The sequence below is a fragment of the Adiantum capillus-veneris genome, chromosome 22, assembly GCF_014529385.1.
Source record: "Adiantum capillus-veneris isolate H3 chromosome 22, ASM1452938v2, whole genome shotgun sequence".
Taxonomy (NCBI): domain Eukaryota; kingdom Viridiplantae; phylum Streptophyta; class Polypodiopsida; order Polypodiales; family Pteridaceae; genus Adiantum; species Adiantum capillus-veneris.
In genome coordinates, this window is record NC_140952.1 from 124,330,481 (window position 1) to 124,402,569 (window position 72,089).

Here is a 72,089-nt window from a genome sequence, read left to right on the forward strand (position 1 = left end):
CAAAGCATAACAAACTCATGCATAAGATGCATGGCGAGAGCCTAAACAAGTACGACTAGACAAAGGTGCATCCAATTTACTATCATGCAAAGTGTGCACCAGCCATTTTGGCATACCTCTAGCCTGCTCATTTTCAGCCCTTTCCTCATCAAGTACATCATGTACATATGCATCAGTAATAGGCTAATCTACAACATTTTCACAAACCCCCATAGGCTGTACATTTGCCTCATTGGAACTTACATTCGTATTTCCACCACTGAAAAGAGGCAATAAAGTGTCATAAATGTCCTGTGAGCTTACATTACTGTCTCTAGTACATGACAGCAAGGGTTGAACAAAATCTTCCACAAACACTACATCCCGTGAAACCAGAATACGCTTTGTTTGCGGATGATACAACCTGTAACCTTTGCTTTCAGCACTATAACCAACAAAAATACATTTGACAGCCTTATCATCCAATTTTCTTCGCTGCACTTGTGGCACCAAAGCATATGCCAAACAGCCAAAAACACGCATGTGCTCAATAGAAAGCTTTCTATCATGCCATGCTTCATATGGAGTAATAGACTGCAAAGCTTCCGTAGGACACCTGTTAAGTACATAAGTGGCACACAGGATGGCCTCAAGCCAAAAAGAATGCGGCAAAGCTTGACTTTTGACCATACATCGTGCCATTTCCGTAAGTGACCTATTTTTCCTCTCAGCAACACCATTTTGCTGAGGTGTATAAGGCACTGTACATTGGTGTTTTATCCCACGACTAGCCAAAAATGCATTGAATTCATGAGACATATACTCCCCCCCTCGATCAGAACGAAGGGTGCCCATAGTACATTTTGAGACATTTTCATCCATAGCCAGAAATTGTTTGAAGCACATAAAAACTTCGGACTTCGCTTTAAGCGGAAATACCCATGCATGCCTAGAGTAATCATTAATGAAAGTCACGAAGTAAAGGTAATTGCCCAAGGACGGAGTTTGCATGGGCCCACAAACATCAATATGCACAAGCTGCAACTTGCATGTGGCCCGAACTGAACCATCCTTTGGAAACTTAGAACGCTTCCACTTAAAATCAGTTCTAACAAAACGTTCACGCATCTTACCCAAAATACAGCCTTCACAAACATGTTTTATAGGTGCTTCAAGAGGCGGCAAAGAAGCAACTATATCAGATTTCTACAAACGCAGCAAACTGACAAAATTCAGAGCTAATGACCAAAACGTGCATGCCAAAGTTTTGCATCTGAAATAGCCCTTGAATCTGCAACAGCATTTGCAAAATTCTGTCCACACTTGTCATACAAAGTGAGCTTATAAAGCCCACAGCACAAAAGCCCAGATGCAACAATTTCATCACCAAAACTGAGATCATGAACTGTACATCTGTCATCCACAAATTTGACTACAAGTGAGCAGTTTAGAATTGTTCCCATGGGTTGGAATGCTTAAAGGAAAATCCACCATACCCTAGCCACACCTTTAGGGTATTTTGCATCTATTTTTAGCTAGAGACATTTATAGAATTTAGCTTGCCGGAAGGCCGATTTCAACTAGCCGAGAAAATTGAGCAAATGTCCTATGCAAATACTCGTTTCATGAAGAGAATTTTTGAATCCTCTCCTTGTCATATTGAGTCACCCGTGTTACACGCTCTTGTAAAAATTTGAAGAGTCTACTCTCCTTGTGGGTGAGTCATCCCCCTTGAGACAATTTTTTTTCAAATTATAGAGATTTCTTCAATGATATTACAACAGCAAATTCTTCATTTAGCTATAGAGAGTGAATTTATTTGGAAACAATGGCATTTATTCATGCAAAAATTTCCATGGAGTGAATTTATTGTATATAGCTTTTTTTGTTATAGGCTTCTACTTACAATCTATGTTTCTTGATTATCACATATGGCTTAGATCTCTGTGTTAACCTAGAGGGAGCTCTTATAGGTACTCGATCCTACGGTTTAAGATTGTAGATTAGCTAAATTAGGGAGAAGGGTCATAAGATTGCTCGACTTAACTCACCAAAACTTTCCAAGCTTCTTAACAGTTTGGTAGTAATATACCAAAGGTACCTCCCAGGAGGAGGGTCATTACCAAAATAGTAGCTCTCAAGTGGTTATGCTTATTTCCATTTGAAGGGGTTAAAGATCTCAATCCCATATGCTAGTTGACAAAGAAGCTCAACCGCTCATGATCTTCCCTTTCTTCAACACGAAACAAAAAGTTGGATGCTCCGATACCAATGTAATGCAATTTGGGCCTAGTTTATTTGCTTAAAGTAGATATAAGTGCAAGTGTGAAAAGTGAGCATAATGTAAAATAAAGAATCAAGCAAACCTACAATCCCCACAGTATTGCAGGCGGGATTCATGAGACCAAATGCCCCTCAAAAGATATCTTGCATCATCATAAATTACATGCTCTAAAATTTCTTTAATGGAAATCTCGTTTTGCAAAGAGGTAGGACCTATGAAGCTTACAAGCTTCACAATTTCGCACCCACTTTAGCTTAAATCTACATCTCATAGTGGAAATTCTAGCCTTCCTTTCAAAGGCATCTGATCATTCATATCAAAATAGCCTTGCAAAGAGTGAGTAATGTGACGTATGGAGGCTTAAGTACATGCTCTTGAGTACTTGGTCATGGATAAGAAACTATTTTAGCATGCCAGAACACTTTTGTTCTTGTTGTTGCCATAAAATTGAAGATAAGCATACAAAAGGGCAAAAAAGCGGAGATGAAATAGCTTTATAAGAACTTCTATTTGAGTATATGTGTACTCAGACTGGACTCCAGAGCTCCACACACACACACACACACACAAAGCTTGAACACAACTTAATTTTCGTGTGCACTAAGAATACCTACTTTCCCCACAGTTAAGGTTAACCCCCTATTTTGGAGATGTGTGAGTGATGGGAGGCTTCAAGAGCTTTCCTTCTATCCATGGCCTTACTGTCTGTGCAAGCAATCCCATCATGCAATTCATGTGCCTAATGTTTCTAGAACACAAAAGTCATAGTTTTGGGATCATTCATAAATCTGTTTTATCCCAACTCAGGATCCCAAAACATTCTTCATTATGTAATGAAGGTTTATATTGATTTCCACAACTTCCAGCCAATGCTCCCCAATTGCAAGTCATTTTTGAGATGTAGAATTGCATGAATCGTATTCTAGCTTATCCCTCTATACACCAAATTGGATATCTTCTGATTGGAGTATTTGACGTAGGCCATAATTGTCTCCCATCATTTCACACCCTCTTGCAATCTCTTCTTCTCTTTTGCAATGAACCAAGAAAATATACCACTTTTAAGCTTGTACTTGTCCAATGCATCATCAAGGGCACCTTGCAAATCCAAGTCAATCTCTCCTAGAACATTATCCATTCCTCATGTACCATTGGATCATTATCTTGCTTGTTTCGTTTCTACACAAGATACAAAGATTTAACCCACATCATGTGATGGTGTGCATCATCTCCCATCTACCAATGCATCAATCCTTGATTTCATTCATCTTCATGACATCCATACATCGCATCCTTTCCAATTGCTCAACAGTATGATCACTAGTTCATACATAAAGCCCATGGTTGCTCCTTCCTCGTCAGCCAAGCATGCAATCTTTACAATGGACACACATTTTTTCACAATAAGCATTGCCTCTTGCCAAAAAGCAAGAAAAATTCTTAATCGCCTTAAAAGTCAATGGGGTTTTTTTATAATTTCATCCTCACAAATTTGTCATCCACCATAAGCTTCAAAACAACTTGCATGCATCTTTCATCCAAGAGATTTTTAATCAGTATGAAGTAACGCGCAAATGAGTAGTTGTAAGCTTCTTCTTACTAAGATTTCTAAATAGTTCAAGGCTATGGATTTTCTTGTGAAAAATGGTATAATTGCATATTTGGCACTAGCACAGTTGGTTTCCTTGTCGGTTTGAAAATTGTTTAAATTACTACAATATTGGCATGGACCACTTCAATGGTCCATTACAAAACGAACCTGCAAGCCACAAGTACTTTTTAAATTCTGTTAATCTACAAGACTTTTGAACTTTTTTCCTTGCATTTTTTGTTGGTTTCTCTTCCTCTATATTCTTGACCGACGCTAGGCTTAGTCATGGCAAACCTTTCCCTCACATAGACTAGGGGGGTGAAGCAAGGTAGCCAGGGGTATTTCATCACTATTTGGCACCAGGGGTATTTTCCTAATGATTTATGATTTGGTGATTGCACATCACCAACCGAGGACAGTTGGATCAAAACCAACGAACTAGGGGTGTGAACAAGGCCCAAGGGATTGTCCCATGCAAGGGTGGCATGGTAATGAGTGGAGAGAATGCCATGAAACTTCTCTTGGAGGAGCCTCCAAGCATGTAGAGAGAGTCCTATTTCAACCCCCTTAAGTTGAAGAGGGACAATCATGACACTAATGCCAAAGAAAGAGACATTGATGTGTGCAAAAATACACCAAATGGGGTAAAAATTTCCCGAAGAGTGAATTATTCTCTCAATTGCCCCCTACACATAGAAAAACCAAATACAGTAAGCAGAGAGGTAATAAAGCTAGAGCTTACAAAGTATTGTACATTATTTAATGGCTCATTGACAATGCTCTCAACCAAAAGGAACCACCTTCTCAGCTTAGGTGCAGCTAAAAAGCACTGCAATTGCTATGATTTTATTCTTCTAAAAAGACAGCATATGTAAGTGATAAGTTACTTCCTTATCATCGTCCCAAAAACACCATAGTCCCATAAACATCTCTTCGCAACAAGTTTTTTTTTAAAAAAGCAATGAAAAATACAAAAATACCCCTGAAATTTGGAGATGTTTGTGAGAGTAACAAGGAATCTTGGAATTTCCGGAAATAAATAATGGCATTTTGGGAATTTTTGGCAAAATATGAGGGTATTTTGAGAATTTTCAAAATTTGAGGGGTACTTCCCCAAATTTCAGGGGTATTTTGGTAATTTCCCAAAGAAAAAAAAAAAAAATCAAATCAAGCAAGATTGTTTTTAGCACTTAATGTACCACAATGCTCCTATACATCTACAAAATTGTCCAAATCATTGCCTTCAATGATGACAAAAAGATATAATTATTTCTTGGAAAAGGTTCATAACTATACATAGTATGATACACAGCCAATAAGATCAGATTTTAATAGCAAAAAAACTGCATCAAGAATAATGGTGATTCCTAAGCCAAGAATCTGTAGACGCAAAAACAAGTCCCTCCAAAAAAAATTCAAGCTCCCCTCACAAAAACGCGTCCTTCTCAAGTAAGGCTAGCACATCCTTTTGCTTGTTCAGCTTTGCTACATCAATTGCAGTTTTCCCATCTAAATTCTCAGCAGTCCTGCATTTGCAACAGCACATCTCTCTCTCTCTCTCTCTCTCTCTCTCTCTCTCTCTCTCTCTCTCTCTCTCTCACACACACACACACACACACACACACACACATGGCCTGGCTGAATGTACATAAGTGTATTTTGCTAAGGTTTCAACAAGTGAAGGCCTTGCTTGCTGAAATAAGTAAGGATTGTGCTTATTGTTGTAAGCACAGACCTTGCTTGCTGTAAGTAAGTAGAGGCCTTGTTGCTTGCTCTAAGAACGTACCAGGGCGGTCTCTTTCCACGGAATAAAAAGCCCCAAGCAATTTTTATGTGTGCACGATCAAATGGAACCCATGTAAAGTTTCTACAAAGCACCACCCAAAGCACAAAACACAAAATGCATTTCAAAGGAGAGTAGAGGAAAACATGAATTTTCCTGGCTCCTTGCGAGCGGGAAAACAGTACATATATAAAATGAATGAAATGATATCGACTATGATCAAGGTGGAGCTGAAAATTTGGGAGCTAGACATGGAAAAGGAATCATATGAGGCTATGGAAACTTGAAAGATTCTATGATGCTAGGGAAAGAGATGTTACATGAATTCATTAGAAAAGACATGAGAGATGTCACATGAATTCTTGGCTTAGACCATAGTTACAAGGAACCTATCGGAGTGGAAACTTTGTTTCCAAAATTCCCCGTTTCTTGTTTCAGTTTTGCCATTTCTTTAGAGAGTTCCATACGTTATATACGCAATATAACTATAAAAAGCCTTTTTATAAACCACTCCAATGAAATGAGTAAGTTGTTTCCCTCTTTGATGGCCTTGACGGTCTTGTTCCCGTTTCCCATTCCAAGTGAATATGGCTTAGGGCCTTAGGCGTATGCCACAATAGGAGGAGAAATTCAAACCCATATAAAAACTGAGGTGAATGTATTAGAAACGGTGGTTTACAAAAAGATGAATGAGACACTTGTTTGCTTCGAATCTTGGAAGGAAATGTGTGGCAGATCAAGATGTTTTGCTTAGCTGAACCGGCAGCATGGACAAAAATGTGTGACACAAACACTAGAGCACAAAATAGTGCTTCAGCTTCACCATTGCAGGACGAAATAAAAGAACAAAAGTCCTCCGTAGAAAATGAAATCAAGACAATTGCCAATGTTGCAAAGAAGGGAAAATGTAGAAAATTAGATGCAAGGAGAATGTTGAATAAATAGAGATAGTGAACAAGCACTAAAGTGTAATAGACTTGGACACTCCAAGCCAACGATCTACAGCAGCAAACGTGAGAAAATTGGAAACAACTGACTAAACCTGTAGAGAGGGAGAAAGAGAAGAGGAGAGTCAACACAGCACAGCAGAGTCCCAAGCCAAGATGCACTAGCCTCAAAGAAAGGCACCCCTTCTGGTATTTCTTTATTATTACTTCGCAAGAGGACAATGTCCGAGGGCCCTCTCTCTAGTAGTGCTCCCAAGAAGAGACAACGCCCCCGCACACTTAGAAAGGCCCCTGGCCTATCCAAAAGCAGAACACATGAAAAGCACTGCTGCTAAAAGCACCTGGTCCAAAATCTTGCGCCCTTTTTTTGAGGGCTGTTCTTACAATGCTGCCACGTCAACAGTGATTTCCGTAAATCCTAGGCCAGTCCGTATGGCACTACCACTTCATCATCTCTACGCAATTTGGACCTCCAGCTTCATTTTTTAGGGTTTAGGCCCTTCCCCCGGGTTCTAGTTGTTCTGGTAAGTTGGTAGGGTTAGGTTCCTGAACCATAACCCCCTTTTTGTTAAAGTTATGGCATCTCAAGAGGCCTGCCTAATGTGATCCCAATATTTATTTGGCTTTTAAGTATTTATTTCACTTGTTTGTTGGTAGGGCAATTTACTTTGGTGGGTATATAATATATATGCAACCCATTGCCCCCATTGTAGTATCATCAATTCGTTGCCAAGGTTGGTTGGTTCACAAGTAAGTCTCTCTCTCTCTCTCTCTCTCTCTCTCTCTCTCTCTCTCTCTCAATCTCCCCATTGCTATACGCTTCCGCATCGTCAACTGTGACAATTTTGGGCCACTTGGCTAGAATTTCAAGTGGTTTGGGGTTAGATTTTTAAATTTTAACCCCCAAGTGTCCTCTCGGCAAACACCTTCAAGTTTGGATGTGCCACATCATCAATTTGTGACATAACCCCCTTTTTGAAAGAAATGTAATCGCCCTCCATAACGCCTGCAAAAACAGCCATAGGGAAAGAACTAGATCAATAGACACTCGCTCTAAGTACTGACGTACTAGACCACACATATCCAACACTTGCACAAAGACGACAGTTAGACAGTTACTAGACCACACATATCCAACACTTGCACAAAGACGACACTTAGACAATTACTGGACATTCACATAAAATTTGCACCAATATTGTCACAAACTGCTGCGTGTCAAGCCACTGAAGAACGGAGCCAACTTGCAGATCCTGGCCAAGGGGCCTAAACCCTAGAAGCACCACAAGAAGTTTTACCAACTTGTAGAGTCTTCCCGAGTGGCCTATTTTTTAAGTAGAGTTCCCACCAATTCATGAGACCCCGTCCGATGGGGGCCCAAGTCACTAGAAGTAAAGCCAGCACACATACACACTCCAACTCCCATGCGTAAAAAGATGATGACGTGGCAGTTGTACGGACTCCTCGCCGTTTGCGCTAATGCTGACGTGGAACTGTACGGAATGTCGCTGTTTGCGCTAACTGTAGGCGTGGCAGATTGTACGGATTTCCACAAAACGCGCGAGTTGCTTTTGAAGCGTTGGCTTTTGGGAGAGCAGATGTTTTTAGCTTTGAATGCTTTTCATGTAAACTGCTTTTCAAAGGCCAAGGGCCTTTAAATATGTGCAGAGGGCTCATTCTCTGGCACTCTTCCGGGTGAAGGTGCAGAGCGCGAGTACTGACATTGTACTGAGATCAAGCAATATAAAGAAATACCCAAAGGAGCGCCAGGGTTTGGAACTCCGCCACACCCCGTCTCATGTGTCGCGCATCTCTTTCAGTTCAGTTCTATTGAAGTGCTTCAAGTTGTTCATTTTGTTCTTTTCCATTGGCACGTGGTGCTCGTCCCCGTGACAGTGGTATCACAGCTCTAGCCGTGTCATTTTCTGAAATCATACAAGTCCTACCAAAGAGCAAACAAAGCAAGAATCTTTGTGTTGGGAATGTTACTAAAGAATCTTCGTGCCCCGACCCCGGACTTAAGGCACACGCTTCAGGTATGTGCTTTTTCGAAAGCATACCAGTCCTACCAAAGAACACACAGGGCAAGAATCTTTGTGCTGGGAATGTTACTAAAGAATCTTCGTGCCCCGACCCTACGTCACACATGATGACATGGCAGTGCCACCTGGACACACACTGTCATTAATGACGTGGCAAACAATACCGATGTCCGCAAATGGCGCGGACGTGACAATTGTATGGACGCCCGTGGAACGTGCTGATTGCTGACGTGGCATCCTGTACGGAATCCTACTTTTTGCACTGACTACTAACATGGCAAAATTGTACAGAATTCCGAAAATTGCGCTGATGCTTTTTGCTAGCATATTTTTGACCAATTGATTTTGGGATTAAAGCTTTTGAGTTTACCTACTTTTGGGGCTCTGCTTTTGGCATCCCTTGTCAGTTTATAAGGAGCCCAAGGGCCTCACTTCTCAGGGCATATGCACGCAGAGTCTCAGAGTTGAGGACCACTTTGCTCAATGATTAATACAAAAAACAAATACGGAAAGGGGCGCCATCTTTGGGGCCAATCTCTCTTGGCACGGCACTACGCGAGGCCGTGTCGACTCATTAATTGTGAAGTGATTTAAGTGAATCTCTATTGTGTCGGGACAGAAACCTAGACTTGGGGTGCCCAAGTTTGTTACAACGGTATCAGAGCATCAGGCTTGTGCTTTTCTCAAAGCATACCGGTCCTATCAAAGGAAAACATGGCACTTGGGCAATTGTTAATGAAGAATCTTTGTGCCCTGACCCCGGACTTATTAGCAACTCCCACCCTTACTTCACCGCGCATCGAGCGCAATCCCGTCTTCATCACTCTGTTTTACATGGCATAAAGCCATAAAGAATCCCAAATTACATATGGATTCAGAAAAGAATCAGACGACTCCATCTACCATCTCCGCAGCGGGAGGCGGTACGGAAAAATTCAAGTGGATTAGCAAGGAACAAGTACGGGCCACCTCGGCCTTCACAGTATGAACTCATGGAGATGCAACGTCAACAGCAGGTTAACGAGTGCGCAAAGCAGATGCTTCAGTATGCCAAGGATCCACAGTATGCCAAATTTTTGACCCGACACCCGATGGATGAAGTGCATACTCATTGGCAAAAAGCCATCGAGTCTTCAATAACACCGGCAATCAAAAAACCTCCTGTCCCGCGGATGTTCACTGAAGATGAACTAGAGGACATTATTGAACAGTGAGTCAACCAACTATTTGGGTCAAAGGAGAAGCAATTGAAGAAACGAGACAAGGGAGTTGACTTCCCTGGTTACTCGGACCAAAAATCCTCTTTTGAGAAAGCAAGAAAATAGAAGAAGCGTGTACGCTTCGAAGCATTGTCTAGTTGTAAGGTGCAACGGAATGAATGTTTGAACTTTGCTCAAGATGAGTGCTCCGAACTGTGCTCAAGGGTTCCTTTTACTTACGAAAGGGAGAGCCTTCCGTTCCTTTAGTGAGAGAGTGCAATAGACACAAACAAAGTGAATGGATACTGTGAATGGAAGTGCATGAGACTGGGAGATAGAGAAGAGAATACGACACTAGAGACGTTGTAAAACCCTCCTCCAAGGGCCCCACTCTCTATGGCGAGAGCGGTCTACTTATGATTGCACAAATCTCTACAATGCTTGAACTTGCCGACAATGTCGACGACGATGAGACGGATTGAAATCTGAAAACTCTAATGGCTCAAATATGCAAATCTTTATCTGCTGAATTCTGACTCTATGTCAGAGACAATGTCGATGGCGACGATAACGCGCTGAAAACGCAGATGCTGAAATCTGAAACCTGCGTTTTCCGTGCTGAATCTGTAAACCTTGCGGAATCTAACTGTGCGGCGAGGATCTGCTGCACGAAGGTGAGATCTGCGAGGTTTGGGACTTGATCTGCGGTGTCCAAAGGCTGAAAACTGAAAACGCTGAAGTTTCTTGATGTTCTGTCGCGGTGAATCTGCAAAACGCTGGGTGATGATGCATATGCAAAAACGCTAGGGCTGAAAATCTTCTCTGCTGTCGCCGGTTGTTCTGCAAAAGCAAAACGCTAGGCTGATCTGCTATGTCTTGTTGTCGCCGGGTTGGTCTGCAATGCAAAAAAACGCTGGCTTGTCCTTGGCTAAAAACCCTAAGTGTCCTGTCGGGGGGGGGGTCTTGCTGCGAAGTTGCCTGTTGAGCAAGGTGCTCCTGCTGCCTCTTCTGCCAGAAAGTGCTAACTCTGGTTTGCTTATATATTAACTTAGCAAAATTGCCCTACCTACTTTCCAACAAAAGTCACTTAAAAATAATAAGTGAAAAATGTCAAAAATAGGGAAAATAGGTTAAATACACTGAAAAATTCCCCTTAAGGATTTTGGTGGATTCTGATTGGGAATGCTTATGATCATGCTGTGTGCAACCAAAGGATATACATCTACACTAAGTGACTGGGCATGCACGGTCTGCGAACAGACTCACAAAAGTGCCAGATCACTTCCTATTCTAGACTGACTTGACTGAACTGAACCCTGATCATGTTGTAGCTGATCCACGGACACATAGGGTTGGATGTGTCACGTGACATCCCCTCCTTTCTTCTTCGCCTCTCTCATGTTCATCACCTCTAAGCGAAGTATCCATTCCGCTTCGAGTGATGACCATTCTGAAGTCGTAAGTTCTTGTGGGTTCTTGTGGTCTTGGGTTCTTAAGTTCACGACTTGGGTTCTTGGGGATCTTGGGTTCTTAAGTTCACGAGGAACTTGGGTTCTTGGGTTCTTGGGGGTCTTGAGGTCTTGAGATTCTTAAGGTTCTTGAGGTTTTCTTTCGCTTGCAATCTGTGTTTGAAAAGAATCTTCTCTTCACCCGAGTTCTGCTCTTTTCCGCGGGCACACCACTTGGCGGCCTTGCGCTCACACCAAGGTTGCTTTTTCCCACCTCACATCAATTGGCCGGCCGCTAAGTGAATGGTCCGCTCTCAATGAGTGAAAAGAGGCACAAGGGGAGGCTAGACAAGCCTTTCTTTCTTGGGATTCCAGTCACTCTTCAAAAACACGATTAGGAATCGACACGCCCAAGTGAACTTGGGTTCGTGAGACCTCAACAAGCAAGAAAAACTCTGTCGTTCTTGTGCCAAAGCTCTGATACCAATGTAAGGTGCAGCAGAATGAATGTTTGAACTTTGCTCAAGATGAGTGCTCCGGACTGTGCTCAAGGGTTCCTTTTACTTACGAAAGGGAGAGCCTTTCATTCCTTTAGTGAGAGAGTGCAATGAGCACAAACAAAGTGAATGGACACTGTGAATGGAAGTGCATGAGACTGGGAAATAGAGAAGAGAATACGACACCAGAGACGACGTAAAACCCTCCTCCAAGGGCCCCACTCTCTATGGCGAGAGCGGTCTACTTCTGATTGCACGTATCTCTACAATGCTTGGACTTGCCAACAATGTCGACGACGACGAGACGGGTTGAAATATGAAAACTCTGATGGCTGAAATCTGCAAATCTTTATCTGCTGAATTTTGACTCTGTGTCAGACGATGTCGATGGCGACGATGCGACGATGACGCGCTGAAAACGCAGATGCTGAAATCTGAAACCTGCGTTTTCCGTGCTGAATCTGTAAACCTTGCGGAATCTAACTGTGCAGCGAGGATCTGCTGCACGAAGGTGAGATCTGCGAGGTTTGGGACTTGATCTGCGGTGTCCAAAGGCTGAAAACTGAAAACGCTGAAGTTTCTTGATGTTCTGTCGCGGTGAATCTGCAAAACGCTGGGTGATGATGCAGATGCAAAAACGCTAGGGCTGAAAATCTTCTCTGCTGTCGCCAGTTGTTCTGCAAAAGCAAAACGCTAGGCTGATCTGCTATGTCTTGTTGTCGCCGGGTTGGTCTGCAATGCAAAAAAACGCTGGCTGTCCTTGGCTAAAAACGCTAAGTGTCCTGTCGGGGGGGGGGGGGGTCTTGCTGCGAAGTTGCCTGTTGAGCAAGGTGCTCCTGCTGCCTCTTCTGCCAGAAAGTGCTAACTCTGGTTTGCTTATATATTAACTTAGCAAAATTGCCCTACTACTTTCCAACAAAAGTCACTTAAAAATAATAAGTGAAAAATGTCAAAAATAGGGAAACTAGGTTAAATGCACTGGAAAATTCCCCTGAAGGATTCTGATGGATTCTGGTGGGAATGCTATCATGCTGTGTGCAACCAAAGGATATGCATCTACACTAAGTGACTGGGCATGCACGGTCTGCGAACAGACTCACAAAAGTGCCAAATCACTTCCTATTCTAGACTGACTTGACTGAACTAAACCATGATCGTGCTGTAGCTTGTCCACGGACACATAGGGTTTGATGTGTCACGTGACACTAGTTCGACCTCGTCTTCTTCTGACAGCTTGGATAGCTCATCCATTCCTGACTCAAGTGATGAGGATAGAAAGCGCAAGAAACGATGAACGGGTTATACATTTTGTTAAAAAAGGAAGCACTTTTACAGAGTTAATCAGTATGATTTTCTCAACAACAAGGGCAAGAAGGCCAAGGAATTCAAAGGGTGGACAAGCGGTAAAGTTTGAAACCTTTTCAGGATTTCAAAATGCTCCTAAGGCCTTAGCCTTTATCCAACAGTTTGATATAGCATGTTCTAGAGACCGCTATACAGAGCACTCCAAGATCAGACCAGCAGCATCTTTTCTAAAAGGCAATGCACGGACCTGGTGTGGCTAAAAATTCAAGAAACTTTTTATTTCTTCATGGCTCACTCAAGAGTATGAACAAGATGCGAGAACCAACTGGAATCATCTTCGGATGATCAGGGGTGACACTTTAGATGATTACTGTGAAAGATTTTGAGATACTTTTCTTCCGACCTGTTCTGTCAAGAAGATCAAGTTTAAGGAACGGTTTTGTTGTGGACTCCCCAAGGAAATTCGAGACTACGATCTTGACAAGAAGTCAGAGTCCATTCAACATTTAATGGAGATGCTAAGCGGGGATTCTCTATGCATTCAAGTAACTTGACTTATCCACCAGATGAACCTTCAACAAGTAGAAACAGACGACAGACCGACACACGATCTCGACTGACACAAGATCAGAAAGATGAATATTTCAAAGCAAGAAAGTGTTTTGAAGGTGGAGAACGAGGGCATATCATTGCACGGTGCCCCAACAAGGCACAAGAATCAGGATGACTGACAGAATGGAAATACAGCGGGACGAGGAGATACTCGTTCTAGAACAGATTTTAGATAGAACCTTATGGATGAATTAGCATTATTTTGCTGTATGAATTTATGACTTTTCGGAAGAAGATTTTGAATTTTTGGATGAAACCAAAGTGGTATGGAAGAATCTGTTATTTGTGAGCATATAACACGATTATGAATGAGATGATGATGATGGCTTTGAAGCGGTGATAGCTCTCGGATGAGCTTGAATTGAAAAAGAGCGAGAAGATACTTGTTCTAGAACGTTCACTTACTTTCCAAGACAGGAAAGAAAAAGATAAGTGAACAATGGATCTTGATGTGCCAACCACTGAATATTCCTAATTGGATAAGATTGCCTGGGTATGTAATTTTAGAGCATCAAAACACCCGTGGAAGCTCATTGTGGTATGGGCGTGATGGCTAATTTTACTACGCCGGAATATCAAGAATTCCGATCTAGACAAAAGGAGAAGCCAACTCCTTGATCAAAAGAGTTGAAAGGCGAAGCCAACTCCTTGATCAAAAGAGCCAAAAGGAGAAGCCAACTCCATAACAAAAAAATATCAAACTGATTGTCTCTCGGAATGACCCTTGGAAATTTTTTTGAGCTAACTTGAGTTGTTTTGCAGATATGCTGTAATCACGAAAGATTACTCTCTTTCAAGAAGGGGGGATGTCACAAACTATTAACGTGTCAAGCCATTAAAGACCAAAGCCAACTTGCAGATCCCGATCGAGGGGCCTAAACCCTAAGTGAAGAAGTAAAAGCGGTAGATTGTACGAACACCCGCAATTCGCGTCGACATGCTGACGTGGCAATTGTACAGAATTCCTGATTTTCCACTAGCTGCTGACGTGGCAGAACTGTACGGATTTCCGCCTTTTTCGCTGACTGCTGATGTGGCAGAACTGTATGGATTTCCGTGATTTACGTTGGCTGATTTTCAGCGCCAGTTATTGGGCCAGTTGCTTTGAGATCGAAGCTTTTCACTTGCTTTGAGATCGAAGCTTTTCGCTGTAACTGCTTTTCAAGCCAAGGGCCTTTAAATATGAGGCTAGGGCTCATTCTCTGACACACTTCTCGGAGAAGGTGCAGAGGGTGGAGTACCTACCGGTTTGTATTATGTTGATGCAATATAAAGAAACATAGAAAGGGCGCCAAGGTTTGGGGCCAATACTCTCTGGAGTGGAATTCCACCACTCCATGTCACGTGTCGTCTCTCTCTCTCTCTCTCTCAGTTCAGTTGTTATTGAAGTGCTAAAAGTCTGTTCAGTCTATTCTTTTCTCTTGGCACGTGATGCCCCGTCTTGTTACAATCTATCCAAGCAAGTCTCAACCATGCAAGAGCTTATAGACCATGCCACGGTCAGCTACAAACTGATGAAGGGAAAGCTAGAGTTTACCACAGAACCAACTCCGGTCACCAACCAAAACTCTCGGCAACAACAAACAAATTCTCGAGTGTCTCGTGAAACCCAACCTCAAGGCCATGTCTGACACAACGTAAACGAGAAACCCTTTTACAAGAAGGCCGATGCTTCGAATGTTTTCGAACAGGGCATACATTCACATGTCGACAACAAGCCTCGACGTCTATAGAGCAACCTTCTATTCCCACGACGGAAAGATCCCCACGTCCACCTCCAACTAAGAGAGCTAAACCCGCTATTGGACTAGTACATGATATCTATGGCATACGCCTTGAAAGTACAAATGAATTGTGTCGAGCAAATGGCTTAGTCAGCGGCTTGGAAGCAATTATTTTCTTTGACCCTGTAGCTACAAAGAACTTCATCAATCCAAAATTCTTGAAGCAGAAGCACTTTGATTTATGAAGTAGAGGATGGAGAAATTGAAGCCGAGCTAGCCACGGGACAAACTCAGAAAGTGGTTTGCGACGTTCTCCTGGAAATGCACTGGCAGGGCAAGAATGATACGACTCTCCACATCCCAATCCAAAATGAGAATATACTCTTTATTGGATGAGAATTTTTTGGGAAGCAAACAACCCAGGATATCAAGAGCTCCAATTTGGAATGAGAAAAATTGATTGTCCCTCGAAATGACCCTCAGAAATTTTTGATCTAGCTTGAGTTATTTTGCAGATGTCCTGTAATCGCTGCGGACGATTACTTTCTTTCAAGAAGGGGGGGATGTCACAAACTGCTCATGTGTCAAGCCACTGAAGAACAGAGCCAACCTACAGATCCTAGGCAAGGGGCATAAACCCTAGAAGCAACACAAGAAGTTTCACCAGCTTGCAAAGTCTTGCGGAGTGCCCTATTTTTAAAGAAAAGTTCCCACCAATTTATGGGAACCCGTCCAATAGGGGCCCAAGTCACTAGTGTTAGACTTACACCACTCTGCTACTTCACAGGTCTAGGGCATACTTGTACGGCTAGTATGTCTCCGGGATGGCCACCCATAGCCTAGGTTTCTCTTGATCCGGCCGCCCGAACTTGGGGCCGGGGGCCCACTTTTGTCCGGGCGCCCACATATATTTCCATATATCATTTTTCTGTTGGGTCGTGGGGATTTCCATCATACCTTGCCCTACCTCCCCTTGAGCACCTATTTATAGGGCCAAGGGAGTACCCACTTCCACATCTCTCATCTCATAGAGATCACACATCTGATTGTATTGGGTCTTCTGCTCATCGTAGTCATGGGGGGCTGATTGCCCCCTCTTCACCATCTCTCTCTCTCTCTCTCTCTCTCTCTCTCTCTCTCTCTCTCTCTCTCTCTCTCTCTCTCTCTCTCTCTCTCTCGCGCACTGTCACATGGTATCAGCTTCAGGCTTTGCCCTGTTCCAAGGCACTTTTCAGCATAAGGTTCCTCTTCCCAAGCCATCACAACAGCCAGCGTTTCTGCAAAACAGCCAACGATCTCTGCAAGAGGGGGTGGCGCCATAATATGGACAGCGTTTGTCGCGTCGGAATGCCTTGCTACTTGTGTTTTTGCAAGATCTCATCACCATGGCTTGCGTTTTTGCTGCTGGCTGCCAGCGCTGGCCAATAGAGCCCTTTTTTCCTCACTGCAACATCCTTCCTCCATCTGCGTTTTTCAAGGCAACCACCTGCATTTTTGGAGGGGCCTGCGTTTTTGGAAGAAGCTGCGTTTTTTGGGCAAGGGGCTGCTTGTGGCACGAAGGACACCCTTGATCTTGCCTTTACCCCACCGGCTTGGCATGCGATGCCTTGCCAGGGCCAATCCTCTTCAGATCTACAGGTTTACAACCACACATCTTGCTGTTTTCTCTGTTTTCAGCCCCTTGGGGGTTGTGCCAGGGATTCACCATCCTTCCCTACACCCTCTGCACCGCTCGGGACCCTGCCGGGAGCGTACGAGCACGCTGAAAATCTCTGGACAGCAGCGTTTTCATCACCTCGTAGTTGTATTTTTGGGTGGACAGCAGACACTTGGCTTGTGTTTTTCACAAAGGATGAAGTTACCTCTTGCCAGGACACCATCCGATGGTGGTCCGTGCGGTCTCTTAGCGACTGTTGCAGTACACAGTATCTTCGACATCGGCTTGATCATCTACGGGCATACGATCCTTGGGAGATCCATTCATTCCAGCCATCATTCGGTGGTTGCGCTCCAGAGGGGGTGGTGACTTGTGGTTTGCTATGGACACACCTATGCACTGAGGAGTTCACACGAGATATGATCATGCTCATGGCATATGGGATTCCGACATTCCTAGAGAAGACACCACCATCTTGGGTGGACAGACACTTACCATTTGACCTCGACACTTGCTTACACAGGAGCATCTACATGGACTTAGGGAGAGGATCTTGGATCTCTTCTTGGACAGGTTCATTGCTTGGATCTACAGACTGGAGTGGGACTTCAGTGCTTTGGACTCTCTTGGAGAGTTTACCTGCGAAATTTGGGAGATTAGGCATTCCGCGACTACATCCGGAGTCACCCGGAACTTGGCTTGGATGGTAGTGCAGTTGCTCTTCTACACTCTTGATCATTTGGATTGCTACCTTCAGAGTTGCTTACACTCACCCTCAGTAACCTTACAACAGACATATCCCCCGACCTCGGTAGTAGGCCACTCCTAGCTCATTCACATTGAAAGCCACACAGAGTTGCGGTTTGGTGGGGTTGTTGGCGCGGATTTTGTTTAGTTGACACTGGAGGATTGGAGGAAGGGGATACAGGCAAGACGGTGCAGACATCTTAGCTTGGCCTTTCCTCTTCTCAGAGGATCTTCATAGCGTAGACTGCTCAGTCTGTCTTCCCTACTTCATGTAGACAGATTGGTGCAGACAGATTGGTCTGACCACACCTCTTCTCAGAGGCCCTTTACAGCGCAGACTGTTGAGTCTGGCTTTCTCCTCATCTTGGATTACACTATCTACTAACACGACACCATCCAGTGGTGGTCCGTGCGGTCTATCGGTGATTGCTGCAGCTTATGGTAGCTTCTACAGTGCAGACTGTTTAGTCTGGCTTTCCTTGATCTGGAGGACGTTTACGACGCAGATTACTACATCTAGCCTTCCTGGAGTTTTACACAGCTTAGCCACCTGGCCACACTGGGTTGCAAGTTCATGCATTGACAGGCTTCCGTGCATTCTCATGACGGTTCTTGGGCTTCTCCAGACGGTTTGACTACAGACAACACAGATCATATTGGGCAGGACACTTACATGTCTATTGGCACTTCTTTCATGACAAAGAGTTGTTTTCACACTCAGTGCGAGACCTTCACGCAATATCTTCACCCTGTATCGGCGGAGTACAACAGTTTGTTACACTGCTCGTGACTGCATTTTCCTACGGAGATTTCTTGGCGGCTGGGACACCCCAGACCACTACTACACTCGCGGAGTTCGCCAGAGTAGCGTCCTTCAGTGGACATCTTCATCATTTGCCTCACATCTTCGGCTTCACGCGGTTTATTCACCATCAGGTGTAGAGAGGGGGTGTTAGACTTACACCACTCTACTGCTTCGCAGGTCTAGGGCATACTTGTACGGCCAGTATGTCTCCGGGTTGGCCACCCATAGCCTAGGTTTCTCCTTGTTAGGTGCAGCGGAAGTGAATGTTGAACTTTGCTCAAGATGGGTGCTATGAACTGTGCTCAAGGTTCCTTTCACTTACGGAAGGGAGAGCCTTCCGTTCCTTTAATGAGAGAGTGCACGTGATCACAAACAAAGTGGATAAACACTATGAATGAAGGTGCTGAGACTGAGAGATAGAGAGAGAAGAATATGACACCAGAATGTTGTCAAACCCTCCTCCATAGACCCACTCTCTATGGCGAGAGCGGTCTACTATTGATTGCACAAATCTCTACAATGTTTTAGACTTGCCGACGATGTCAACAACGATGAGGAGGACAATGAGACGGGCTGAAATTTGAAAAACGCTAATGGCTGAAATCTGCAAATCTTTATCTACTGAATTCTGACTCTATGTCGATGACGACGATGCAGCGACGACGTGCTGGAAACGCAGATGCTGAAATCTGCGTTTTCCAAGCTGAAACTGTAAACACTCGTTGATCTGACCGTGCGGCGAGGATCTGTTGCGGGAAGGTGAGATCTGCGAGGTTCGGGACTTCTACTGCGGTGTCTGACTCCTGAAAACTGAAAACGCTGGTGCTTCTGATGGTCTTGAAGCGGAGAATCTGCAAACCGCTAGGCTGTCATGCTGATGCAAAAACGTTGGGGTTGAATGTTGTCCAACACCAAAAACGCTATGGATCTGTTGCGTTTGCTAATGCCGGGGCTGATCTTGCTGAAAAACGCTAGCTGTGTGGATGCCGAAAACGCTAGGGGTCCTCTATTGCAAAAATGCTAGGTGTCTTGTTTGGGTCTTGCTGAGAAGGTGCCTGTTAAACAAAGTGTTCATGCTGTCTCTTCTGCCAGAAAGTGCTAGCGCTAGGTTTTCTTATATATGTCCTTAGCCAAATTTCCCTACCCAATTTCCCAACAAAAGTCACTTACAAATAATAAGTGAAAAATGGCTAAAATAGGAAAAATAGGTCTATGCATTGTAAAAATGCTCCTGATGGGTTCTGATGGAAATCTGATGATCATGTTGTTTGCAACCAGAGGATATGCATCTACTCTAAGTGTCTGGACATGCACGGTCTGCGAACAGACTCACAAAAGTGTCAGAACACTTTGTTCTTCCTAAGCTAACTGAACTGAACCCATGTCATGAAGTAGCTTGTCCATGTACACGTAGGGTTAGATGTCTACGTGACATCCCCCCCTTTTCAAAGTGAGGTACTGGTACCGAACTGTATGGCGTCGAGGAAGATCGCCAACAGTGTCTGGAATCCTGGAAAGGACTCTTCGCCGGCCCACTTTGATGCGTGGGTCATGGGATACTTGAACTTCATAAAGGCCTGCAACGCTTGCTTCTTTGGACCGTGCCGAAAGTGACACAAAGTCATATGTGGCTCCTTCAATGCTTCAACTTCGTCTATAGTCATGCGTCTACCTTCTTCAAGAATCTCAGAGGAAGAAAATTCCTGAAACCACTTCCAACACAAAAACATGAACATACCCATTCCATGTAAAGTGACTGGAAAAATTATAGTCTTCTTTAAAGACTATGAATGCAATGTAGATGAACACATGGAGTGCCAAACCGTTCATCAAACACACGCAAACAATGGGATCGAATCTTGACTTTTTGATCTAAATCAATCAACTGTGGCAAATCACAATGGAAATGCCCATGCGTAATGCTCAATCCTTCTTGTGCTCTTTCGAATACTGTGTCATGCCAAGGAAGAGACATGGAATGATAATTCCTTGAATGCAAACACTTCATCCTCTCATGAGAGTTCCGCAAACATCCGTGCTCATTCATGAGTGAATCGTGTTCATCGTGAAATATAACATGCCTATGAAAAGGAATCATAGACGGTGACTAAAATACTGGAAAGCATCACGAATGAAACATTCAAACAATGCGTGTTGACTAATCATTCGAACACATAATACTTCCTGTGGTGGTTCTTTGAACCTTGACTTAAGAGCCAAGATCGGTTCTTCGTGATCGATCGAATCTGCAATGAGGTTAGCCTTCACTAGAAAAAGTATCAACTAAACCATCATCCTTGTGAACAATCACATCATTATCCTGCAAATCATCGTACTCATGAGTAATCACATCTTGATCATGCAAATCATCATGCTCGTGCATAATCACATCTTGATCATGCAAATCATCATGCTTATCATTATCATGCAAATCATGTCACTTCATGTGTATCATGCTTTGGAAAAGAAGAGCCTGAGAGAGTCTCCTGCTCCGAATTCTTTTCAATCTTCGCCTGCACATTAGAAATGAGAGATGAAGAATGAACAACTTGCTCTCCACGAATGACAATGGAAGAGTCACTTTTGGCATTGAAAGTGAACGTATTTTCCGCCCAGTCAATGAGAGGGTTATGCTCACGAAACCATCGAATGCCCAAAAGCATATCACATCCTGAAAGAGGAGAGACTACAAATTTTCTGCGGAAGGACACTTATTGAACAATGAACAAAACATCAAGACACTCTTGCGTGATGAGAGAGTCCATACGGGAGAGAAGCCTGACACCTCGAAAGGAGATGTCTTGCTAACCTCCTAGTGGGCTATTCGACAAGAGAGTCACTAATCAAATCATCCATACTGCCTGGGTCAAACAATATGACAAAACGTTGACCCTTCACATGACCATAACACTTGATGAGAGACACATCAATGGGAGGATCATGAGAGACTTGGGTCACACTCGTGTTCTCATTTATTGCATTGACAGAGGAAGTGGATTCTGTGGGTTCTTTAGATTCATTAGATTCAAACTTAGAACATGTTCTTTTTATGTGACCCTTGATGTGACAATGAAAACAACGACCTTCCTTAGAATAAATGCTTTGTTCTTCCAACGTGATGTATCCTCCTAAAATTCCTTGTTCTGTCTTTTCATCTGGAATGAGCTTAGGTTTAGCAATTGTGGTAGCTTTACCCTTACATTCATTTGGAAAGTTCTTTTTTGAGAGACTATTGGAAGATTGGTTAGAAGAGTTACCGTTCTTACCATTCTTACCGTTCTTATCGTTCTGAGGAGTCTTGAGTGGTACTTGTAGAAGTCTTGTTTTCCTTAGACTTTCCCTTGTTGTGCTTCATCTCTTGTGCGAGAGCAATCGCTACCGCCTTGTTGAGGTCGATTGGATCGAGCACCTCAACATCAAACTTGATATTCTTGTCCAATCCATAAAGGAATGCAAGACACGATTAGAGAAAGACATAACTGGCATACCATTTTGCTAGAGACTATGCCAATCGTCCTTCAACCGTGCTAGGTATTGTGGTGGCATAAACTGCGCCTTAAGCTTGTCTTGGAAGTCGGCCCAATTGAAGGAAATGGGCCTGTCTTCCTCGGCTTCCTCTAGGTGCGTGGTCAACTCTGCTTCTTGCCATGCGTAGTACCAATTAAGGGCATCACCTGCAAGGTACATAGCTGCCGTCAAAACCTTGCTACTTCCTGTCTTCTTAGTTGTCGCAAAATAAGCATTAAATTGATGAAACCAAGAATGAATAATCGTAGCATCCATCTTACCATCATACTTATTGAACGAGATCTTCTCTGTGACAAGGTTGTTGGAGTCCGAATCTCGGCTTCCGCCACTTGATGAACTACCAACATCTTTGGCGGGCTCGAGTTTCGAGGTGAGAAACTATCGGACCAACTCGTGCATGCGTTGGTCTCTTTGCGCCTCACGCTCTGCCTCCAAAGCCGCTCGTCTCTCTTCGGCTCCCTCTTTTCTTGCTTCGGCCGCCAAGCACACTTGCTCACGCTCATGCTCAATGGCTGTTTGTCTTTCTTTCATACCTGCCTTTCTTTCTGCTTTTCTTTCTTTTCGTTCCTCGGCCGCAAAGCGCGCTTGCTCACGCTCGCGATCCAAGCAGTCCTGTCTTTCTTGGCGTCGCGCTTCTTGGTGGAGCATCATGTCCATCATCGATTTGACCAAAGCCTCCATAGGATTTGGTGCAATCCTTGGTGTAGATGGGGAAGGGGGAGGGTCAGAAAAACCTCCTAGTGGAGAAAATTCTTCTTCACCTTCTTCATGCTCATCATCTTCATGCAAAGTATCCATTCCGCTTCGGGTGATGACCATACACTGAGATCTTTGGTTCTTAAGTTCACGAGGAACTTGGGTTCTTGTGGGTCTTGGGTTCTTGGAGTTCTGGAGTCTTGAGGTTTTTGAGGGTCTTGAGGGTGTCTTAACGTTCTTGAGGGTCTTGAGGGTCGTAAGGTTCTTCTTTAGCTTGCAATCTGTGTTAGAGAAGGATCTTCTCTTTACCCGAGCTCCTCTCTTTTCACCCCTTGGCGGCCTTGCGCTCACACCAAGGTTGCTTTTTCCTACCTCACATCAATTGGCTGGCCGCTAAGTGCACGGTCCGCTCTCAATGAGTGAAAAGAGAAACAAGGGGAGGTTGGACACGCCCTTCTTTCTTGGGTTTCCTGTCACTCTTCAAAAACACGATTAGGAATCGACACGCCCAAGAGGTCTTGGGTTACGTGCGACCGCAACAAGCAAAACAAATTCTTGTGGTTCTTTCCTTGAGTGATACACAACACTGCCAAAGCTTTGATACCAATGTTAGGTGCAGCAGAGGTGAATGTTGAACTTTGCTCAAGATGAGTGCTCCAAACTGTGCTCAAGGTTCCTTTTACCTACGGAAGGGAGAGCCTTCCGTTCCTTTAATGAGAGAGTGCACGTGATCACAAACAAAGTGGATAAACACTGTGAATGAAGGTGCTGAGACTGAGAGATAGCGAGAGAAGAATACGACACCAGAATGTTGTCAAACCCTCCTCTTAAGACACCACTCTCTATGGCGAGAGCAGTCTACTATTGATTGCACAAATCTCTACAATGTTTTAAACTTGTCGACAACGATGAGGACGACGATGGCTGAAATCTGCAAATCTTTATTTGCTGAATTCAGACTCTATGTCGATGACGACGATGCAACGACGACGCACTGGAAACGCAGATGCTGAAATCTGTGTTTTCCGGATTGAAACTGTAAACACTCGTTGATTTGACCGTGCAGCGAGGATCTGCTACGGGAAGGTGAGATTTGCGAGGTTCAGGACTTCTACTACGGTGTCTGACTGCTCAAAACTGAAAACGTTGTGCTTCCTATGGTCTTGTCGCTGAGAATCTGCAAACCGCTAGGCTGTCATGCTGATGCAAAAACGCTAGGGCTGAATGTTGTCCTGCTGCAAAAACGCTATGGATCTGTTGCGTTTGCTAATGCCGGGAATGATCTGTAATGCAAAAATGCCAGGCTGATCTTGCTGAAAAACGCTAGCTGTGTGGATGCAGAAAACGCTAGGGGGTCATCTGTTGCAAAAACACTAGGTGTCTTGTTGGGGTCTTGCTAAGAAGGTGCCTGTTGAACAAAGTGTTCCTGCTGCCTCTTCTGCCAGAAAGTGCTAGCGCTAGGTTTTCTTATATATGTCCTTGGCCAAATTGCCCTACCCACTTTCCCAACAAAAGTCACTTAAAAATAATAAGTGAAAATGGTTAAAATAGGGAAAATAGGTCTATGCACTTAAAAATGCTCCTAATGGGTTCTGATGGAAATCTGATGATCATGTTGTGTGCAACCAGAGGATATGCATCTACTCTAAGTGTCTGGACATGCACGGTCTGCGAACAGACTCACAAAAGTGCTAGAACACTTCCTAAGCTAACTGAATTGAACCCATGTCATGAAGTGGCTTGTCCACGTACACATAGAGTTAGATGTGCACGTGACACTCCTGGTCCGGCCGGCCGAGTTTGGGGCAAGCCACCCACTTTTGTCCGAGCGCCCAGATATATTTCCATATATCATTTTTCTGTTGGGTCTGGGGATTTTCATCAGGCCTTGCCCTACCTCCACTTGGGCACCTATTTATAGGGCCAGGGAGGTACCCACTTCCACATCTCTCATCTCACAGAGATCACACATCTGATTGTATTGAGTCTTCTACTCATGATAGTCATGGGAGGTTGATCTCCCCGTCTTCACCATCTTTGGCGTTTCTCTCTCTCTCTCTCTCTCTCTCTCTCTCTCTCTCTCTCTCTCTCTCTCTCTCATAACTAGTAGTAACGTCAACACACACACACTCAAACTCCCATGCGTAAAAAGATGATGATGTGGCAGCTGTACGAACGCCTCGCAATTTGCTTTTACATGCTGACGTGGCACTGTACTGAATGCCGCAATTTGCGCTAACTGCTGACGTGGCAGATTGTACGGATTTTCGCAAAACGCGCAAGTTGTTTTTGGAGCGCCGTGTTTTGGGAGAGCAGATGTTTTAAGCTTGAATGTTTTTCATGTAAACAGCTTTTCATAGGCCAAAAGCCTTTAAAATATGTGCACACAGCTCATTCTCTCGCACTCTTCTGGGTGAAGGTGCAGAGTGTGAGTACCGGTATTGTACTGAGTTTAAGCAATATAAAGAAATACCGAAAGGGGCGCCAAGGTTTGAGGCCAGTGCTCTCTTGGGGTGGAACTCCGCCACACCCCGTCTCGAGCATCTCTTTAAAATCAGTTTTTAGTTGAAGTGCTTAAAGTTGTTCAGTCCGTTCTTTTCCGTTGGCACGTGGTGCCCGTCCCCGTGACAATTATCCCCGTCGAGATCTTAGATGAGAATCATGATCATTATAACTTATCTAGCAATCCACACCACGTTGATCTTTTCCACAGATGTCTTGATCTACTAAAGCTCGTCACTAACCCTCGTTACAGACTTTATTCCTATCAAGGTAACCTGCGACAAAGGAGTAAAGTGACTCCCCTCTTGTGCAGCTCGCTCCGCACTAGATTCAACCTTCTTATTTGTCGGTAAATTTTGGAATAGTCGGTGCTACACCAAAAGCCTCAAGGTACAGCTCTAGTATCTGAGGAATATCTGCTAAGTCCTCCTCCATCCATTTGGCATCAAGAGCAGAAAAATTCTTCTCTTGACCAAATATCTTCGTGTCAGCTTATCTTTTACTTTCGTTTCCTTGTAATCCAATATCTGTTCTAGAACGAAGATCTCTTTGCTCTCTTCCACTTCAGGTAGCTCGACCAGCTCAATGTCCACTGGTACTTCACCTTAGAAAGGTCTGAGGAGACTCAAATGAAATGCATTGTGAATCTTCCAAGTATCTCGTAACTCTTCACTCTCAAGGATACATCATTTCTCTTTTCCTATACCTAAAAGGACCTACAGTATCGCATACTTAGCTTTGGAATGATCCGTTAGTCTCTGAATGGAGTTGGCCTTCTTTTGCCAGCGATATCCCCGTATCTCTTTCGATAGACCGCAGCAAAACCGCTCAAACTGTTGCTTGAAGGTGGTAGAAAAATATCCCAAAACCTCTAGCAATAAGCATCCCAAGGTATCTTCTTTGGTAATCCTCAAATGATTCCAAACTGTGATGACATTCTCTTTATATTCTTTTGTAAGCGAGGCGGAAGTAAAGACGCATTTTAAATTTCAACCAATTTGTAGGCGCTTCCCTACGCACTAGTTCAGTAGAGCACCCTGTTTACACATTCCCTTCCAAGTAAGACAACGCTCTACTCACTTTGAAGTATTTGGAAAAACGACCTCCTAAAAAGACGATGTTGAACTGCTATATGAATGCAAGGGCTCATGGGTATCCTTATAGCATGAAAACGTATCAAACTTAGTGCTTGCCCACCCTCCTTAAAAACCTTAGCCTTTCTGCTCTTCTTCTCAATATGGTCATCTTGATTCAAACGGTAACAGTGTCTTCTCTCTTTTTCCGTGAATTAACTCATCGAGTCAGAACTGTCAAAGGATGAGGTATCCTCGTCGGAACTGTGATAATGTTTCCACTGCTTCTTAGATTTCTTATGGGATCTACTCTTCTTAATTTGCTTGTTCTTCTTGCTCTTCTATGTCTTTCTCCGCTTTTGATGCTACCTTTCGTCCTTGTTGAGTCAAAGGAAGAGGAACTCTCTGAGCTATCAGGAGCCAATGATGAAATCGAATCATCCTCCAAGCGAACACTGCTTCTTAGATTTGCTAGATGCCTCGAAAGTAGATTTCCGACCTAGCTAGGATAGCCCTTGATTGACTCTCAGAAGTCATCAATTTATTGACCTGCTACTCCATAGCACATCCTACGAGTACAGCTTTTGCTTGTCTGCACTCATCGTTGTTTTGTGTTTCATGGCCGACTTGAGAGGTGAGTGAATGGTGGCAGACCATCGTGAATGAATCTCGTCAAGTGGGTGATTCTTCAAAAACTTTCCATATTGGGGATCCTTGGAGAACTTGAGCATCCGATTAGCACAAGTGTCAACCCACAATTGACACTAAAACTCCATCTTGTCGAAGTCGCTTAGCGAGAATGAGCCATGCCCTTCCTCCGATTTCTCGGAAAGAGACTGAATCCCGATAGAATCTCCGTTAGTTTCTTCACTCATGAGAGTTAGTGGAACAATTTCCTCCCTACCCAATTCACTGCTTAAATCCATGAGTGCTATAGGAAAAGGGATCAGATTCTTCATAGTAGAAGAAGCGAGCTCTTATACCACTGTAATAAACTTGAAAATTGCAAACAACTGAATAAACTTGTAAAAAGAAAAAGAGAGAAGAGGAGAGTCGACATGGCACGACAAATTTTTGAGCCAAGATGAATTTGCCCCAAAGATTGGTGCGCCTTCCCCTTTTTCTTTTTACTTTAGCGAGCCGGGGGGCCGGGCATGGTGCCCGGCCTACTCTCGCATGGTGAAGCTTTTGTCACTGATTTCAATCTCAATTAGAGACCTTAGACACCGCCTTGAGGATGGATAGCCTGTCCAGTCTTTTAGGACTTGCACCCTCGTTACTTCATCCAAGGGATCCCTGGCGGACCCCGTTAGGGGCGTGACAGCACCCAAGAGCCCCGTAGGGATCCAAATACTGCGAGACTTGGTTGCCCTCACTCGCCAAAACCTTGATCACCTCGGCGGGTTTTCGAGAGAAATTGCCATACCCAACTTGGGCGTCGGCTCGTAGGTGGAGTCCCGATCCGGCGACAATTAGAGTCTCCCTCACTCTTCTTGCCCATTGATGAAGCAACCCATGTACCAGTATCATCAAGTCATTCAGTTTTAGCACATAGTTTATAAACTTTTTGCTACTAAGGAGAATTTCGTCCTTTCCCCCTTCCTTGAGCGTAGGGAGGATCTGATTTATCTCCAATTCATCCAATCAGTCCGTTAGGTTAGCAACCTAGCGTTCAATGCTCTTTGATACTGTGGTATTGCCTCACCAAGGAAAGCTGCTACAAGGTGATGCCCTGCAACTGCTCCCCTCCAATGCGGATGCGGGTTAACCCAATGGGTCAACCTGACTCCGCGAGCCTCCCCACCAAGGAGGATAGTGGTAAATTCCCCGTCACTAAGAGCGACACCCGCCGGGATCTGCAGGTCCTGAATGGCATCAAGCAGCCCGCCGAGACGGTCATCTCGAGCTCGGGTCAGGGCCGGGCAGTTCAACACGATATGGTCAATTGATTGCCCGCCCTCCAAGTCATTGCACAGGGGCACATGCACTCCCCCTCGGTAAGACCTTATCCGCCAGTCTTAACCCTCCTATTCTAGCGAGCAATAGGAGGCACTCGCCCGTCACGCTTCATACTCAAAGATAAGTTACACCGGAAAAGGTACTTGCACGTGATATTCATCCCACGGAGCTTATAATTGGTCAGAGAGGCAAAATCGGCCCTTGAGTCCCACTTGTCCCATATCAGTTCCCTTGCCGTCTCCGCGGTCGCCGTTGGACAGTGTTGACGGAACCACCTATCCGTCCTCATTGTCCACGCCCACCCCTTCCAGGACTTAGGGATGGTTGCAACTAGGTCCCTAATGAGCGAGCTAACCGATCCGAACTTGTCATACGCACGCTTCCTTTGGGCTTCCTTTGCGCCTTCCAATATTGCTTTATTATTACTTTGCAAGAGTACAATGTTCGAGGGTCCTCTCTCGCATTGCTCCCAAGAAAATCTATCAAGAAAAGAGGCCATGGCCTCGCCCTGACACGCTTATAAAGGTCCCTGGCCTATCCAAAAACACTACTCATGAAAAGAACTGCTTCTGAAAGCACCTAGTCCAAAATCTGGTGCCCAAAGGGGCTATCCGTATAACGCTCCCACTCAGTAGTGATTTCCACAAATTGTGGGCCAGTCCGTACGATGCTGCCATGTCATCATCTCTAGCAATTTGGGCCTCCAACTTTATTTTTAAGGGTTTAGGCCGGTTTTTAAACTCTAATTCCCAAGTTGAGAGAGCAATTTTTAGCACGGTTTTGTGCAATCTCATGCTATGTATGCATTTGCAGATACACTCCTTTCAAACAAGAATCACTCTCAAAAATTTCCATAGGACCCAAGTTACCTTTAAGGTCTTCATTCTCCATAGAGTCACACTGCACAAAGCTTCCTTTGCTCTAACAAGAATTTGGTCCTCCAAAAGGTTGGATGTATCCATTATTGAATCATCCTCTTGTGCCGATTGTTGCAAGCTTGTGGTGAATGTAGGAGAAAGAGATGCCACACTTGAATCTCTATCATAGACTTTAGCACTTGGATCTTCAGTTGGCATATAAGCATCATCTTTAACATTTGTAGGAGTAGAAGGAAAGAAATATGGTAAAGGAGATGACTCCTTGATTGGAACACTTTCATGATGGATTCAACACTTCAAGAAGAAGCAAAGATAAAAATGTGCGCATTACGAATATATGTTGTTGGATGGGAAGAGTAGGACACTCCACTTGAGGATGCAAAATAGTTGGGCAGCAAAATGGGGGCAGCCAAGGTGCCTATGGCAGAAGCATGGCTTGTTGGAATCAATATAGCTTAACAACGAGTACTAATTATAAAGTTCCCAGACACGGATAAGAAGTGGGCCTTTTTGACACACAGGAGGGCACTCAAGGGAAAAATGATATACTTAGATGAATCTTGCACCTTCGCGAGTGGACTGTGGCACACAGGAAAGAACACATGCCCTGCATTATCAAGGCAAGAAAATAGGGAAAGTATTTGTATTTGTGATGTAGTGTGATTATTGTCCATCTTAGACAGTATGTGGTATTGGTGGTGTAGTGTGATTATTATCAATCTCTAAGATGGGAATATCAAAGACACGTTTAGGAGCTCAAATTTTGTATTGGTGATGTAGTGTGATTATTGTCCATCTTAGAAAGTATGTGGTATTGATGATGTAGTGTGATTATTGTCAATCTCTAAGATGGGAATATCAAAGAAACGTTTAGGAGCTCAAAATTTGCTATGTATATGGAGACGCATCAATGTGCTACAAGCAAGTAGGAAGATGCACGATAAATATGAGATAGTACTATTGACCATACGCCAAAAGACTCGAAGAAACATGTAAATGGGGTTGAGATAGAAAGTCGAGACACAAAGATCAGTGTCACAAATTGCTGACGTGTCAAGTCAGAGCAGAGCCAACCTTCATCAAAGACACGTTTAGGAGCTCAAAATTTGTTATGTATCTGGAGACGCATCAATGAGCTACAAGCAAGTTGGAAGATGCACGATAAAGATGAGATAGTACTATTGACCATAGGCCAAAAGACTCGAAGAAACATGTAAATGGGGTTGAGATAGAAAGCCGAGACACAAAGATCTGTGTCACAAACTGCTGACGTGTCAAGTCAGAGCAGAGCCAACCTTCAGATCACGGCCGAGGGGCCTAAACCCTAAGAAGAACAAGCAACAGAAGAAGAAGTCCTACCAACTTCTAGGGACCCCGTCCGATGGGGCCCTAATGACATAAAAGAATTAATATAAAGCAGGACCCACCAATACACAGCCCGGATTTTCCGTCGATTGTTGATGTGGCTGAACTGAACGGATTTCCGCGTTTCACGCTGACAATGGCTGACGTGGCAAATTTTTGCAAACGCGCTAACAGTGCTGACGTGGCAGTTGTATGGACTTCCATAATTTATGCTGGCAGCTTTTTGGCATTGCTTTTGGACCAGAAGCTTTTGAGTTTGAAGGCTTTTCATGTAAACTACTTTTGGGGCCTATGGCCTTTAAATATGAGGCCATGGGCTAATTCTCTGGCATGCTTCATGAAGAAGGTGCAGAGTCTGGAGTACAGGCTTGTACTGTGTTGATGCAATATAAAGAAATACCGAAAGGGGCGCCAAGGTTTGGGGCCAATACTCTCTGGGTTGAAATTCCGCCATTCCGTATTGTAAGGTACAGCGGAATGAATGAACTTTGCTCAAGATGAGTGCTCCGAACTGTGCTCAAGGTTCGTTTTGTTCTTATGGAAGGGAGAGCCTTCCGTTCTTAATGAGAGAATGCTATGATCACAAACAAAGTGAATGGACACTGTGCGTGCAAGTGTATGAGACTGAGAGATAGAGAAGAGAATACGACACCAGAGACGTTGTAAAACCCTCGTCTGAAGGCCCCACTCTCGTTGGCGAGAGTGGTGTTCTATTGATTGCACAAATCTCTACAATGCTTGGACTTGCCGACGATGTCGACGACGATGAGGATGACGACGAGACGGGCTGAAATCTGAAACTTCTAGTGGCTGAAATCTGCAAATCTTTAACTGTTGAATTCTGACTCTATGTCGGAGACGATGTCGATGGCGGCGATGTGACGACGACACGCTGAAAACGCAGATGCTTAAATTTGCGTTTCCGGGCTGAAGCTGTAAACCTTGCGGAAACTGACCGTGCGGCGAGGAACTGCTGCGGGAAGGTGAGATATGCGAGTTTCGGGACTTGATCTGCGGTGTCTAAAGGGTGAAAACTGAAAACGCTGGTCCTAGGGTTGATCCTATCACGATGATCTGCAAAAACGCCGAGGTTGATCTACAAATCAAAAACGCTAGGGCTGAATTTTGTGCTTCTGCAAAAACGCTAGGCTTTTGCTGTGTCTTGCTGTCGCCGGGTTGGTCTGCAATGCAAAACGCTGAGGCTGATCTGCAATGGAGAAAAACGCTGGCTGTCCTTGGCAGTCTCCTGTCGGGGGGGGGGTCTTGCTGAGAAGTTGCCCGTTGAGCTTGGCTCTTGTTGCCTCTTCTGCAATTTACTGCTAGCTTTGGTTTGCTTATATACAAACTTACTCAATTTGCCCTACCTACTTTCCAACAAAAGTCACTTAAAAATAATAAGTGAAAATTTTCAAAAATAGGTAAAATAGACTAGATGCACTGGAAAATTCCCCTGAAGGATTCTTATAGATTCTGATGGGAATGCTTATGATCATGCTGTGTGCAACCAAATGATATGCATCTACACTAAGTGACAGGGCATGCACGGTCTGCGAACAGACTCACAAAAGTGCCAAATCACTTCTAAATCTAGACTGATTGGACTGACTGAACCCTGATCATGCTGTAGCTTGTCCACGGACACACAGGGTTGGATGTGTCACGTGACACGTGTCGTCTCTCTCTCTCTCTCTCTCTCTCTCTCTCTCTCTCTCTCTCTCTCTCTCTCTCTCTCTCTCTCTCTCTCTCTCAGTTCAGTTGTTATCGAAGTGCTAAAAGTCTGTTCAGTCTGTTCTTTTCTATTGGCACGTGGTACCCGTTTTGTGACACTAGTATCATAGCATCAAACGTGTGCTTTTCTAAAAGCATTCAAGTCCTACACAAAAGAGGAGACAGCAAACCAGAGACTACTCGAAATTGTTATTTGAAGTATCTTCGAGTCCTGACCCCGGACTTATTAGCGACTCCCGCCCTTCATACATCGTGCATCAGGCGCACTCTTGTCTTCACCGCTCATGTCTTTCAAGGCATAAGCCATAAAGAACCCAAGACATGGAATTCATGGATTCTGCAAAATATTTACAGTTTCTGCTCGACGAGCTTCACTACGTTCTTTCGCGGCATCCTCAACAGTATCTTCCGATGCTGCAAAGTTTTCAACAATTTTTGAACTACATGTCACCCCCTCTAATGCCCGAGGTGGTACCTCCTCCTCCGGCACTAGAAAGTACAAGAGCTTCCAACCAGCAACCTTCGGTCGTCTATCCGATCGAGGGAGTCTTCAGGAATATGGTGCATCCATCTGACCCTGATCCAATGCAACCACCTTGCCACTGCCATTGCCCCCACCTCCACCACCGCCACCAGGCTACAATGGTTGGAGCCCATATGGATACCCTTATTATCCATACCCGGGATATGCGTCTAACCAACCCAAAGATTTCAAGGATCGCAAGAAAGCATTGTAGTTTCTACAGCAATTCGACAACATCTATGCTTTGGGGAACTATACAGAAGAATCCAAGATTTCTCGAGCAGCAGGATTTCTTAAAGATAATGCTATACAATGGTGGAGTTCAATCACGACACAACCGCATGCTCCAAGGACCTGGCAACTTGAAAATGCTTGCCACGGACACCATGGACGACTATAGCCAAAGGTTTCTCGACGTGTACCTTCCGGTCTCCTCCTTTAAGTTCATTTCCTTGGAGGACCGGTGCGAGCCCTACACCAATGGGCTACCATCACCATTGCAGGAATATTGTCTCTCCAAGCAAGTCTCTACCATCCAAGAGCTTATGGACCATGTCGCGGTCGGCTACAAGCTCATGAAGGGAAAGTTGGATTTACCACACAAGAACCTCCGGCCACTAACCAAAACTCTCGGCAACAACGAACAAATTCTTGGGAAACCCGTGAACACCAACCTCAACGGCCTCGTCTGACACACCGTCAACGAGACGCCCTGTTACAAGAAGGCCGATGCTTTGATTGTTCCAAACATAGCATACGTTCAATACATGTCATGAGCATGCCTCGACATCCTCAGTGCAACCTTCTAGTCCCACATCACACAGATCCTCATGGCCACCTCCGGCCAAGAGGGCAAGACTGCTATTAAACTAGTACCAGATATTTATGGTATACACCTCGAGAGTTTTAATGAATTATGCAGAGCTTATAGAAAAGTCAACGGCTTGAAAGCCCTTTTTTTCTATGACCCCTGAGCTATGGAGAACTTCATTTATCCGAAATTCTTGAAGCGGATGCACTTTGATTATGATGCAAAGGGTGGAGAAATTGAAGATGAGATAGCCACGGGGCAAACTCAGAAAGTGGTACCGTTCATTGGTGCTCTTCCAGTGACTATCCTCCTCCCACATCCGGGACTCCAACCCTCACCACCCTTGGGCTGAGAGCCCAAGCCTTAACCAGCACCTTTTGCATGGGGACCATTAATCAGAGTTACCGAGGAACGCCAATAATCATGCCTGGAACGCCGGAACGGCATTCCGGTCGGCTGGAATTGCTTGGAACGCCCTCGAACGGGCAGCCGTTCCGACAGTCGGCCTCAAACCGAACGGACGGGGAACGCCACTAGAAAGCCACCGGAACGGGCTGAAACGGTCAGCTTCGGCCAACGGTCAAAAACACGTAAAAAACGAGCAGAATTAAAAGCTGAAAAAACAGCCCCTCCCTATATATTGTGCCACCCCCTCACCCCTTTCCTTCACAAGCTACCAAGCTCTCAAGCTCTCTTGCTCTCAAGTTGAATCAACTTCTAAGTTCTCAAGGCTCTCTGTCTTGCTCTCGAGCCTCAAGCTCAAGCTCTCAAGCCTCAATCTCTCAAGCCTCAATCTCTCAAGCTCTCAAGCTACCAAGGTCCAAGCTACCAAGCTCTCAAGCTATCAACTTCTCTCTTGCTCTCAAGCTCTCAAGCCTCAAGCCTTCAAGGCTCTCAACTTTCAAGCTCTCTCTTGCTCTCAAGGCTTCAAGGCTCAAGCTCTCTCGAGTCTCATTCCATGGCCTCTTCCTCTCGTACAATCCCCTCCATTCATGCGGGCAACACTCAAAAGGCGAAGGAATGGTCGTGGTGGGATGAAGTGACATCGGAAGGCACCTTGTCGGCAGGGGAGGTTCTTGTGCATGGGCATGCAAGTTATGCTCTTACACGCAGAAAGGGGGGCATGACAAAGTGAGGGCACACTTTCTTCGAGTGCCGGGACATGAGGTGAAATTTTACACCAACGTAACCATCAAGAAGAGGAAGGAGCTCGAGGAAACGGATCAGCAATTCAATCATAAAGCCAAGGCCGCACGCAAAGGTATCGACCCAAAGACCCTCATTTTCCCTTCTTCCTCTCTACCCGGTTCCTCTCTACACGATTAGGTGCTGGTGGTTCTTCATTGGGTCCGATTCGTCGCCAAAGGCCCCTTGCCACCTCTTGGGACACAAAGAAGAAGGAAGAGGTGGATGCGGCCGTGGCCCGATTCTTCTATCACGACCATATCCCGTTTGTCGCGGCGAGGTATGTTTTATGATTTATCAATCTTCTCTCTCATTTCTTCCATTATCGTCGTTTCCGCCTTTTTGATACTAACCTCTTCTATGTTTGATCAAAATAGAACGGAGTATTGGAAAGTTATGGTGCAACGGATAGGAGAATATGGCACCGGCTATGTGCCGCCATCTTCAGAGGCTCTCCGAACCACTTTGCTCGGTCGAGAGAAGGCTATCGTGGAGCAAGCAACACTCAATATTCAGCGTCTTTGGGCAAAACATGGCGTTTCCCTCATTGTCGACAGGTGGAGCGATAAAAGGAAGAGATGTATCCATGGTCTCGTCGCATACTCGAGTGGAGAGATGTACTTTGTGCACTCTCATGATGCCACCGAGAGTGGAAAGTCCGCCGATGTCCTCTCTGTAGAGTGGACAGCGGCCATAGAAACGATCGGTGAGAAACACGTGGTGGCCTTTGTCACAGATGGGGAGGCATCAAACAGGGCAACAGCAGCTATTATAGAGGGCCACTATCCGCATGTGACAGTGTGCTTTTGCATGGCACACTGCTTAAACAACCTTCTAAAAGACATCGGCAAGCTAGACTGGATCGCTCCAGCCATTGCTGATGCAATGAAGATTGTTAATTTCATCAACAATCACAACTTGGTTCGGAGTGAGTACCTCAAGAGGTCGGGCGGCAAAGTGCTTCTAACGTATTCAGACACCCGCTTCCTTCTTGTGCGCAGATGTCAAAATGCGGTCCGACAGGTCTTTATCAGTGATGAGTTCACCACCTCCCCCTATGCAAAGACAGTTGCAGGGATTTTATGCAAGGATAAGGCAGAGGATCTTGAGTTCTGGAAGGAGCTCAAGAGTCTAAACGCACAGGTAATACCGGTGGTTCATTTGCTTCGAGTTCTGGATGGCATGGATCCTTGCATTGGCAAGATTTATGAGGCAATGGACCGCATGATTGAGCAGCTTGCACAGCTTGAGCCGAAAGTAGAGCGATATGAGGAGATCCATGCGCTTTACAGCTCAAGGTGAAATTCATTAACAAACTGTTGACGTGTCAAAGCCCTGAAGAATGGAGTCAAACTTGCAGATGCGGGCCGACGGGCCTAAATCCTAAGAGAAAAAGTAACGGAAGAAGAAGTCCTACCAATTTATGGGGACCCCCGTCCAATGGGGCCCCAGTGACATAAAGAAACTAAAATAAAACAGGATCTGTAACAGACTTGGACACTCCAAGTCAAGAATCAATCAGGACAACACCAAATAACCACTTCAAACAATTCACAGATCACAATAGATTTGCACTTGCCCGGCGTAGTTCCGTACCTAGAGATATTGGCCCCAAAGACTGGCGCCCCTTTCGGTATTTCTTTTTATATTAGTCAGTTCAAAGTACAAGAGAGTGACTCGGGGTTCACTCTCAGACTCCGCGTCGAGATGCTCTGAGAAGTGAAGGCCCAAGCCACTTATTTAGATGTTTACAAGGGATGCCAAAAGCAGAGCCCCAAAAGCTTGAAAGCAAAAGCCTGAAAGCAACAGTTATTTTCCCTCTCTCACAGAGAGTTACTGAAAGCAAAAGCAATCTCTCTCTCTTTCTCATTGCGTAGCCCAAAACTGACGCAAAAAGCAACTTTCTGGCTGCCGTAATTCACGCCACAAAAAGCGGAAATCCGTATCTGCTGCCACGTCAACATACACCGGCAGTTTTAGGGTCTGCTGAATTTAGGGTTTATTGCAAAATAGGGTTTCTGGCAGGTTTTAGGGTTTGCAAGAATTTTAGGGTTTCAATCAGAAATTAGGGTTTTTGTTGTCCGCCACGTCATCACTTTGTGACATACCCCCTCTTGAAAGCATTGTAATCGACCGCGATTACGCCTGCAAAACCGACAAAAGCCATAAACCGTCTTAGCAGACACTCACTGTTAGTACCTACGTACAAGGAACACACATCTAGCACATGTACCAAATCAACAGTCACATCACACAACATCACATGACATTCAACATTCATTCGGATCTTGGAGCATGATTTATCGGCAATGTAAATAGCAATCACATCTAGGTCCAATCGGGACCTGATCGATGTCCATTGACTAACCCCTATTGCAACCATGTCTATTCGAGATCAATTAGACCAAAATGCTGCAGTCATTTCGTCTATCAGTTCCTGCACTCAAAAGAAGTGAAGAAACAAATCAGTATCATTATCAGGAATTCCATTTCATAAAGTTATACAGCAGAATACTGTCAGCTCTCAGTATCCCTGAAGCTCAAAGAGACATCAGTGACTCTAGTATCTAAATCAAGGCATCTGTTGACAAAGGAGCGGAGTGACTCCCCTCTTGTGCATCCCAATGCACCATATCTCCGACCAGGCTGAATTCTGGGTTCCATTTGGAGTAGACTATACTAAACCAAAAGCATCAAGGTAAAGTTTCACAACCTGAGGAGTATCTGCTAGGTCCTCCTCCTCCATCCACTTCGCATCTAGTGCAGGATAATTCTTGAACTTAACCAAGAACCGCCTTCAGACTTTACCTTTAGTCTTCGAATCTTTATGTGCCAAAATCTGTTCGGGAACAAGGATCTCCTCGTTTTCTTCCACTTCGGGTTGCTCATCAGGCTCCCCATTATCAGGCACATCACCTTTAAAAGGTTTCAAGAGACTCACATGGAATGCATTGTGAATCCTCCAAGTATCTGGCAGTTTCAATCGGAAGGAGACATCATTTATCTTTTCAGTAATCTGGAAAGGTCCGTAGTATCGCATACTAAGCTATGGAAAAAGCCTCTCCTTTCCCTGTTTCTTTCGTAGACGTGCCTTCTCAAAACGTAAGAGCACCCAATCATCCTCCTTCAATTTTATGTCGCGACGATGGCGATCCGCTGCCTTTTTCTATCGTTCTTGAGACTTCTGCAAAGTCTCGCGAACCTTGGCAAAAGCCCTATCCAAATCTCGCGTATATTCATTTGGGTCCATTTGCACTCCACTTGCTGAGACAATGTGTCCCAAAAAGTGTATCTCTGGTAGGAAAAATTCACTTTTCTTCGCATTAATCACTAACTTGTGATCTCGTAATGCCTGAAAGACTTGAAGCAGATGATCTCTGTGTTCTGCCTCATTCTTGGAGAAAACAATGATGTCGTCAAAAAAAGTGCCAACAAATAGACTGTACTCTCGAAAAATCCTGTCCATCATCTGGTTAAATGTCGTAGGAGCATTGGTTAAGCCAAAAGGCATCACCAAAAACTCAAATAACCCAAAAGTAGTCCGAAAGGCTGTCTTGTAGACGTCTCTTGGCACGATTCGGATATGATCATATCCACTCTTCAAGTCAATCCTGCTAAAGCACGAGGATCCCTATAACCTGTCAAGTATATCATCGATCCTAGGAATCGGAAATCTATTCTTAATGGTGATTTTGTTGAGAGCTCTATAATCAATGCACATCCTCCAAGATCCGTCTTTCTTCAAAACCAACAACACTGAAGAGCAATACGGTGAAGTACTAAGCTAGACAAGACCCTTTTCCAAGAGGTCTTTCACTTGGTTCATAATCTCTTCATTCTGTGCTAGGCTCACATGGTAAGGTGGCCGGTTCGGTGGTGTGCTTCCAGATATCAGATCAATGGATTGATCTTCAGGACGAGCAGGTGATAACTCTCCTGGTAGGCCCTTTGAGAAGCAATCGGCGTGAGTGGAGAAAATCTTGGCATTCTTTATGAAGTTTAGACATATTTGTCCTATCCTTATCGCTCAATTCTTTCATAAAGATCGAGTAAACAAACAGATTGGATTTCATTAATTTTGAAATGGCCGAAGCCGATACAATAGGGACAGACTCGCCCTTCAGTTTAATATCAAGTACAATTGTTCTGCCCTTTTCTGTAGTCAAAGTCGCTTTTCTCGCCCGATAATCGACTACGGCGTTGTTCTTGTGGTACCAGGGAATCCCTAAGAGAACATCACAACCCTCCAAAGACATTATGAAGAAGTCCTCATGCCCCAAATACCCCTGACAATGCAACCGAAGTTTGCCAATGACAGGTAATGGCTACGACCCTGTCAGGTGCCGCTAGAACTGCCTCTGCAAGTGGTCCCATCCGATCTGGAGTAATCTCGAGCCATGCCACCGATTCCGGTGAAATGATGTTGGCCTTGCTTGGCTCCTCCATCAAAGAAAATCAGAGCCTCTTGATCTTTCACTTTGCCCCAAGCTCAGCAAACTTCTGCACTCTCATCCATGGTGTTGGGATCGATACCCACACAATCTGAAACCAGTCCTGTTTTCATCTTGCCTTTTCGTCCACGTTCCTCAGCTGCTCTCAAACTCTTAGGCCTGTCGTCGTCCTTATCATTCTGTTCTTTCTGTGCCTTTTTAGGGCACTTCGCGGAGATGTGTCCCGGTTCCCCGCATCCAAAGCACTTCCCATCTTTGATGAATCGAGCTCGCTCCTAAGGAGTAAGCTTGGGTCGAGCATCCTTTTTCTATGGGTTGCTCTTTTTCTTTCTACTCTCATTCCCAGAAGTCTGTTGAGCTCGTGGTGTCATGTTCTCATCTGTGGGGTAAGTCAGACTGCGAGAGTGAATGGCAAAGCCCCGCTTCGCATGACTCATCAACTCCTGAATAGAAGCTAACTTCTGCTCCAAGCAGTGATCTCGCATCTCTGTAGGTAGACCCAAGGTGAACCGCTCAATCTATTCTCGGAACGTGATCTTCTTGAATGAAAAGGCGGGTAGATAAGAGCTCCAGAATCTTTCACAATAAGCATTGATTGTATCTTTCTTGGTCATCCGAAGATGGTTTCAAGCAGCTCGTATATCTCGTTCATATTCTTGCGTCAACCAAGAAGAAATAAAAAGCTTTTTGAATTTCAGCCATTTAACTAGCGCAGTCTTGTTTAAAAGAAGCGTGGACCACCAAGTCCGAGCATTCCCCTTAAGGTAAGAGGTAGCTCTCCGAATCTTGGAGTGCTTTGAATAGCGTCCTCCCGCGAAAGCAATGTCAAACTGTTGTATAAATGACAAGGCCTTCGAAGCATCTGAGTATCCTGAAAAGGTATCAAACTTGATCGAGTAGCCACCTTCCTTAAACTCTCGGACTTTCTTGCTTTTATCTTCGAGAAAGTCATACTGGTTGGCTTTGTAAAAGTTCTTATTGTTCGCATAGAAGTTTCCATCATCAGAATCTGAGTTGTCTGTAGACGAGTCCTCAGTAGAACTGTTAGGCTCTGGGCGAGATTTAGCCTTCTTTGCCTTTTTCTTGCCCTTTCCGAAGCTTTGTTTCTTGCTTCGCTTTTTACCTTTTTTGTCTTCTTCGCTCAAATCCGAAGAGCTAGAAGAACTGTCAGAAGAAGAAGAAGAAGAACTAGGTACTCCTTCAAATCAAATACGCTTCTTCTGTTTCTTTGCCTTATCAAAAGTTGACTGATGACCCAAATATCCCGAGAAGTCAGTGCTTTTCTTCTGCTTTTTGCCGTGCTTTTTGGCTTTCTTTCGCGTGTCAAAAAGCAGGGCGATCCGTGCATCAACCACCTCTTCTAATTCCTTCTCTAATTATTTCTTGTGAGCAGAAGGTCTCTTGAGAGTGGGTGTAGTGGTTTTCTGCCACTGCTCATGCACTTCCTGAAAAGAAGTCTCGCTCATATATTTTGCAAATTTTGGGTCCTTCGCAAAATTGAGCATCGCAACTCCGTGTCGCGTGTCATCTCTCTCTTTCAATTCAGTTGTTATTGAAGTGCTAAAAGACTGTTCAGTCTGTTCTTTTCTATTGGCACGTGGTGCCCGTCTTGTGACACCTCTCCTTTACACGGGGCAGCGTACATGGTGGATCCAGAGTTCCAAGGTGCAGGGGCAAGAGACCAATAGAGAAGTCATGAACCAATTTACAGAGACCTTAAACAAGATGGTTCTAGACAGAGATGGGCGACGCATTGCCAGAGATCAGTTGAGACAGTACAGAGAGATGCGAGGGTCATTTGGCAGTCCAGATGCTCACATTGATCGCAGGAGGATAGGTTCAATGCTATGATGGGAGGACTATGGCTATGATGGCCCTGAGCTTGAGAAATTGGCGATCCATATTCTCAACCAATTAGTTAGTACCTCATGCCTAGAGCAATTGTGGAGTACCTTTAGCCACATTGCTTCCAAGAAGAGGAATCGGCTTGGAGTGGAGAAGGCTAATGATCTTGTCTTTGTCAACGCAAATTTGAAAATGCTTTGCAAGAGTACAGACAAACAGACAGATCCTTTTACACAGTGGGAGATGGAGCAAGAGGCTCCTCGAGCAGGTGGAGATGCACATCCACCAACACCAGGTACTTCATCCGTAGCTGAGATCGAGCCGGGCCTAGAGCTCGATGATGAGGAATGGGAGGATGTGCATGATTTACAGTCGGCTACTACGAATTGGGAGGCCTCTCAGGCTAGTGGCTCTTGAGTCTCAAGTCTTGAGGCTCGAGAGTTGCGACTTTAGGACTTCCATTATCCTTACCTTTTTGTATGGCTGCTTGAGCCTTGCCCTCTTTGACATTTGTAGCTACTAGCATCTTTATGGTCTTTGTCACCTTCAATCTTTTGGTATTGTGGTCACTAGCTTGGCCCCCTTGTAGTCTCGAGTCTCATTATAGTATATGTCACCTTTGGTTTTTTTGTAGCGCCTTGGCGGGCCTTGTTAGCCAGAATTAAGCGAAAAGTGTTATCTTTGACTTCTACTCTTGCAATTATGTGAGAGCTCTAATCTGTAATTATATATGTTATTGACAATCTGTTTGTTCAATGTTGTGTATGTACTATGTACTCTGGGCACCGCACATCCCAATCAAGTCATAATAAGGTTGAATGGTCTTCGAATCGTGTTTTTTGTGGGTATTAGAGTCAACGGACTCTAGTACTACTTGTATTGAAACACATAACGCTAAAAATAACATTATTTGGATGTCTTTTTAGCCTCTCGTTCCGCGCCGTTCCCGTTCCGGACCCCTCTCCGTTCCCCCGTTCTGCAGAGAGGCCCGTCGCCGTTCCCGTTCCGCGTTAAGGGTAACTCTGCCATTAATCCCATGGTTGCGATCCCACGACACATAAGCATCATGCAAGTTGGGCTCTCTCTCTCTCTCTCTCTCTCTCTCTCTCTCTCTCTCTCTCTCTCTCTCTCTCTCTCTCTCTCTCTCTCTCTCTCTCTCTCTCTCTCTCGTACATGCATGCACGCAATATATACGTTTGTAAGTACATATACACAAACACATTGACACACATGCGCATGCGCACGTGCACACATGCATGCATGCAATGTGTGTACGTGTGTGTGTGTGTGTGTGTGTGTGTAACTTCCCAAAAAAAAAAGTGTGTGTGTGTGACTTCCAACATATAACTACATTTCCTCAGAATAGAAGCAGCAAATGGGCGCCTGAAACAACAGCAAAGAAAAGAATCTAAGAGTAACGTAAGGTTGAGGAGTACTTACACAGCAGCACCATTCTTCAATAGCAGCTCAACACATTCACGTCTTCCATAACCAGCAGCATAATGCAGTGCTGTGTTGTTGCTTTTATCTACGGCGTCGACAGCTGCTCCAGCTTCTAGAAGGGTCTCAGCACATTTGACCTTTGAGTTTGAAAGAGAAAGCACCCTTCAGAAAGCAGACAATGGAACCTTTTCTAAAACAAAGAGGCAGAAAGAGATTCACAAGCAATACCAGCTCTTAACTTATACAAATTGCAGAATTACAAGCAAGCACGAGAGAAAAGGTGAACTTACTAAGGCAACCTCTTTGACCTACAAACTAGAAAACATGCACCTATGCTTCTACAATAGCCACAAAGATTGAGGGAAAAGACTAACATCTCCATATCCGCAACAAAAATGTAAGGCTGTGCGACCTTCTGCATCCTTTTCATCCTTATCAGCCCCTTCAGCAAGGAGTTTTTTTAACACCTGCACTACCAAAATAAGATGAGCCATACAAAACCTGAAACGTATGGGTGTTACCGAGGTGGATGTGAAAATTCACCATTACTCTGGCACAAAACCAAGATCATACCTCAATGTCACCTGTGCTTGCAGCATGGTGAATAGTATCAGTTTGCTCTTCTTCAGCTACTTCATCTTCTTGTTGAGCTGCCGTCTCTCCCTCACTAGGAGTAACACCTCCCATAGCCTTCCCCAGTTTACTCAATACTTTCGGATCATTCCAATACCTTAAAAAGAAAGACATTGTGCTCATCAGGTACAGGTCAAGTCAAGCAAAATATGCCTATTCCAACAAGAGCCAATTAGACAATTGCTTCAGATCTAAAAAGGCTTCAGATACAAAAGTTTGCTTCATGACAGGCCCCAATTTGCAGAAGAGCACCTTAAGACCTAGTAAGATATGCAGTGTGCACCCCTGTACATGACCCAAAGGACAATATTCGACTTTTTGAATCATGCACGAGCTAGAGATGCATGCGCGAACTAAAACACTATTTGGATGAATGCATGTGCTTGGAAACACTTTCCTGTGTGCCCATAGACCCAGCAACTTAGCAAATGCAATGTGAATAGACATAGAAATCAGAGAGACAATACTAGAAAATGATAGGAGTATTAGTGCCGCATAGAATACATCCTATCCTCGGAATCGTCCATATATAGATGCAATACACCCTATCCTCGGAACTCTTTCTTAGAGTGCATAATATTACACACTTCATCATTGCAGCGGGTCCTCCTGTTTGTATCTCTTCCAGGACGCCCTTTAACTCCGGATCCTCTCTGACTTGGGTAAGGCGTGCCTCCAGCTGCTCCTTTTGGGCAGGATTGGACATGCCTTGCATCATGCTAGACACTGAAGGATCCTGTGAATCCACACATAACTGATCAGCATCCCCCATCACACTGGATTTATTGAAGTTTTGGTTTTGACATGTCTTCTGAAAATTTTTAAAGTTTCATAAAGTTGTAAACACAAGCAGGACCTTGATATTTTAAGCATTGACATGTTATCCAGAAGTTCTCAAAATTTTATACACAACCAGGACATTGATATTTGAATCCGATTCACCTGCATCATGGCATTGCCAAGCTTCTTTGCCATTGTTGCAAACTGGGGATTTTGCATAACTTGCTGTAGCGCACCAAAATACTGCTGCGGATCCATCTGAGGTCCAGCTCCATCTGCTTTTGGAAGGTATAAGCTTTGTTGAAGCTGCTGCGCCGCGCTAGTAAAGCTAGGATCTTTGGCAATCTGCTCAGCCAGCTCCTTGATGCTCGGGTCCTGGTCAACAAACAAATGCACTGTTAATAACAATCCACACCAAAGGATTTTAAAGCACTTTATGGAAAAGTTACAAGATGGAGGAGTAAATGGATGCTCAGGTCTCGATCAACAAAGAAAGGATGCTAGAGCACTTCACGAGAGCCTTACACAGGTAACAAGAAGGGACAAACTGAGGGAACAAACCATACCCTCAGATGCTTAACGTGACAAGCAGCTACAACTACATCTCATGAATCGTACGCCGGAGGATAAAATGCATCATCAAATAGAGGCAGTTGGACTTTTTACTCTTAGTGAGGTCGTAAATCAAGAAAATGACAAAACAATAGAAAACCTGCAAAGCAAAACCACTTACCGATAGGAGGTTTGACATGGCAGAAAAATCAAAGGGGTTGACACGCCCTGCACCATTGACTGCCGAGCTTACTGGCCTTCTTTGGGACTGTTTCCCTGTTTCTGCTAGCACCAAATTGAAGGAGATCAAGCCTGATTTAAAAACTTACTCAGCCTACAAGCTCATTGGAAACCACCGCGATCCCTATAAGTAAGAAAGCATGCCCACAGCCCGAGCATGATATCAAGGGGCTGGATAATACATTTGAAAGTAAACAAAGGCAAAGCAATGTGTATGTATGTGTGTTAAGCGTGCACAGTTGCAACCATATATATACTTGGAAAAATCCATGCACACATACATGTACGCAGATGTCCGTACATGAGACAAGGTATACACATGCCTTTTAGATCAATCAACTGTACATAAATAAACAATTCACACAGAAGCATTCATTTGAATTGAGTACACATACACATTCATGTACAAAAAATGTGAAAGGCTGCATGCAACTTGTAGCTATAGAAATACATATATTCGCACAAAGTAATACGTATATAAACACATGGGTGATAATTATATGATTTGGGTTATCACGCATGTGTTCGTAAAGAAAATGCAGAAAAAATGTATGGAAAAACTGCTTTTGGAAGGGTTAATATGCATGCAGAAAAAGAAGGATGCAGCAAGAATGGGAGTAGCTATAAGCTCAACAAGCAAAGATTACTCGGGCTCTGCTCGATTTAAAACGCGCGAATTCACACCGCCCACATACTCGCAGGCAAGAACACACACTTGCGCGTAGCTAAGCAATCTTGAAATGGACAAGGGTACCTTTGGAGGAGGGAGGCGCCATCGCTGCTGCTCCCGATCACTTCTACCAATCCTCGTGAGCTCGCGCAGCTGTTCTACTCTTGTCTCACATACAGGCATAATAATAAGAAGTACCCATTGGTGGTGGATTCCCACCTTATCCTCACAAATGCTTTTCTCTTTTATAACCCTCCTAATGTCTCATGACACCACCTCCTTTGCACCTACAAGCGGGACTCTTCTTTTGACCTCCCAACGTCTCTTTTTTAACCCTCCTAATGTCTGAGTGATCTCTTTTTTAACCCTCCTAATGTCTGAGTGAAGGCCATAGGTACCTCATGACTAATAAATTGCCACCTCCTTTGCACCTACGAGCAAGACTCCCACCCCCTCCAGTGCTACCAAAACACAGAACTTATGTACAAAGCCATTATGTTTAAACCAATTTTGGAACCAAGCTCGAACCAAGGTGTTTTGTCTCACGCTTTCACTGTCTTACAATCCTTGACTTAGGTAGTGATCAATGTGCTCTTGATGACACCACAATGCTTGATTTCGGCATGTTGGATAACATGTTTTATTTACAATGATCTCGAACAAAGGTTTAGAGCTTTTCTAATTTGTCAACCTTTTGTGAATATCACCTAGAGTGGGTGTAGGGGGCTACGAGAGGTGTACATGTTAAGAAACTCCTCACCCTTCCCTTATTGGCCCAGAGTGGGTAGTTGACAGATGGGAAGGGCATCCCTCAAGAAAAGTAATGTATGCTACTTACATGACAATTCTAAGCAAAAAAAAATGGGGATAAGAAGAGTACATCCAAACCAAAAAGGTGGTAGATTGGAATTTAATGACATGTAGCATGTCCCCTTATCATAATTGTATTCTCTCTCTCTCTCTCTCTCTCTCTCTCTCTCTCTCTCTCTCTCTCTCTCTCTCTCTCTCTCTCTCCACCCTACCATATCCCTAGACAATAGAGGACTTGCAAGGTGTAATGTAGAGATGAGGTGGAGGATGAGGAGAAATTTGTATGTAGATGCCCAGCTTATCAAATTGGGGTTTGATTCTATTCCTCAAAATACAAAATGGGAAAAACAATTCCAACGGCAATAGCAAGTGGAGGAAGAAAATTGTAGTCCATACTAAAGAAATAAGAACGTCGTCAAGAAGCCTAGAAAAGCATTAAAGTAGGGCAGAATATTGATGAAGCATGCTTAATTGAGAGTTCTTCCCTGAGATAGTAGCAGCAGCAAGAAAGGATTAGTTAGAGGTTATGCATTCCAAACTTTGGAAAGTAACATTTACATAGATGTGCATCAAGAGAGAAAAGCCTCAAAAGAGAACTTTCTCTTGAGAAAGAAAAGTAGGGGATTGCGTAAATATGGAGCGGTGAAGAGAAACATGTCTCACTTGAGAAAAGATAAAAGGAATGAAGCTACTTTTGATCTTAGAGAGCATTCAATGTGAGATCAAGGGCTTCTTTTGCAAGACTTGCTATATCATGAGTCTGCACTGCTAAGATCAAACCTTGAATTGCAAGGTTGTGAAGGAGTGACACCAAGTGCCTCTTGTAAATTGGCTCGTTGGACAAAGTTGCTTCAACTGTATCTTCTGTGATCATCGAATGATTGTAAAACTCTCACCCTTCTCATGCTTGCTTGACTACTTGTTCATGTGTGCATTAGTAATAAACTATTCAAGAGAACCTTACATTAGGGAGAGACAAAGAAGAATTAGTTGCACATTTGAAAGGCCACACACATATAATGAGGGCAAGGAGAGAAACCTTGCGTGGTGGGCTCGTGGGTAATACAGACTTTTCAAAACCTTGACTGCACAACATGAATCTTCAATTTTGAAAGGTTCTAGCTTGTAGTTGTGGCTAGCTTGCAAGTGACAATGTACAATGAAATACATACCAAAATGCACAACATGATGTTACCATATACATGTGGTAGTGATGTGTGAACACACTAGGATCGTCGGGGCATTTTTTCCCTCTTTAGGAGGTTTTTTCCCCCGTGCATTATATATACGCCAATCACTCTAGGGCTATCTATCTTTCCATTGCACACTAAGTAACACACTCTCTATTGTGTGCCTTGAGCTTCCTTCGTCTTCTCCAAGCTGTGTGCGTTTCTCTGCAACCCTAATTCCAACAATTGGTATCAAAGCAGGTTGCGTCCTCCCGGGCTCAGTCGCCAGCTGCTCCAGCACACACCTGCTCACTTTCTCCGATTTCAGTGAGGTTTGGCGAGCGTTCGCAGGTCGACAAAAATTTCGGGCAGTACTACACGGGCTATTTCGTCATTTTGTGCAAAATTTTTGTTAGTGTTGCTTTCTGCATAATAGGTGCCTTACAGTCTTCTACGATTTGTGCTATATAGCACGTGTTGTTCCCGCTTTGTTTCTCCTCTTTTCGGGCAGTTTTCACATCAAGTGAAGCATTTACCATGGCTGACAACAACACAGATGTGTTCAAGATGTTTGCTGCTGAGGACAGGTTGGCTCGGGACAATTACCCTATGTGGGCTTACATGATGCAACATGTTCTTGTGTCAAAGGGCATTTGGAATATTGTGCAGGGCATTGATGTACGTCCTAGTTTTCAGGATGTAGGCGATGTTGAGGATGTTGCAGGTCTTGTTGCAAGAGTTGCTGCTATTAGAGTTGTTTTGCCTACGGTAGAACAATCTCGTTGGGATGTAAAGGATGCGCAGGCTCATGCATTGATTGCGTTGTCTCTGAAGCGCACCATTGTTCCTCACATTCGTTCAGCAAAATCTGCAAAACAGGCTTGGGATATTTTGGCTGGTCCTTATGCAAGTCGCAATGAGGCTAAAATTGCTTTGCTGCGTAAAGAGATGGAGTCGAAGATTATGCATGAGGAAGATGATATGGACACTTTCCTTGCTGGTGTCAAGGATATCAATGAGCAACTTATTTCTGCAGGTGAAGTCATTTCAGATAGTTCCCTTGTGCAGACTGTTCTTGATGCCTTACCAGATTCTTACCAGACTTTTGCTAGTACTTGGAGACTTATGACCCAAGGAAATCCTGAAGTTGTCAAGTTTGATGCATTATGCACATTGTTGTTGCAAGAGTCGCTTTCCAGAAAAAACAGGACTAGACAACGTGCAGTTGAACAGGTTTTTATTGCTTCTCAAAGAAAGGGTGGTAACAGCAATGCAGCCACTTCTTATGGTTCTACTGCAAGTGGCAAAACTTATGTTCCCAATGCTTCTGCTGGCAGCACTTCGTCTGGCAATTCTAGTGATAAGGGCAAAAAGAAGATGCATTGCCATTATTGTAAAGCTAATGATCACTTGATCAAGCAGTGTCCTAAGTTGAAGGCAAAAGAGACTAAAAAGAAAGAGGGTGGCTCCACTACAAATGCTGGTTCCACTACAAATGCAGCCATTTTTTAGTCTTCTGTCAAAGGAGACTGTGTTGCTGATGTTGATGCAGAATGGGCTTTTAGTGCAGAGTGCACTTACAATCATGTTGTTCATGATGCATGCATGTCAATTGCTGCAGATTCACATGTGTGGTATTTCGACAGTGGTGCTACAAAGCACATTACCTCATGTCGTGAATTGTCACCTCTCTCGAGTCCGTCCCTCATGGGAATTTAGTCACTTGTGCCAACAATGCCTCTTATCCAGTTCAAGGAGTTGGAACGATTGTGCTTACTGCTACAAATGGCAGTTCTTTCACACTTGTTGATGCACTTTATGTACCTGGGATCTAGAAGAATCTTTTGTCTGTATTTGCACATGCTAGACTTGGACTTGTAGTCAAATTTGTGGATGACAAATATACAGTCCATGATCTCAGTTTTGGTGATGAAATTGTTGCATTTGGGCTTTTGTGTCGTGGGCTATATAAGCTCGCTTTGCATGACAAGTATGGACAAAATTTTGCAAATGCAGTTGCAGATTCAAGGGCTATTTCAAATGCAAAACTTTGGCATGCACGTTTTGGTCATCTGAATTTTGCCAGTTTGTTGCGTTTGCAAAAATCTGATATGGTTGCTTCTTTGCCGCCTCTTGAAGCACCTGTCAAACATGTTTGTGAAGGCTGTATTTTGGGTAAAATGCAGCATTCTAAGTTTCCAAAGGATTATTTAGTTAGGGCCACATGCAGGTTGCAGCTTGTGCATAATGATGTTTGTGGACCCATGCAAACTCTGTCCTTGGGCAATTACCTATACTTCATGACTTTCATTGATGATTACTCCAGGCATACATGGGTATTTCCGCTTAAAGCAAAGTGAGAAGTTTTTATGTGCTTCAAACAATTTTTGGCTATGGCTGAAAATGTCTCAAAATATACTATGGGCACCCTCCGTTCCGATCAAGGGGGGGAGTATATGTCTCATGAATTTAATGCATTTCTGGCTAGTCGTGGGATAAAACACCAATGTACAGTGCCTTATACACCTCAGCAAAATGGTGTTGCTGAGAGGAAAAACAGGTCACTTACAAAAATGGCACGATGTATGGTCAAAAGTCAACCTTTGCCTCATTCTTTTTGGTTGGAGGCCATCATGTGTGCCACTTATGTACTTAACAGGTGTCCTACAAAAGCTTTATAGTCTATACTCCATATGAAGCATGGCATGATAGAAAGACTTCTATTGAGCACATGTGTGTTTTTGGCTGTTTGGCATATGCTTTGGTGCCACAAACACAGCGCAGAAAATTGGATGATAAGGCTGTCAAATGTATTTTTGTTGGTTATAGTGCTGAAAGCAAAGGTTACAAGTTGTATCATCCGCAAACAAAGTGTATTCTGGTTTCACGGGATGTAGTGTTTGTGGAAGATTCTGTTCAGCCCTTGATGTCATGTAGTAGAGACAATAATGTAAGCTCACAGGACATTTATGACACTTTGTTGCCTCTTTTCAGTGGTGGAAGTTCGAATGTAAATTCCAATGAGGCAAATGTACAGCCTATGGGGGTTTCTGAAAATGTTACATATCAGCCTATTATTACTGACGCAGATGTACATGATGTACTTGATGAGGAAAGGCTGAAAATGAGCAGGCTAGAGGTATGCCAAAATGGCTGGTGCACACTTTGTGTGACAGTAAATTGGATGCACCTTTGTCTAGTCGTACTCGTTCAGGCTCTCGCTATGCATCTTATGCATCAGATTGTTATGCTTTGGCTGTGTCTAGCCTACATGATGTTGAGGACCCTCTATCTTTTGATGAAGCACAAAATTCAAAAAATTGGATGGCTGCCATGCAATTAGAATATGATGCACTTATAGAAAATGACACATGGACTTTATGTGATTTGGCTCCTAGCAAAAAGGCCATTGGTACAAAGTGGGTTTACAAGTTGAAACGCAAGCCGGATGGTAAGGTTGATCGGCATAAGGCTCGACTTGTTGCAAAAGGCTATGCGCACCAGAAAGGCATAGATTATGAAGAGACTTTTACTCCCACTTGTCGTACTATGCGTTTTCTATGTGCATTGGAAGCTCATTTTGGTTGGGATGTACATCAATCAGACATTGTTACTCCTTTCTTGAATGGTGACATATTTGAGGAAGTTTATGTAACACAGCCTCGCGGTTTTGTCAAGAAAGGACAAGAGGACAAAGTGTGCAAATGTAAGAAAGCTTTGTATGGGTTGAAGCAATCTCCTCGTGCTTGGTATGAGAAATCTAACACTCATTTGTTCAAACAAGGCTTTCGTAACACTCCAACAAAAAGCACATTGTATGTAAAGCGTGAGGGTGATGTACTTCTCATTGCGGTTCTTTATGTAGATGATTTGCTAATCACTGGACCAAATGAGAGACATATTGCTGAATTTAAGGCTGATTTGAATGTTACTTTCAAGATGAAAGATTTGGGGTTGTTGCATCATTACTTGGGCATACAGTTTAAGCAGTGTGATGGTGGTATTCCTTTGTGTCAGAAAAGTTACATAGAGACATTACTATGTAAGTTTGGACTTGATGATTGCAAACCTATTGCCACTCCCATGGAACCAGGTTTGAAGTTGAGTCTACATGATGCTGGTGATCCTGATGATGTCACTCTTTACCAAACTATTGTTGGCTGCCTCATTTATGTATGCAACACGAGGCCGGATATTCAGTTTGCTGTCTCACAGGTCAGCAGATTTATGCATAGCCTAGGGTCTAAGCATTGGCAAGCTGTCAAAAAAGGATTTTTCGCTACCTTATTGGCACTTTACATCTTTGTGTGTTTTATCCCAAGGGGGGATCATTGCCGCCAGACTTACATGATTTTATGGACTCGGATTGGGCCGGTTGTTGTGACACGAGAGCATGGCAGGGTATGGCACTTCCCTTTACTCATGTGCCAGCTCTCGTTCACTGCATCACTCGAGGGGGGTTTTGTTACCATATACATGTGGTAGTGATGTGTGTGAACACACTAGGACCGCCGGGGCATTTTTCCCCTCTTTAGGAGGTTTTTCCCCCGTGCATTATACATACGCCCATCGCTCTAGGGCTATCTATCTTTCCATTGCACACTAAGTGACACACTCTCTATTATGTGCCTTGAGCTTCCTTCGTCTTCTCCAAGCTGTGTGTGTTTCTCTGCAACCCTAATTCCAACACATGAGGGTTCAATTTTGAAAGGTGCCAGCTTGTAGTCGTGGCTAGCCTGCAAGTAACAATGTACAATGCAATACATACCAAAATGTGCTACGAATATTGAGTCACAAAGTTTTGAATAGTTCCCCACCGTGCAAAACTGTGTGGCAAGCCTAATGGCCTATTCACCTCCTGCAAGGCTGCAAGGCAGTGGCCTCTTGCTCACCATCCCCACCTTCGCATCCTGCACCTTGTGGAATGCATGAATCCCTTTAGTCTCAGAATAGAGTAGTATAGATAGATGATATCAAACATGGATGTGATTTGGTATTTGTCTCACAGATCACATTGGCCTTTTGTAAATGTTTATATATTTTTTTCTCCCTTCTCAAACAGACCTAGGAGGCTAGTAACTTAATTGGAAAACTCTCTACTCTCTACTCTCTCTCTCTCTCTCTCTCTCTCTCTCTCTCTCTCTCTCTCTCTCTCTCTCTCTCTATGTGTGTGTGTGTGTGTGTGTAGATGCATGAGGTCTCTTGGGATTATTCCAATGACTTAAAAATGTCCCCGATAGATCATTGAGGTCTCATAGATTGAACCAGCAAAGTTTAACTTCTCTTCTCTCTCTCTCTCTCTCTCTCTCTCTCTCTCTCTCTCTCTCTCTCTCTCTCTCTCTCTCTCTCTCTCTCTCTCTCTCGTTGGAGTTAGGGTTGTAGGGATGCACACACAGCTTGGTAAAGATGAAGAAGCTTAAGACACATAACAAAGAGAGTATTGCTTACTGTGCAAATAGAAAGATAAGTTAGCCTAAGAGTGATGGACATATAAACCTCCTAGCGAGGGAAAAAGTGTCCTTGTGGTCATAGGTGTGTTCACACACATCACTACCACATATATGGTAACAAATCCCCCCTGACCCGCTCGCCTCACAAGTGGTATCAGAGCTTTGTCGCCTCCTTGACCCGCTATCGGCGTGTGCACAAAGTCTTTGTGAACCTTAGCAGGACTTGGCCAATTAGTAGAGAGTGAATAGCATTGGGAACAAAGTATTGCAAAAGCACCTTAGATGTGTAGGCTATTGATGGTGAGAAGGAAGCTCAACACGAAAGCACAATTGGGGAATTTCAATAGCTCTATCGAGCAAGCAAGCACCTACAAATTTAAATGGTTTGTGTGGTTGTGTGTGTACACACACACACACACACTATGCAGGAAATCAAGTGGCAAGACTAGGGAAAAGAAAGCGCTGAATGAGCTAATGAGCATAGCGTTGAATTTTTTCAAGAAAGGCTAGCATTGAAAATTTATTGCAAAAAACAATAGCACTACAGAGAGCAATTGCAACAACGCTGGTTTTTTTATGAGCTCTCAGTTGGAGCACTACAGAGAGCGAGAGAGAGAGAGAGAGAGAGAGAGAGAGAGAGAGACTCTTGCTTCTTCGATTTCGCTCCGGCTTCCATGATTTTGACATCAACACACATACTGAGTGTGTGTATCCGGGATTTGTGCTCTCTTCGGCTCCGGATTTTCAACATTGACACATCCTCTCCGGTATCATCCTCTCTAGCTTCGACATTGACATCATCCTCTCCGGTATCATCCTCTCTAGATTCGACATCTCCGGAATCGTTTTCTGGCATCGACATCACTCTCAAACACAAACACAGATTGGATGTATGGTTTTTATGGATTGTTAATGCATAGACCTATGGATTTTGCATGAGTCCATGATTCCCATTGAGAGACATACATTTTCTCAATTAGTGGGACACAGAGAGCAACTACTCTATGTGCTAGCGATCTCTCAAGAGACACGATTTCCTGAGCACACTACTCGGAGGTGTAGATTCGGCATCAACACTACATGTGGAGTTAGCGTTGGAGATCCGACCATAGATTGATTTCTGGTTGAGGAGTAGCGTTCTACATCGACATTATAGGTGGAGTTTTCTACAAGTTTCATAGGTTTACATATACAGGCTGCCATACTACTCAGTTTTAGTGGGAGTTTTGCATATCAAATTTATGTGTTTTTGACAGCACATGCGTATTGTTGTGAGCTTGAGATACTTTGGATGGTGATACAGGTTGGTAGAGTACCCCTCCCTCGGTATCCTCGCTATGCATAGGCTATGTATCTCATCGGACACTTTTGCTTTTGACACCGAGTTGGCAGTCACATGACAGTTTGTTTGAGCACTTTACGTCAGTCTTATGCCCAATGTTTGCTTTTGTCAGTTTTTGTGTTGATTTTGTCCTATCGGGTTTGAGATTTTGCTCCTTGAACATAGGAGACTCTGCTGGATTTTTCTTGCGAGTCGACCATATGCATTCTTGGTACACTTGACTGCTTACAGCCAATTATTTTGTTGCATTTTGTCTTGAGTTTTTGCTCTTGTTTTAGGTGAAACTCTGTCAAAATTCTCCCATACATTTCACCATAAATTGGCACATTCTCTTGAGTTATGGCTGCTAGTAGTGCTTTAAAAAGGGAAGTTTACTACATAAAGAAATTTGATGGCACAAACTTTACAATTTGGAAGCAACTCGTACTTAATGTCTTGGTCAACAAGGGCGTGGAAGGGCCATTGAAAGAGCGTAGAGAGAATGCTTACATTGATGATAAATGGGAAGAGTTGGATGCCCGTGCTATGGCCACAATTAGATTGCATATTGGCAAGAACATATTAATAACGATTATGGACAAGGCTATAGCATGAGTGCTTTGGGACTCTCTACGTGCATCTTGGGATGGAAAAAGTGCTTCTAGCAAAGTTTTCTTGATGAAGAAACTTATGCGCTTGAATATGAAAGAAGGTAGCAGTGAAAGTGCACACTTGAATGAGTTCAATAGAACAGTTTCTCAGTTGACATCAAAAGGGCTGAATTTTGATGATGAAATGAAGGTTATTTTCTTGTTATGCTCTTTGCCTTCTTCTTGGGATACGTTCAATACTGCAATTAGTAACTCTGCACCAAGCGGTAAACTAAAATTTAGTGATGTTACTAGTGCATTGCTCAATGAGGAGATTAGACGTCAGTCTCTTGATAGCGGTGCGCATGGAGATGCATATATGGCAAGTTGGCCATAATCGCCATAAGCAAAGAGGTGGACATAGTCATAGTCGCGATCGTTCACAAGATCGTAAGGATTGCCAGAATCATAGCAAGAGTCAAGGCAGTGACTTGAGAAATGTAGAATGCTATCATTGTGATAAGAAAGGCCATTTAAAGAAAGATTTTTGTGTTTTACAGCATGAAAAGGGCAAAGCTATTGTGAATTTTGATGCTCCAAAGAGCAGTGTAAAGATATAGGAGATCAATGTGATTGAATTGCCACCTCTAGAGGTTGTTCTTGACGTGCAATAGCCGTCAAATGTGCTTGTTTTTACTACCAATTTGAGTCCATATGCGTTATTGGATCTTGATGAATGTTATGTGCAAAATTGGATCATTAATTCAGGTGCGAGTTTCCATGTTACTCCCCATAGGGAATGGTTCTCCACATATAGTGCTATGCATGGTTTAGTCAAGCTTGGAGATTCCTATCGGCTCGATATATGTGGTATGCGAGATGTCAAGTTATGCATGACAAATGACACTGAATTTATGCTTCGTGGAGTCAGACATGTTCCTAAATTGACTAAGACTTTGGTGTTAGTTGGTCAGCTTGATGCTCTAGGCTAACTACTATTTTTGGCGATGGTTCTTGGCTGGCACGTAAAGCAAATTTGGTTGTCATAAAAGGTCACAAATCTGGCTCATTGTACTCTTTATATGTCTTTTTAGTCAAAGAGAGTTCTATCTATGTAGGCGAGTAGCCTTCTACTGAGTTGTGGCATAGCCAGAAAGGAATGAAAATCCTTCAATGTTTGGGTTACTTACTAGTGTTAAAGTTTTTTCATTTCAATTATGTGGGATTGCATATATGGCAAGCAAACTAGGCAAACTTCCTCGCCATTACATCAAGAGTTGGGAACCCTCTATTTGGTTCATGGTGATTTATGTGGCCCTTTGTCACACAAATCTCTAGGGGGAGCACTATGTTTCCTGAGATTCATAGATGACTCTACTCGGAAGGTGTGGGTCTACCTCTGAAAGGGAAAGATGAAGTGTTTGCTACATTCAAAAAATTCTTAGCCATGGCTGAGAACTAATCTGGTAGAAAGCTGAAAGCTTTTCGAACTAACAACGGTGGAGAGTATGTCTCCATACAGTTCAAGAATTTTTGTAGCAAACGAGGGATTCGGCAGCAATTTACTACGCTATACACACCTATTCACAATAGAATTGTTGAGTGTATAAATCGCACGATTCAAGAAAGAGTCACAACCATGTTATCTATGGCGACTTTACCTCCTTTGTTTTGGGGAGAGGTTGTTATGATAGATGTACACATCATCAATCAATTGCCTAGTACTCCATTGAATTTTAAGATTTTACAGGAGATGTGAACGGGAAATAGATAAGTGTATTTGGGTGTGAGGCATTCTCACATGTTCCAAAAGACCTTATGCAAAAACTGGATCCCAAATCACACAAGTGCATCTTTATTGGTTATGGTGCAGATGGAGAGATGGGATATCGTCTCTGGCACCCAAAATTTAGAAAGGTTATTCACACACAGAGAGAGGAATCCAACAGTCAGACAGTGAGGATATCTAGACGTGTATCTCGGCACCTAAGCATTTTGAGCTAGGATTGGACTATGTGTTAGTCACCGACTGTGATGAGCCCACTTGTTACAAATCAGTTGTCCAGATGGAAGATAGCTTGACGTGGGAGCAAGTTATGCAATCTGACGATAACTCGATTTTAGTCGATGACACTTGGGAATTGACAGAGTTACCAGAGGGTAAACATGTATTGCCTTGCAAATGGGTGTACAAGAAGAAGTACACGGAAAAAGATCTCGAGCCTAAGTACAAGGTTAGATTTGGTTGTTAAAGGCTTCAAGCAAGAGAAAGGCATAGATTTCGATAAAAAAATTTCTCCAGTAGTCAAGATGACTACACTACGTCTTATGCTTGGTTTAGTAGCCATTGAAGACATAAAATTGGTCCAAATGGATGTGAAAACGGTGTTTCTTCATGGGGATCTTGAAGAAGATGTCTACATGAAGCAGCCATGAGGTTTTGAGATCAAGCCTAAGAAGCCAACAAGGGGAGAACTAGTGTGTAGACTCAAGAAAGCTTTGTATGGACTAACACAAGGCTCAAGGCATCCCAAGGTTATGTATGGAGTCATGTGGACCACTGCTTATACACAAGGAGGTTGAATGATGGTTCCCTCATCATTCTAATCTTGTACATGGATGATATGCTTATAGTCGGGAAGTCCAAAGATGATATTGCACTTCTCAAGGATGTCTTAAGCAAGCAGTTTTCCATGAAAGATTTGGTTGATGCACATCATTTTATTGGTATGCGTATCAAGAGAGATTGTAAGCGTGGAATACTTGAACTATCATAGGGAGAGTATATTCACAAGGTTTTGCAATGTTTTAACATGCAAGGGGCGAAAACATTGAGCACCCTAATGGCTACATATGTAAAACTTAGCAAGAATGATCTCCCCAAATCTCATGCTGAAAAGGCAGAGATGGAAAAGGTGCCATATTCTTCGGTAGTTGACAGTCTCATGTTTGCCATGGTTAGCACACGACTAGATATTGCATTTGCAGTGGGAGTGGTCAGCAAGTATATGGAAAATCCGGGCAGAAAGCATTGGGAAGCAGTGAAGCAGATCTTAAGATATATCAAGGGTTCATCCACAACAAGTGTTTACGCTTTGGGAACAATGATGCATACATAATTGGATACATTGATTCTGATTATGCGGGTTGTGTGGACACTAAAAGATCCACATTTGGCTAATTTTGCTTATTTGCTGAAGTGGCAATCTCTTGGAGATCAAGTCTCTAAAATTGCACTGTCTTCCACTACTGAGGCTGAGTATGTTGCAATTTCTTGTGTCAATGTGCACTTTTACCGCACGTGTCGGAGACTGGGAACTTGCCAAACACTTTGTGCGAGCCACAAATGGTTGCAAGCACACATCTAGACTATCCTAACAAGCTCAAAGGAGCAATGGTGTGTCACTCACCGCTCAATCTTTGTCGTCGTGAAGGATCCTGTGCTGCAAGAGGAGGGAGCCACCATCGTCGATGCCGCTGCAATGCTCTCTCTCTCTCTCTCTCTCTCTCTCTCAAGCATACACACACACATACCCGTGAGCACACGATGGAGAAGAAGGTAGAGGTAGAGCAAGAGCACTTCTTTAGCCTACACCTCAAGAATGAGGATTTTAGGTCAAAAAGGACCTTTTATATGAATCTGACCCATTCACACATGGGCGCCCCACAGTGGCCGGTCATAGCAAAAATACTGTAAAAATGAGATAAGTGGTGCGCCTCTCATCGGCGATCACTACTATAGGACCGACAAGCTCGGTCCATGATTCAAATAAAGTGATAAGGCATCCATCAAAGGTGATAGGGCATCCGTAAGTGGTTAACATATCCCGCTTCCTGATGTAGATTCCGTCCTCAGAAGCTAGTGAGATGAAGCCCGTTCATCGAGGTGGAAGAGCATCTGAGATTGAATGTCTATCTTTCTTCAAACACTGCAAACTCAACAAAAATGGCACAGTAATTGTATTCTCATATGTAATTAAAAAGCATATACAATGAATAGACACATAGATTGATTGGTAACAGAATATTACACAATTTTTCAGCAGTAAACATTAAACTATAATATAATCGAACGCATAAGCACTTGTAAAAGGTCAAAGAATAAACTAGTCTAGGGTCACTAATTTAACTGGTCGAGAGGCACTAAAGGTCAACTATTAATACCATGGGCAAGCTTCTCCATTCTCTATGGTCAATTAAGCTGTTTAATCGTGAGAGCAAAGTATTTCATGTTCGGGGGTTGACTAGAGGCTATACCTAGAAGACATTCTAGTTTAAGCTACGATAAAAGGAATTGCATATGAAATCATTGCTTGAATTATTCCCTTTTGTATGACTCCCCAAAGTATTTTCCACATCGATTCAATTTTGGACGCGTGTGCTTATTTAGTATGCCTTGGGATGTTTGCTTTTCAAGGAAAAGCGCCCACACTGGGAACATGTAGGGCTTTAGTACCATAGGCAATACTTGTGAGTGAAGTACCAAATCAAGATTTTATATTCTTGGCACTTTTGTTTTTTTGTTTGTCTTTTTTTCACTACATTTCAACTTTGTAACTTAGGGGGGTCATATTGACACACTATTACCCTCCCTAGGCTCATCACAATAGTAAACTCCCTTTATAGTACTAAAGCTAAAGGTTAAGTGGGATTAAGCCCACTAGAAAGCACTAGTACATTACACACAATGCTTCATAGTATCGGATTAAGAACCTAATGTAACCATTGACAATTAGGAAGGCATTTCCCATGGTATTAAGAGAATATCTCTAATGTCTAACTTGGTCAAACTAGCTTAGTCAGACTTCTTGATTCATAAACCTAAACAAGAAACTATGACATAAAATTATATTGAATCTAATGTTTAATAATAAGCAAATGTGCTAAATATTGTGCTACCAATCACAATTGAAGTAGACAAACATGGATGTTAAAAAGACAAGAGGCAATGATAATGGACAAGAAACACCTGCTCTATTCGAAGAGTGAACTAGAAAAAGATTTCATGAACTTCAAAATTCCAACGAATATAATGTGTTCCTATACACACTAGAATACCTCTAGGAGACACATCAGTGGAAAGAGGCACCAACCTTTATTGAACACAATCAAAACCACATAAAGAACCCTAACCTAATTATTTGCACCCCCCTAGAGGGTCAAGGGAACAAGATATTGAATAGATGGATAGGTAGCTCTAAGTCTAAACCCCTATCCTCGTCATCATCGACAAAAATAAAGTCATACGTGCCATCCGGGTAATCATGTAAATCTTCATCGTCATTAGATGCACATATGTTCACTAAGAATGTCACTAGACATGTATAGTCATCTTGCTCAAAAGGGTAAGCTCGTGCAATCGGAGAGACGTTCTCTACTAAGTAGGAATCAGTCATGGTCAAGAGACGTATTAGCCATTTTAATTTCTCAAAATTCTTCTCACACGCTGGCATATCTACCAAATCCCATTCCACACGCAAGCACCGGGTAGACTATGTGAACCACTTGTGAAAAGTAAAAAGGGTACCTCTCACCCAAGGTAGGAGTGGATGGGTCTATCGTACTAGCCATATCTATACACGTAGATAGATTTTGTTAGTGTGCAAATATTATTAGGGTCATGTCCAAAGGTCGTGTCCTTGTGCATATTGTGTTATTATGATTTTTGGGTCATGTACTAGAATTTGTAGGTTTCGAGCTTTTTGTTTGGTGGCTCTTGCTCTTTTACTTTTTTATTTTTGTTTTCTTGAGTCTAGGGCTATATATACATTCCCTAAGATTGGGAGATTGAGAGGTCAGGGAGGAAGGTTAAGAGGGGAGCAAGTGAATGATGGATGTTAGCAAATACTCTCCCCTTCCTTGGGTAGATCATACCTTTTGGAATGATGTCGTCACCTTTTGAAACCAATTGTTCCAAGTTGTAATGGGTGAAGACTTTGACAAATAGTTTTTCACTGCCCTAGGCATATCATTTAATTGTAAGGGTGGTAAGGTACTCTCCCATGATTTTACTTGAAAAGTTGTTTTAGGTGATGGATTTACAATGGGAGGTGCTATTCTTTCCTGGTTTTTATGTACAATTTTGGTGGTAGGTGGAAGTTAAAGAAGCTTGTGTTTCTGTAGAAGAACTGTATGAAGAGCAAGAAGCTTCATTTGTTTTTTCTATGTTTGAACCAAGCGATATAAGTCGTTCTCACTTGGGTACCCAAACTAGCTCTGGATTAGGTGTAGAGTATTCTGTGATCTTTCCCTTCGCATGATCTTCAATCAGCTTTACCGTTACAAGATTTGACTCACATGGGTCTATAGGTGACATGTAAGAACACAATTTACGTTTAGGCACCCAGATTTGATCATTCTCTTCATAGTAGCCTTGGGCTTTTAATAGTCGTTTAAGAATCCAACGCAACGTTTTCTTATATTTCTTGGAGCGAGTGGGGCATCTCTTAGAGGGCTTCTATTTTTTAGCGTAAAAAATGGTCACTAAAAAAGCTTTAGGGCCCATTTGTATGTTTTTTTTTGTTATATTACGATGAGCCTTGTGTGTCTGATGTTTTGTTTCAGCTACAGAAGTTGAAGCTCTAGAGGATTGGGCTATAGGTACAGATGGTTCAACCTCTTGGACATGGAATGTTTTGGGTTGTATTTCCTCACGGGGTGATATCTCAAGGACTATCGCTTGAGTGGTAGGGCTAAGAGTTGGTTTCTGTGTTGTGACACTCCCAGTCCCCCAATCAATAGTGCATTTGGTCGCTATCATCTACGTGAGTCCTAGGTTTATATTGCCTTCCGTAGTTTCAATAGACATAACCAAAAGGTCTTGAGCTACGACCCCGTTTGTCATAACTGAGAGAAGCGTGCCAAGTTCCAAAAATCGTAGTTTTTTTCTTGTTGATACCCTTGACTTGGATAATACTCTCAGCTAGAGATGGCTTTCTTAACTAACACCACACTCCATATGATAGCAGATTATATTTAGCACATGTGTCTAATAAGGCGTTATATAGCACTTTTCCATAGGCGTTATTTAACTCAATAGGGTATCGTAGAGGTGTGTCAGAGTTCAACCAATCATCCTTTGTTTCAACTTGAAATGCATGTGTAACTCCAAGGTTGGCCTCTCTTTGGCGTTTAATACGTTGTCGTCACTCCTTAGGCTCAGCTTGAGCTTATATCTTTTTCAACTCTGCTTGTGCCTTGGCTGCCCTTTTTTGATGGATGGCACGTAGCTCCTCTTGGCTTAAAGGATCATAATATCTTTTAAATTTACTCCCATTGAGGAATTCAATGGTTTCAACTCCATCAAGAGTTTCCACGCAAATGGTTCCTTATGGGGTGATTTTGCATACTCTATATGGTCCTTCTCCGGTATATTTTAACTTTTTTTTTCTCGTTACGCACTCCATACATAAGGACTTTATCCGCAACCTTGATGTCCTGGTTCTTTAAATGTCGATCAACCATTTCTTTCTCCTATCTTTCTCCACAAGTGCATTTTGCAAGCCAATTGTCTTTCTTCATTTAACCTCTCAAGGATATGTATAAACGCTTCAACTAAAGGGTTACCATCCCAACCTTCTTGTGAAGCTACCCGAAGACTAATAATTACAAACTCCCATGGCATAACTACTTCTTGGCCATATACCATCTTGAATGGTGTACAATTAATAGCCACTTTGTAAGCAGTACGATAAGCCCATAGAGATGATGTTAGCTTCAAATCCCAATCGGTGCGATGAGGTTCCACTGTTTTGGTTAACATAGAAATTAAAGTATTCTTAGTGCTCTCAGCTTGGCCATTTTCTTGTGGGTAATAAGGTGTAGACTTATAATGGGCTATCATGAAGTTTGTCATGAGTTCCTTTATCACCTTATTTATAAAATGAGTACCATTGTCACTCACAATCTCAAAGGGATAACCAAATCTTGTAATAATATTCTCAAAGAGAAACTTAGCAGTTGACTTTGCATCAGCCCGTGTAAATGGAGACACTCTCTATATGATCGTCCTCTAGCACACGACCATAGCGTAGGTGCATGTGACCTCAACATCCTAGAAGTGTTGGTGAGTGCCCGTGAAGGCTGCTCACCTAGTTTTTTGGATGATTTGCAACCCAATTCTACTCTCATTTTTTTTGGTTATTTTTGGTCCTTTTCCTAACCAAGCCATGGAATATGGCGTGTGATAGATCAAAACGAGCATCTTGGTTAGAGGAAAGCGTTGTGCTTTACAATCCCCGATTTGATTACTTAAAGCTCTCAAAATCCTAAAAACAGTCTTTTCCTAGTCGAGAAGAAGGCTAAAATTAGTAAATTCAAGCGGTAAGTGTGAAGGGAAGGGTGGAGGACTTGAAGGACTTGTCCCACATGTCCTCCATTCACTTGAGGGGCTAGTCTTTATATACATAGTAGTGTCTATAATATATCATAAGACTAAGGACCGAGGCCTGGGCTTGCACTCGGGCTCGGGCTCGAGGAATGACCCCGGTCCTTCCTTTTAATATAAGATTTTTAATTTTATTTTTTTGTCTCAGTTTTTTTGAGCGTTTTTTTTTTAATTTAAAATTTTGTTTACATTTTTTGTGTGTGGATAAGGTAAGGATGCCAAGCTCACACGTGCACACAGCTACACCTTGCAGCTCTGTCTAGGCTACCCACAACTAACATAAGTAATTAATACTAATTAGCACTACACACACACACTATCTAACACAACACACTGCACACTAAGAGAATAATCAACCTGCTCACTATCTACTGCACATTACTGAACTACACTAACTACCAGACCTGCTAAAACCTGAACCTTACAGAGCTTACCAGATCTTAAAAAATATGCACATTGTAGCACTTAAAAGACCTAACAAAACTTACCAAAACCTACACATTAAAACCACTAACAGATCTAACACAACTTTAAAAAAATCAAAGTGAATGGCTTCATGAGGTAGCACTGAGTGCTCCTCAAGCTTAGTGCAAGGCATTCCTCGGCAATGGCACCAAAAATGTGAGCTTTTACTGCACATGTCGGAGGCTAGGAACTTGCCAAACACTTTGTGCGAGCCACGAATGGCTGTAAGTACACAACTAGACTATCCTAGCAAGCTCAAAGGGCCAATGGTGTGTCACTCATCGCTCAATGCTTTGTCGTCGTGAAGGATCCTGTGCCGCAAAGAAGAGGGAGCCGCTGCCGATGCCGCCGCAATGCTCGATCACTCTCTCTCTCTCTCTCTCTCTCTCTCTCTCTCAAGCATATGCACACACACGCACATGCACGCTAAAGAAGTGCTCTTGCTCTACCTCTACCTTCTTCTCCATCGTGAGCACACGATGGAGAAGAAGGTAGAGGTAGAGCAAGAGCACTTCTTTAGCATGCATCTCAAGAATATGGATTTTAGGTCAAAATGGACCTTCTATATTAATCTAACCCATTCACAGATGGGCACCCATAGTGGCCGGTCATAGCAAAAACACTGTAAAAATAAGATAAGTGGTGTGCCTCTCATCGACGATCACCTATGTATCTAGGACCGACAATACCGGTCCATGACTCAAATAAAGTGATAAGGCGTCTGTCAAAGGTGATAGGGTGTCCGTAAGTGGTTAACAACCAACAAAGAATTTGTGTGGTTATCTCATCAAGTGGGAGACCTTGGTATGCACAAGACTCTAGTGTTACATTGTGATAGACAATGTGCGATTGCGTTAGTAAAGAACCCTGTGTTTCATTCCAAGTCAAAACACATAGTCATGTGATACGGGATATTTTGGGTAGCAAATGCATTGAGTTAGCCAAAGTTCACACGGATGACAACCATGTAGATGCTCTTACAAAGAGCATGTATAGTGATGCTTGTCGGCCTATGCAAACTCCATCCTTGGGTAAGTACATGTACTTCGTCACTTTCATTAATGATTACTTGAGGCATGCATGTATGTATCTATTTTAAGCTAAGTCCGAAGTATTAATGTGTTTCAAGCAATTTTTGGCAATGCTAAATGTACTATGGGCACCCTCCGTTTAGATTGAGGGGGGGAGTACATGTCTCATGAATTTAATGCATTTTTGGCTAGTCATGGGATAAAACACCAATGTACAATGCCATATACACCTCATTGAAATGGTGTTGCTAAAAGAAAAAACAAGTCACTGATAGAGATGGCACGATGTATGGTCAAGAGACAAGCTTTACCACATTTTTTTGGGGTGAGGCTATCAAGTGTGCTATTGATGTACTTATTAATAGGTATTACTAAAGCTTTGCAGTTTAAGACTCCTTATAAATCATGGCATGATAAGAATCCATCTATTGATCACACACGTGTTTTTGGTTGTTTAGCTTACACTTTGGTGCCACAAACGCAACATAGAAAATTGGATGATAAGGCTATCAAATGCATTATTATTGGTTACAGTTCTGAAAGCAAAGATTACAAGTTATACTATCGGCAAACAAAGAATATCTTAGTTTCACAAGATGTTGTATTTGTGGAAGATTCTACTTAACCTTTGTTATCATGTACTAGAGACAATATTGTAAGCTCACAAGACATTTATGAGACTTTTTGCCCTTTTTTAATGGTGGAAACTTGAATGTAAGTTTCAATGAGGCAGATTGCATAACCTATGGCAGGTTCAAAAAACATTATAGATTAGTCTATTACTAATGCAAATGCACATGATGTGGAAAGGATTGAGAATGAAGAAGCTAGGATATGCACCTATGTCTAGTTGTACGCATTGAGGTTCTCTCCATGCATCATATGCACTAGATTGCTATGCTTTGGAAATTTATGGTTTATATGACAAAGAGGAACCTCTTCCTTTTTTTATAAAGCACAAAATTCAAAAAATTGGATGGTTGCAATGCAATCAAAATGTAATGCACAAAAAAAAAAAGAAACATGGACTTTATGTGATTTGCTAGGACCATTGGTATGAAGTGGGCTTACAAATTGAAATGTAAACTAGAAGGTGAGATTAATCGCTACAAGGCTAGACTGGTTGCCAAGGTTATGCAAACACTACTACCTTTCAAAATTGGGTCACTGATTCTCATGCATCATTTCATGTTACTCCATGTACAAAATGGTTTTCTACTTATGATGCTTCAAGGAAAGGTGTAGTCCATCTTGGAAACAATTATACTTGTGACATAGTGGGCACTGATGATGTGCAATTGCCATTTGCTAATGGCTATAACTTCACTTTTAAAAATGTGAGACACATTCCAAAGTTGACAAAAAGTTTGATTAGCATTGGGCAACTTGATGATGAGGGTTATCATACCTCTTTTGAAGATGCTTCGTGAAAGTTGTCAAAGGGTTCTTTGATTGTGGCAAAGGCTTTCAAACATGGAACTCTTTACATGTTGCTAGTGTTAAGGACAATGTTAAATGTGTAGCCGAGCAGCCAAATACCTCTTTATGGCATTGCCAGCTAGGTCATATGAGTGAAAGGGAATGAAAGCATTGTCTTGTTTAGGGCTAAAATCAAGTTGTATTCAGATTGCATAGCCTGCTCCCACTTCACGTTATCTTCCATTTGAATAGCTTCTTTGTAACAAGTGGCTCATCGCACTAACACATAGTCCAATCCTGGCTCAAAACGCTCAGATGCACGAGATACACGTGTAGATCTTCTCACTACTTCACTGCTAGGTTTCTCTCTCTTTGGAGCACTACTAGTGGTAGGAACATCACACAAGTAGACTAAGTTCGTTTTTCCAAATTTGTGGAGGCTACATCCTCAAATCTAACTTTTCGATAATTGGCCTCTTTAACAGGTTGTCTATAAATTTTAGACTCATTGAATATCACCTGTGAGTTGCAAAAAACCTTTCTAGATTACGAGTGCCAGAGATGATATCCCATCTCTCCATCTGCACCATAACCAATGAAGATGCACTTGTGTGACTTGGGATCTAGCTTCTTGCGAAGTTCTTTGGGGATGTGTGAGAATGCTTTGCACCCAAACGTAATCTATTACAATTTGGCTTCTTGCCAGTCCACATCTCCTATGGAAGTACTAGGCGATATATTGATGATGTGTACAATTGTCATAACAACATCTCCCCAAAACTCAGGAGGTAAATTTTCCATAGATAACATGGCTATGACTCTTTCTTGAATCATGAGATTCATATGCTCAGCAATGCCATTCTAAGCAGGTGTATCGAATCCCTTGTTTTCTACAAAAAAAATTGAACTCTTTGGAGACATACACTCCACCATTGTCAGTTCGAGAAGCTTTTAGCTTTCTACCAAATTGGTTCTCAACCATGGCTAATGAATTCTAGAATGTAGCAAACACTGTGTCTTTCCCCTTTAAGAGGTAGACCCATACCTTTTGAGTAGAGTTATCTATAAATGTTAAGAAATGTAATGCTTTCCCGAGAGATTTGTGTGGCATAGGCAAACATAAATCGCTATGAACCAAATCTAAAGGGTTTCCCAACTCTCGATGTAATGGCGAGGAAGATTGCCTAGTTTGCTTGCCATAAATGCAATGCTCACATAAATTAAAATAAAAAATAGTTTAACGCATGTAAGTAGCTCAAACGTTGAAGGATTTTCATTCCTTTTTGGCTCATATGGCCTAGCTGGTTATGCCACAACTCAGTAGAAGGGTGATCGGCTACATAGATGGAACTCTCTTTGACTGAAGAGACATATAAAGAGTATAATGAGCCAGATTTTTGACCTTTTATGGCAACCAAATTTTCTTTACGCACCATCCAAGAACCATTGCCAAAAATAATTGTATATCCTAGAGTATCAAGCTGACAAGCTGACACCAGACTCTTAGTCAATTTAGAAACATGTATGACTCCACAAAGCATAAATTCAGTGTAATTTGTAATGCATAACTTAACATCTCCCATACTGCATATATCAAGCTGATAGGAATCTCCAAGCTTGATTGAACCATGCATAGCAATATATGTAAAGAATCATTCCCTATGGGGAGTAACATGGAAACTAGCACCTGAATCAATGATCCAATTTTACGCAAAACACTCATCAAGAGCCAATAATGCATATGGACTCAAATTGGCAGTGGAAACAAGCACATCTAGCTATTGCTGCATGTCAAGAACAACCTCTCGAGTTGGAAATTCAACCACATTGATTTCTTCTATCTTTACACTTCTCTTTTGAGCATCAGACTTCACAGTAGCTTTACCTTTTTCACACTAGAAAGCATGAAAATCTTTCTTTACATGTCCTTTCTTACCGCATATGATAGCATTCTACATTTCTTAAGTCACGGCCTCGACTCTTGCTACGATTTGGCAATCCTTATGATCATGTGCACGACTACGTTTGCGACTACATCCACCTCTTTGCTTATGGTGATTATGGCCACTTATCATATATGCATCTCCATGCCCACCGCTATCGAGAGACTGACGTCTAATCTCCTCAGAGAGAAATGCACTAGTAACATCACTGAATTTTAGTTTACCACATGGTGTGGAGTTACTAACTGCAGTATGGAACGTATCTCAAGAAGAAGGCAAAGAGCATAGCAAGAAAATGGCCTTCATTTCATCATCAAAATTCAGCCCTTTTGATGTTAGCTAAGAAAAGATGCTATCGAACTCATTCAAGTGTGCACTAACAATGATACCTTCTTTCATATTCAAGAACATAAGTTTTTTCATTAAGAAAACTTTGTTAGAAGCACTTTTTCCATCCCAAGCTGCGCATAGAGACTTCCAAAGTTCTTGTGTTGTAGTGTTGTCCACAATAGTAAAGAATATGGTCTCGCCAAGATGTAATCTAATCTTAGCCATGACACGAGCATCCAACTCTTCCCACTGATCATCACTGTAAGCATTCTCTCTACATTATTTCAATGGTGCTGTGATAGGCCCTTGTTGACCAAGCCATCAAGCATGCGTTGCTTCCAAATCATAAAGTTTGTGCCATCAAATTTCTTTATGTAGTAGTATTTCCTTTTTGAAGCACCACTAGCAGCCATAACTCAAGAGAATGTGACCAAATATCTATGGTAAATTTTTGGGAGAATTTTGACAGAGTTTCCCCTAAAATAGGAGTAGAAACTCAAGAGAAAATGCAGCAAAATCACTGGCTATAAGCAGTCAAGTCTGCTAAGAACACATATGGTCAACTCACAGGAAAAATCCAATAGAGTCTCCTCTGTACGGGGAGCAAAAACTCAAACCTGACAAGATGAAAATCAACGTACAACTTGACAAAGCAACCGCTGGGCACATAAGACTGACGTAAAATGCTCAAACATATTGTCGTGTGACTGCCAACTCGACGTCAAAAGCAAAAATATTCGACCATATACATAGTTTACAGCAAGGATACCAAAAGAGGGGTACCCCAGCAAACTCTATCATCAAAAGTGTCTCAACATTTGAGAACCTTTGGTGTGAATCAGGGATGCCCGCTATCTTCGACGCTCTTTGGCATGTATGTAGATGAGGTTTCTCATTACATTGATAGGGAAGGTGACAGAGGAGCTCAATTGGTTGCAATGTGTATTTTGTTGGTATCATATGTTGATTATATTGTCCCCAAAGGGGTTGCAGCGTCACGTAGATACTTTACATACGTTTGCCCACAATAGTGGATTGTCTGCCAACCTTGGCAAAATAAAGGTTATGGTATTCAATACCACACCACAATGGGTTAGGAGATCAACACCCACATTTTCTTATGGCCAGGAGTCAGTGGAGTATACAGATGCATACACTTACCTTGGGATAGTTTTCAATGGGCAAGTGTTTCCATTGAGGAGAGTAGCTGAGACTAGAATGACCAGAGCTTATGTTGCCCTAGGAAAATTAGAGAGGATGTAGTTTGCAGGTTCAATTCCAAGAACCTCGAACAAAGCTATGGATCTTTGATACTTTAGTGACATTAGCTATGCTTTATGGAGCCGAGATATGTGGACCAGATTTGGTAGCACTGATGGGTGCAAATGTATGGAGAGGCCTTCAATTTCTATGATCTCTCGGATGATGTGAGCAAAGGCTTCATTACCACATGAAACTATCGTTGCATTGCTAGTTGCATCTCCACTCATGGTTGAGGCACTCACCAAATTAGTTTCCTTTATGTATAGTTTATGTGACCTCCCTATACACAAATAAGCTCACTTAGCTCTTGAGTCATCCCAAAAGCTACAATCCAGGGGGATATTACTTGATGGTATGGATAGATGATATCATGGTTTTACTTACACAGTTTCACTATGGATAGATTGCTTCCTTTCCAGTACTCTTTGGATGCACCCTCTCTGTCTATTATGCGCACAAAGATCACCGGTCTCTTTCATCAGGACCTGTCTCTGCTTGACACTAGGAGGACTTGAGTTCATTCGACGTGAGATTTGGGACACAAAGATGGCTTTTTATAGAGAGCATCTTCTCCAACTAACGGAGAATGGGTTTGTGACTAGACCTAGTTTTACATGGATATACATTTATCTTGGGGGATACGGTGCACTATTGATCAGTTACGCACCTCTTCACATCAGCTTGAGGTTGAGACTGATAGATTTAGGGGGATACCTACATAGGCTAGGATATGCCAGCTATGCCATTTGGAGCCTGAGACAGAGTTGCATCACAAATGTCAATGTCCGGTGTACTACGAGATACGGGGGTGATTTTATTGTCTCTTCATAGAGGATTTTGGACCACTATATAGGGGCTTGAGATATCAAGATCTGAGATGCCTTGGGTTATTTTTACTCGAGATATGCAAACACAAAGAGAGCTTATTCAAGGCCAATAGAGAGACGATCTCATAGGGATATTACAAATTTCTTTAGACCACCTACTGGGCAGACACGGGGTCACACCACTCAACAAAGCCCAGATACCACCCACACTAGAGGTACGTTGATTGATCGGGTTAATAAGCTAGGGAGGTTCAGATGTCCGTTACTAGGGGGTATCTCATAACATCGACGGAGACTACGACAAAGGATATGGATCACTTTAGCTCAGCATGTGAGACGCCTAGTACAAGTACTTACCATGGCGGACATCGACGATATTCTACCAATGCAATACATCCTTGGATAGTGCCCGATGTTGGACATCCTTGGACATTGATATTCATACACTCACACTGCTTTGAGCTGCTTCGAATCTTGAAAATAGTAATTTAGTCTTTATTTTGATTCATTTCATTTTATTTTGTACCGTGACATTGTATCAAATTCATCAAGATTGTACCAATTTGGTCTCATAGGTCATTTTTGGCTTTTTGAAGACATTTAATACAACATTTCATATCATCTCTCTCTCTCTCTCTCTCTCTCTCTCTCTCTCTCCCCCCCCCCCCCCCCTCGTGCTCAAAGAAAACTCAAATAAGTTTTGTATCACCCAAGTGTGTTAGATTAGTTATCCGAAGTCTCGAGTTCAAGCCTTGTGCGATAGATCTTTGAGGTCTCTTGGGATTGTTCCTTTGATGTTTAAATTTTCTCCTTCTCCTCATTTCTCTCTCTCTCTCTCTCTCTCTCTCTCTCTCACACACACACACACACACACACACACACACACACACACACACGGTGTGGTGCACACACACACACACACACACACACACACACACACACACACACACACACGGTGTGGTGCGCTTAGAGCCAATGGACAATATGAGTGGCTTTTCAACCATTGATGATTTATAGATATTCACTATGGAGGGGATACAATTGTTCCTATTGCTCACAATGCTCTAGATAGCTTTTGGTTGATGTTTGCACACTAGCCATACTTACGTGCATGATTTTGAGTGCAAAGAAATGCAAATAAAGAAGGCAAGTATCAATTTATACCATTCAATTTGTTGAAATCTAGGTCAAGAACAAAAGGTATTCTCGCAAACTGAATAAAGAGCATGCAAAAAAGCAATAGAGAAATTATTTCACACTATCTAGCATTTTTTGAGTTGCAAATTTCAAGGTTGAACAATATCAAAACCAATACTCTCCGATGCTCATAACACACTGACCAAGCTCAAGGTTCTCCGCTCTATAAATGAAATTTTTGTGAAGAGAACTTGTTTGATGATAATATCAAATATGTAGATGGCATAACACCCCATGAATATTGTGAACTTGCTAGTGTCTTGCGCACTCATGAAGAAACATAGTTGTGACAAGTTCGTATCCATAGAAGAAAGATGAGGATAAAGTTTTCTATTGAGTTCTTATCAACGACAATGGTTCAAGGCAACATTATCCCAAGGTATATCACTTGGACCTTAGAGGTAAG

General features: G+C 43.0%; 1 protein-coding gene across 2 annotated transcripts; it reads right to left on the reverse strand.

Moving 5' to 3' along the window:
* Window positions 1-5,101: 5,101 nt before the first annotated feature.
* On the reverse strand, window positions 5,102-45,716 carry LOC147430154 (ankyrin repeat domain-containing protein 2B-like). Of its 2 annotated transcripts, none has more exons than XM_086494657.1 (8): window positions 45,567-45,716; window positions 44,754-44,854; window positions 44,183-44,395; window positions 43,828-43,976; window positions 43,181-43,337; window positions 42,982-43,074; window positions 42,605-42,744; window positions 5,102-5,380 (listed from the first exon to the last, which is right to left on the reverse strand). In XM_086494657.1, the coding sequence occupies exons 1-8, from the start codon at window positions 45,586-45,588 to the stop codon at window positions 5,281-5,283; spliced, it is 975 nt and encodes a 324-aa protein (XP_086350783.1). In that variant the 5' UTR covers window positions 45,589-45,716; the 3' UTR covers window positions 5,102-5,280. The 2 variants fall into 2 exon arrangements, with proteins under 2 accessions (XP_086350783.1, XP_086350782.1); XM_086494656.1 differs by having other exon boundaries at window positions 44,754-44,884; window positions 45,567-45,603.
* Window positions 45,717-72,089: the final 26,373 nt, after the last annotated feature.

Excerpts from the sequence above, each read along its gene's own strand:
- LOC147430154 (XM_086494656.1), bottom strand. The coding sequence starts at position 45,588 with ATGGCGCCTCCCTCCTCCAAAG. Across the intron at positions 43,338-43,827 it reads GGACCCGCTGCAATGATGAA|GTATTGGAATGATCCGAAAG; the intron begins GTGTGTAATATT and ends TTTCTTTTTAAG. Across the intron at positions 42,745-42,981 it reads TTTGTTGCGGATATGGAGAT|GTCAAATGTGCTGAGACCCT; the intron begins GTTAGTCTTTTC and ends TCAAACTCAAAG.